General features: G+C 48.3%; 2 protein-coding genes across 2 annotated transcripts; both read left to right on the forward strand.

Annotated features, from left to right (window-relative positions):
- The first annotated feature begins 22,832 nt into the window (after positions 1-22,832).
- LOC147125091 (phytanoyl-CoA dioxygenase, peroxisomal-like) lies at positions 22,833-28,180 on the forward strand. Its single transcript, XM_086008822.1, has 7 exons — positions 22,833-22,963; positions 23,188-23,219; positions 23,486-23,688; positions 23,793-23,884; positions 25,344-25,483; positions 25,592-25,696; positions 27,954-28,180. Exons 1-7 carry the CDS (start codon positions 22,834-22,836, stop codon positions 28,059-28,061), a joined length of 810 nt encoding a protein of 269 aa, XP_085864948.1. The 5' UTR covers position 22,833; the 3' UTR covers positions 28,062-28,180.
- A 30,591-nt stretch (positions 28,181-58,771) lies between these two features.
- On the forward strand, positions 58,772-63,452 carry LOC147125092 (uncharacterized). The gene is made up of 6 exons (XM_085997249.1): positions 58,772-59,084; positions 59,310-59,526; positions 59,631-59,722; positions 61,191-61,330; positions 61,439-61,543; positions 63,181-63,452. The coding sequence occupies exons 1-6, from the start codon at positions 58,955-58,957 to the stop codon at positions 63,286-63,288; spliced, it is 792 nt and encodes a 263-aa protein (XP_085853375.1). The 5' UTR covers positions 58,772-58,954; the 3' UTR covers positions 63,289-63,452.
- Positions 63,453-71,468: the final 8,016 nt, after the last annotated feature.

Below are 71,468 nucleotides of genomic sequence, written 5' to 3' on the forward strand. Positions count from 1 at the left end.
GCTGCTGCCTGACTAACGTGACAAAGACCACCTGAAGATGGCTGGAAAGGTCCAATACCAATGAAATTCATGGCAGTGGTCACTTTCACTGCTGCAGACAATGCTGTGCTCCTTGTTAATGTGGGCTGCAGGTATTTGGCCAACAGCTGTCATAACTCTCCAATAGCCTTCTAATGTATTGCCTCATAAAAAAATCAAGGTAGAATCTAGCAGAAAATATAGCCCCATCACTCAAGGTGGTTTTATTTCATGAAAACACAGGAAGCTGACATTCCTCTGTTTGAGCTTGGGGAGTTCTCAGTTCCAGGGGCAAAGCAGAGGAAAAAAGGGGTGAAGACCCATGACACCGGGCGGGGGGAGAGTTTTGACCACATTCTCTTGTTCTCTCACTACAACTTAGGTGGAAGATCAGTGGGAACCCCAGTGAAATAGTGTAAACAGCTGTTTTTAGCTGATTGCACGAGTTCTCTAAGCGTTCTGGCAATTTTCCGCTGGAGAACTCCCACAGAAATTGCAGGCCAAGGTTCCCAGCTCCTTTGTTTTTCTGAGGTTTCCCATGAGGTATGGGGTGGGGTGGGGGGCAAAAGCATTCAAATCCCATGTAAATGAAGCAAGAGTGACATAACAGCAACTACCATCTTATTTTCCATTCCCAATACTGGGTAGGCACCAATTAGGAAGGGCGCCCAGTAGAAATAGGCATTAATCCTTACAACCAGCCTCCTCCAATTAGAGAAGCCGAGAGATACAGGCAGCAAGGCCAAAAGGACTCGAAAGTATAAGTGCCATTTTTTCTCACCCTCATTCGGTCTTTGTGGCTGGAAACCTCCTGACTACTGGTTTTGGACAGCTGCAAGCAGATCCCACAGTTTTCAGTCTTGCCGGTGTTAAGACCGTTGCTATGTAGCATTTTCCTCAATGATCTTGGAGTAGGATTTGAGGAAATGATCTGCAGATGATACCAAGATATGCGCAAGAGTCAGGACTATAGAAACATAGAAGATAGGAGCAGGAGTAGGCCATTCGGCCCCTCGAGCCTGCTCCGCCTTTCAATAAGATCATGGCTGATCATACAAACTCAGTACCCTGTCCCTGCCTTCTCCCCATATCCCTTGATCCCTTTAGCCTTAAGAAATATATCTAAATCCTTCTTGAATATATTTAATGAATTGGCCTCAACTGCCTTCTGTGGTAGAGAATTCCACAGGTTCACCACTCTCTGGGTGAAGAAATTCCTCCTCATCTCTGTCCTAAATGTCTTACCCCTTATCCTTAGACTGTGACCAATGGTTCTGGACTCCCCCGCCATCAGGAACATCCTTCCTGCATCTAGTCTGTCTAGTCCTGTTAGAATTTTATAAGTTTCAATGAGGCAGTCTCTCTCACCTCACCTCTGGAAATCAACTCTTTTTTACTCGTCTGTCCAAGGCTGTAATGAGGTCTGGAGCCATGTGGTCCTGGCCAATCCTGAAATGAGCATTGGTGAGCAGGTTGTTGGTGAGTAAGTGCCGCTTGATAGTATTGTTTACGACACCTTCAATCACTTTGCAGATGTTTGCGAGTAAGCTGAAACTTTCCATTGGGTGCAAGAGCAGGAAGCAGCACCAATACAGTCATCAATGTACTGGAAAATGAGGTGAGGGACCCCTTTTTGCCTTGCACCATCATCCCTTTTGTCATTTAATCACTCCTGCCTTTCACCATATCCCAGAAACTTCCCTTTTGTTCTTTTCTTCTGTCCCCACTTGCCCTGCCTCTGTACTTGCTTAAAACCTGTTACATCTCTCACTTTTTCCAGTTCTGATGAAAGATCAGAGACTTGAAACGTTAACATTCTTTCTCTCGTCACAAATGGTGCCTGACCTGTGAGTATTTCCAGCATTTTCTATTTTTATTTCAGATTCCCAGCATCCGCTGCATTTTGCTGTTGTATTAATGATCCTGATAAATGGTTTCAAGTCATCAGAAACGGTAAGGGGATTGTTGCATGTCAAAAGCATCATAACAATTTCCTGGGTACTATGTGTTAGCTGCAGGACAAGGTGACTAACATCATGTACTAGCTGGGAATTGAAAGAATACCTTTCCTGTTATGAAGTTGACGTAGTTGTTTTATGGGTCAGTTACGGGTTCTGTCAGTTGCTTCCTGCGCCTGTGGGAATCCTGCCACCTATGGAATTACCCTGCTCACTCCCCTTTCTTTGCAGGTTCTATTTCGAAGGTAATGAACTGCGAAGCCGATCTAAAAATAGGATCAGTGAACTTTTTTACACAGCAGTGAGCTGCTGCCTGACTAACGTGACAAAGACCACCTGAAGATGGCTGGAAAGGTCCAATACCAATGAAATTCATGGCAGTGGTCACTTTCACTGCTGCAGACAATGCTGTGCTCCTTGTTAATGTGGGCTGCAGGTATTTGGCCAACAGCTGTCATAACTCTCCAATAGCCTTCTAATGTATTGCCTCATAAAAAAATCAAGGTAGAATCTAGCAGAAAATATAGCCCCATCACTCAAGGTGGTTTTATTTCATGAAAACACAGGAAGCTGACATTCCTCTGCTTTGAGCTTGGGGAGTTCTCAGTTCCAGGGGCAAAGCAGAGGAAAAAAGGGGTGAAGACCCATGACACCGGGCGGGGGGAGAGTTTTGACCACATTCTCTTGTTCTCTCACTACAACTTAGGTGGAAGATCAGTGGGAACCCCAGTGAAATAGTGTAAACAGCTGTTTTTAGCTGATTGCACGAGTTCTCTAAGCGTTCTGGCAATTTTCCGCTGGAGAACTCCCACAGAAATTGCAGGCCAAGGTTCCCAGCTCCTTTGTTTTTCTGAGGTTTCCCATGAGGTATGGGGTGGGGTGGGGGGCAAAAGCATTCAAATCCCATGTAAATGAAGCAAGAGTGACATAACAGCAACTACCATCTTATTTTCCATTCCCAATACTGGGTAGGCACCAATTAGGAAGGGCGCCCAGTAGAAATAGGCATTAATCCTTACAACCAGCCTCCTCCAATTAGAGAAGCCGAGAGATACAGGCAGCAAGGCCAAAAGGACTCGAAAGTATAAGTGCCATTTTTTCTCACCCTCATTCGGTCTTTGTGGCTGGAAACCTCCTGACTACTGGTTTTGGACAGCTGCAAGCAGATCCCACAGTTTTCAGTCTTGCCGGTGTTAAGACCGTTGCTATGTAGCATTTTCCTCAATGATCTTGGAGTAGGATTTGAGGAAATGATCTGCAGATGATACCAAGATATGCGCAAGAGTCAGGACTATAGAAACATAGAAGATAGGAGCAGGAGTAGGCCATTCGGCCCCTCGAGCCTGCTCCGCCTTTCAATAAGATCATGGCTGATCATACAAACTCAGTACCCTGTCCCTGCCTTCTCCCCATATCCCTTGATCCCTTTAGCCTTAAGAAATATATCTAAATCCTTCTTGAATATATTTAATGAATTGGCCTCAACTGCCTTCTGTGGTAGAGAATTCCACAGGTTCACCACTCTCTGGGTGAAGAAATTCCTCCTCATCTCTGTCCTAAATGTCTTACCCCTTATCCTTAGACTGTGACCAATGGTTCTGGACTCCCCCGCCATCAGGAACATCCTTCCTGCATCTAGTCTGTCTAGTCCTGTTAGAATTTTATAAGTTTCAATGAGGCAGTCTCTCTCACCTCACCTCTGGAAATCAACTCTTTTTTACTCGTCTGTCCAAGGCTGTAATGAGGTCTGGAGCCATGTGGTCCTGGCCAATCCTGAAATGAGCATTGGTGAGCAGGTTGTTGGTGAGTAAGTGCCGCTTGATAGTATTGTTTACGACACCTTCAATCACTTTGCAGATGATTGCGAGTAAGCTGTAACTTTCCATTGGGTGCAAGAGCAGGAAGCAGCACCAATACAGTCATCAATGTACCGGAAAATGAGGTGAGGGACCCCTTTTTGCCTTGCACCATCATCCCTTTTGTCATTTAATCACTCCTGCCTTTCACCATATCCCAGAAACTTCCCTTTTGTTCTTTTCTTCTGTCCCCACTTGCCCTGCCTCTGTACTTGCTTAAAACCTGTTACATCTCTCACTTTTTCCAGTTCTGATGAAAGATCAGAGACTTGAAACGTTAACATTCTTTCTCTCGTCACAAATGGTGCCTGACCTGTGAGTATTTCCAGCATTTTCTATTTTTATTTCAGATTCCCAGCATCCGCTGCATTTTGCTGTTGTATTAATGATCCTGATAAATGGTTTCAAGTCATCAGAAACGGTAAGGGGATTGTTGCATGTCAAAAGCATCATAACAATTTCCTGGGTACTATGTGTTAACTGCAGGACAAGGTGACTAACATCATGTACTAGCTGGGAATTGAAAGAATACCTTTCCTGTTATGAAGTTGACGTAGTTGTTTTATGGGTCAGTTACGGGTTCTGTCAGTTGCTTCCTGCGCCTGTGGGAATCCTGCCACCTATGGAATTACCCTGCTCACTCCCCTTTCTTTGCAGGTTCTATTTCGAAGGTAATGAACCGCGAAGCCGATCTAAAAATAGGATCAGTGAACTTTTTTACACAGCAGTGAGCTGCTGCCTGACTAACGTGACAAAGACCACCTGAAGATGGCTGGAAAGGTCCAATACCAATGAAATTCATGGCAGTGGTCACTTTCACTGCTGCAGACAATGCTGTGCTCCTTGTTAATGTGGGCTGCAGGTATTTGGCCAACAGCTGTCATAACTCTCCAATAGCCTTCTAATGTATTGCCTCATAAAAAAATCAAGGTAGAATCTAGCAGAAAATATAGCCCCATCACTGAAGGTGGTTTTATTTCATGAAAACACAGGAAGCTGACATTCCTCTGCTTTGAGCTTGGGGAGTTCTCAGTTCCAGGGGCAAAGCAGAGGAAAAAAGGGGTGAAGACCCATGACACCGGGCGGGGGGAGAGTTTTGACCACATTCTCTTGTTCTCTCACTACAACTTAGGTGGAAGATCAGTGGGAACCCCAGTGAAATAGTGTAAACAGCTGTTTTTAGCTGATTGCACGAGTTCTCTAAGCGTTCTGGCAATTTTCCGCTGGAGAACTCCCACAGAAATTGCAGGCCAAGGTTCCCAGCTCCTTTGTTTTTCTGAGGTTTCCCATGAGGTATGGGGTGGGGTGGGGGGCAAAAGCATTCAAATCCCATGTAAATGAAGCAAGAGTGACATAACAGCAACTACCATCTTATTTTCCATTCCCAATACTGGGTAGGCACCAATTAGGAAGGGCGCCCAGTAGAAATAGGCATTAATCCTTACAACCAGCCTCCTCCAATTAGAGAAGCCGAGAGATACAGGCAGCAAGGCCAAAAGGACTCGAAAGTATAAGTGCCATTTTTTCTCACCCTCATTCGGTCTTTGTGGCTGGAAACCTCCTGACTACTGGTTTTGGACAGCTGCAAGCAGATCCCACAGTTTTCAGTCTTGCCGGTGTTAAGACCGTTGCTATGTAGCATTTTCCTCAATGATCTTGGAGTAGGATTTGAGGAAATGATCTGCAGATGATACCAAGATATGCGCAAGAGTCAGGACTATAGAAACATAGAAGATAGGAGCAGGAGTAGGCCATTCGGCCCCTCGAGCCTGCTCCGCCTTTCAATAAGATCATGGCTGATCATACAAACTCAGTACCCTGTCCCTGCCTTCTCCCCATATCCCTTGATCCCTTTAGCCTTAAGAAATATATCTAAATCCTTCTTGAATATATTTAATGAATTGGCCTCAACTGCCTTCTGTGGTAGAGAATTCCACAGGTTCACCACTCTCTGGGTGAAGAAATTCCTCCTCATCTCTGTCCTAAATGTCTTACCCCTTATCCTTAGACTGTGACCAATGGTTCTGGACTCCCCCGCCATCAGGAACATCCTTCCTGCATCTAGTCTGTCTAGTCCTGTTAGAATTTTATAAGTTTCAATGAGGCAGTCTCTCTCACCTCACCTCTGGAAATCAACTCTTTTTTACTCGTCTGTCCAAGGCTGTAATGAGGTCTGGAGCCATGTGGTCCTGGCCAATCCTGAAATGAGCATTGGTGAGCAGGTTGTTGGTGAGTAAGTGCCGCTTGATAGTATTGTTTACGACACCTTCAATCACTTTGCAGATGTTTGCGAGTAAGCTGAAACTTTCCATTGGGTGCAAGAGCAGGAAGCAGCACCAATACAGTCATCAATGTACCGGAAAATGAGGTGAGGGACCCCTTTTTGCCTTGCACCATCATCCCTTTTGTCATTTAATCACGCCTGCCTTTCACCATATCCCAGAAACTTCCCTTTTGTTCTTTTCTTCTGTCCCCACTTGCCCTGCCTCTGTACTTGCTTAAAACCTGTTACATCTCTCACTTTTTCCAGTTCTGATAAAAGATCAGAGACTTGAAACGTTAACATTCTTTCTCTCGTCACAAATGGTGCCTGACCTGTGAGTATTTCCAGCATTTTCTATTTTTATTTCAGATTCCCAGCATCCGCTGCATTTTGCTGTTGTATTAATGATCCTGATAAATGGTTTCAAGTCATCAGAAACGGTAAGGGGATTGTTGCATGTCAAAAGCATCATAACAATTTCCTGGGTACTATGTGTTAACTGCAGGACAAGGTGACTAACATCATGTACTAGCTGGGAATTGAAAGAATACCTTTCCTGTTATGAAGTTGACGTAGTTGTTTTATGGGTCAGTTACGGGTTCTGTCAGTTGCTTCCTGCGCCTGTGGGAATCCTGCCACCTATGGAATTACCCTGCTCACTCCCCTTTCTTTGCAGGTTCTATTTCGAAGGTAATGAACCGCGAAGCCGATCTAAAAATAGGATCAGTGAACTTTTTTACACAGCAGTGAGCTGCTGCCTGACTAACGTGACAAAGACCACCTGAAGATGGCTGGAAAGGTCCAATACCAATGAAATTCATGGCAGTGGTCACTTTCACTGCTGCAGACAATGCTGTGCTCCTTGTTAATGTGGGCTGCAGGTATTTGGCCAACAGCTGTCATAACTCTCCAATAGCCTTCTAATGTATTGCCTCATAAAAAAATCAAGGTAGAATCTAGCAGAAAATATAGCCCCATCACTCAAGGTGGTTTTATTTCATGAAAACACAGGAAGCTGACATTCCTCTGCTTTGAGCTTGGGGAGTTCTCAGTTCCAGGGGCAAAGCAGAGGAAAAAAGGGGTGAAGACCCATGACACCGGGCGGGGGGAGAGTTTTGACCACATTCTCTTGTTCTCTCACTACAACTTAGGTGGAAGATCAGTGGGAACCCCAGTGAAATAGTGTAAACAGCTGTTTTTAGCTGATTGCACGAGTTCTCTAAGCGTTCTGGCAATTTTCCGCTGGAGAACTCCCACAGAAATTGCAGGCCAAGGTTCCCAGCTCCTTTGTTTTTCTGAGGTTTCCCATGAGGTATGGGGTGGGGTGGGGGGCAAAAGCATTCAAATCCCATGTAAATGAAGCAAGAGTGACATAACAGCAACTACCATCTTATTTTCCATTCCCAATACTGGGTAGGCACCAATTAGGAAGGGCGCCCAGTAGAAATAGGCATTAATCCTTACAACCAGCCTCCTCCAATTAGAGAAGCCGAGAGATACAGGCAGCAAGGCCAAAAGGACTCGAAAGTATAAGTGCCATTTTTTCTCACCCTCATTCGGTCTTTGTGGCTGGAAACCTCCTGACTACTGGTTTTGGACAGCTGCAAGCAGATCCCACAGTTTTCAGTCTTGCCGGTGTTAAGACCGTTGCTATGTAGCATTTTCCTCAATGATCTTGGAGTAGGATTTGAGGAAATGATCTGCAGATGATACCAAGATATGCGCAAGAGTCAGGACTATAGAAACATAGAAGATAGGAGCAGGAGTAGGCCATTCGGCCCCTCGAGCCTGCTCCGCCTTTCAATAAGATCATGGCTGATCATACAAACTCAGTACCCTGTCCCTGCCTTCTCCCCATATCCCTTGATTCCTTTAGCCTTAAGAAATATATCTAAATCCTTCTTGAATATATTTAATGAATTGGCCTCAACTGCCTTCTGTGGTAGAGAATTCCACAGGTTCACCACTCTCTGGGTGAAGAAATTCCTCCTCATCTCTGTCCTAAATGTCTTACCCCTTATCCTTAGACTGTGACCAATGGTTCTGGATCCCCCGCCATCAGGAACATCCTTCCTGCATCTAGTCTGTCTAGTCCTGTTAGAATTTTATAAGTTTCAATGAGGCAGTCTCTCTCACCTCACCTCTGGAAATCAACTCTTTTTTACTCGTCTGTCCAAGGCTGTAATGAGGTCTGGAGCCATGTGGTCCTGGCCAATCCTGAAATGAGCATTGGTGAGCAGGTTGTTGGTGAGTAAGTGCCGCTTGATAGTATTGTTTACGACACCTTCAATCACTTTGCAGATGATTGCGAGTAAGCTGAAACTTTCCATTGGGTGCAAGAGCAGGAAGCAGCACCAATACAGTCATCAATGTACCGGAAAATGAGGTGAGGGACCCCTTTTTGCCTTGCACCATCATCCCTTTTGTCATTTAATCACGCCTGCCTTTCACCATATCCCAGAAACTTCCCTTTTGTTCTTTTCTTCTGTCCCCACTTGCCCTGCCTCTGTACTTGCTTAAAACCTGTTACGTCTCTCACTTTTTCCAGTTCTGATGAAAGATCAGAGACTTGAAACGTTAACATTCTTTCTCTCGTCACAAATGGTGCCTGACCTGTGAGTATTTCCAGCATTTTCTATTTTTATTTCAGATTCCCAGCATCCGCTGCATTTTGCTGTTGTATTAATGATCCTGATAAATGGTTTCAAGTCATCAGAAACGGTAAGGGGATTGTTGCATGTCAAAAGCATCATAACAATTTCCTGGGTACTATGTGTTAACTGCAGGACAAGGTGACTAACATCATGTACTAGCTGGGAATTGAAAGAATACCTTTCCTGTTATGAAGTTGACGTAGTTGTTTTATGGGTCAGTTACGGGTTCTGTCAGTTGCTTCCTGCGCCTGTGGGAATCCTGCCACCTATGGAATTACCCTGCTCACTCCCCTTTCTTTGCAGGTTCTATTTCGAAGGTAATGAACCGCGAAGCCGATCTAAAATTAGGATCAGTGAACTTTTTTACACAGCAGTGAGCTGCTGCCTGACTAACGTGACAAAGACCACCTGAAGATGGCTGGAAAGGTCCAATACCAATGAAATTCATGGCAGTGGTCACTTTCACTGCTGCAGACAATGCTGTGCTCCTTGTTAATGTGGGCTGCAGGTATTTGGCCAACAGCTGTCATAACTCTCCAATAGCCTTCTAATGTATTGCCTCATAAAAAAATCAAGGTAGAATCTAGCAGAAAATATAGCCCCATCACTCAAGGTGGTTTTATTTCATGAAAACACAGGAAGCTGACATTCCTCTGCTTTGAGCTTGGGGAGTTCTCAGTTCCAGGGGCAAAGCAGAGGAAAAAAGGGGTGAAGACCCATGACACCGGGCGGGGGGAGAGTTTTGACCACATTCTCTTGTTCTCTCACTACAACTTAGGTGGAAGATCAGTGGGAACCCCAGTGAAATAGTGTAAACAGCTGTTTTTAGCTGATTGCACGAGTTCTCTAAGCGTTCTGGCAATTTTCCGCTGGAGAACTCCCACAGAAATTGCAGGCCAAGGTTCCCAGCTCCTTTGTTTTTCTGAGGTTTCCCATGAGGTATGGGGTGGGGTGGGGGGCAAAAGCATTCAAATCCCATGTAAATGAAGCAAGAGTGACATAACAGCAACTACCATCTTATTTTCCATTCCCAATACTGGGTAGGCACCAATTAGGAAGGGCGCCCAGTAGAAATAGGCATTAATCCTTACAACCAGCCTCCTCCAATTAGAGAAGCCGAGAGATACAGGCAGCAAGGCCAAAAGGACTCGAAAGTATAAGTGCCATTTTTTCTCACCCTCATTCGGTCTTTGTGGCTGGAAACCTCCTGACTACTGGTTTTGGACAGCTGCAAGCAGATCCCACAGTTTTCAGTCTTGCCGGTGTTAAGACCGTTGCTATGTAGCATTTTCCTCAATGATCTTGGAGTAGGATTTGAGGAAATGATCTGCAGATGATGCTAAGATATATGCAAGAGTCAGGACTATAGACGATGCTTAACGACTACATGCGATTCTAGATGCGCTGAGGGATTGGGTCTGTGACAGGCAAATGATGGTTAACTTCGAAAAGTGCAGTGTTATGAAGGTGGGCCTCACCTCACCTCTGGAATTCAGCTCTTTTGTCAACGTTTGTACCACGGCTGTAATGAGGTCTGGAGCCGTGTGGTCCTGGCGGATCCTGAACAGAGCATTGGTGAGCAGGTTATTGGTGAGTAAATGCGCTTGATAGAATTTTTGATGACACCTTCAATCACTTTGCTGTTGATTGAGAGTAGGCTGATGTGGTGGTAATTGGCTGTATTGGATTCGTCTTGCTTTTTGTGGACATGACATACCTGGGCAATTTTCCATTTTGTCACGTAGGTGTCAGTGTTGTAGCTATATTAGGACAGCTTGGCTAGAGGTGCGGCTTGTTCTGGAGCACAAGTCTTCAGCACTACAGCTGTGATGTTGTCGGGGCCCCTATTCTTCCCTGTATCCAAAGCATTCACCCGTTTCTTGATATGACATGGAGTGATTCGAATTGGCTGACGGGTATATGTGATGGTGGAGATCTCAGGAGGAGGCCGAGATGGATCAGCCACTCAGCACTTCTGGGTGAAGATGGTTGCAAACCCTTCAGCCTTGTCTTTTGCACTCACGTGCTGGGCTCCGCCATCGTTTAGGATGGGGATGTTCATGGAGCCACCTTCTCCTATTAGTTGTTCAATTGCTCACTACCATTCATGACTGGATTTGGGAGGACTATAGAGCTTTGATCTGATCCGTTGGTTGTGGGATCGCTTAGCTCTGTCTCAGAAATGAGAGTGCTAACAAATGAGCCGCAGCTGACACCCATGAACTTGTATTGTCCTCTGAGTCTGTAATACTACAGCAATGCTCTGGTTAGGTTAATGTTAATCACTAACTATTTGATAGAGGAAGCAAAGGAACATTGCAAAGCTCAGTTGGTGGTCCTGTAACCATTAACATCCTAATAAAGGAGAAGGAAATGTGTAGTGGGTGGGGGTAGGGGGTTAAGAAGTATTACTTCCTACATAAAAGCAAAAAACTGTGAATGCTGGAAATCTGAAATAAAACAGAAAATGCTGAAAATATTCAGCGGGAAGTGCGGGAAATGGGATGGACACGGTCAAGGCCCTGTCAACCACAATGGAGGGGAATCCTCAGTTGAGGAAAAAGGAAGACATATTGGAAGCACTGGTAGCATTGTCAGAACAGGTGCATAGACACATAAACATAGAAACATAGAAGTTAGGAGCAGGAGTAGGCCATTCGGCCCCTTGAGCCTGCCCCACCATTCAATGCGATCATGGCTGATCATCCAAATTCAGTACCCGGTCCCTGCCTTCTCCCCATACCCCTTGATCCCTTTAGCCTTTAGAAATATATCCAACTCCTTCTTGCATAAATTTAATGTATTGGCCTCTACTGCCTTCTGTGGTAGAGAATTCCACAGGTTCACCACTCTCTGGGTGAAGAAATTCCTCCTCATTCCTGTCCTAAATGGCCTACCCCTTATCCTTAGACTGTGACCCCTGGTTCTGGACTCCCCGACCATCGGGAACATCCTTCTTGCATCTAGTCTATCTAGTCCTGTCAGAATTTTATAAATTTCAATGAGATCCCCTCTCATTCTTCCAAACTCCAGCGAGTACAACCGAATCGAGCCAATCTCTCCTCATATGTCATTCCTGCCATCCCAGGTATCAGCCTGGTGAATCTTCGCTGAACTCCTACCACGGCAATAACATCCTTCCTCAGATAAGGCGACCAAAACTGCACACAATTCTCAAGATGTGGCCTCACCAAGGCCCTGTACAACTGCAGCAAGACATCCTTGTTCCTGTACTCAAACCCTCTCGCTACAAAGGCCAACATGCCATTTGCCTTCTTAACCGCCTGCTGCACCTGCATGCTTACCTTCAGGGACTGGTGCACAAGGACACCCAGGTCTCGTTGCACTTCCCCCTCTCCCAATCTATTGCAATTCAGATAATAATCTGCCTTCCTGATTTTGCCACCAAAGTGGATAACCTCGCATTTATCCACGTTATATTGCATCTGCCATGCTTTTGCCCAATCACCCAACCTGTCCAAATCATCCTGGAGTTTCTCGGCATCCTCCTCACAGCACACACGCCCACCCAGCTTTGTGTCGTCTGCAAATTTGGAGACAGAGACGGAGAAATTGGGAGAATGAAATAGAGTCCTTACAGGAAGCCGGGTGGGAGGACGTGTAGTCAAGATCAATGTGGGAGTCAGTGGGCTTATAGTAGATATTGGTGGATGGCCTACCCCCAGAAATGGAGATAGCGAAGTCAAGGAAGGGAAGGGAAGAATCGGAGGTGGCTCATATGAAGGCAAGGGAGGGGTGGAAATTTGGAGTGAAAGCAGGAAACGACATCAACACCGTTTGCAAAAAGAGGTGAGGAAAGGAACCTGAGTAGGACTGGAACAAAAATGTTCTACGTATGTCACAAAATTGCGGTCTTGGCTGGGATCGATACAGGTGCCCGTAGCAACACCTTTTGTTTGGAAGATGTGGGTTGAATCAAGGGAGAGGTTGCTCAATGTAACAACGGCAGACAGGTGGAGGTTAGTGACAATGTTCAAGGAAGAGGTGAAGCAAATTTTTTTTAATTTTTTTTATTCATTGATGGGATTTGGGCGTCGCTGGCTAGGCCTGCATTTGGTGCCCATCCCTAATTGCCCTTGAGAAGATGGTGGTGAGCTGCCTTCTTGAACCGTTGCAGTCCATATGGCGTAGGTACACCCACAATGCTGTTAGGAAGGAAGTTCTAGGATTTTGGCCCAGCGACAGTGAAGGAACGACGATACAGGTCCAAGTCAGGATGGTGTGTGGCTTGGAGGGGAACTTGTAGGTGGTGATATTCCCATGCGTCTGCTGCCCTTGTCCTTCTAAGTGGTAGAGGTCGTGGGTTTGGAAGGTGCTGTTGAAGGAGCTTTGGCGAGTTGCTGCAGTGCATCTTGTAGATGGTACACACTGCAGCCACAGTGCGCCGGTGGTGGAGGGAGTGAATGTTGAAGGTGGTGGATGGAGTGCCAATCAAGCGGGCTGCTTTATCCTGAATGGTGTCGAGCTTCTTGAGTGTTGTTGGAGCTGCACTCATCCAGGCAAGTGGAGAGTATTCCTTCACACTCCTGACTTGTGCCTTGTAGATGGTGGAAAGACTTTGGGGAGTCAGGAGGTGAGACACTCGCCACAGAATTCCCAGCCTCTGGGCTGCTCTTGTAGCCACAGTATTTATATGGCTGGTCCAGTTCAGTTTCTGATCAATGGTAACCCCCAGGATGTTGATAGTGGGGGATTCAGTGATGGTAATGCCATTGAATGTCAAGGGGAGATGGTTAGAGTCTCGCTTGTTGGAGATGGTCATTGCCTGGCACTTGTATGGTGCGAATGTTACTTGCCACTTGTCAGCCCAAGTCTGAATGTTGTCCAGGTCTTGCTGCATATGTACACGGACTGCGTCAGTATCTGACGAGTCTCGAATGGTGCTGAACAGTGTGCAAACATCAGCGAACATCCCCACTTCTGACCTTATGATGGAGGGAAGGTCATTGATGAAACAGCTGAAGATGGTTGGGCCTAGGACACTGCCCTGAGGAACTCCTGCAGTGATGTCATGTGATTGAGATGAATGACCTCCAACAACCACAGCCAACTTCCTTTGTGCTAGGCATGATTCCAACCAATGGAGAGTTTTCCCCTTGATTCCCATTGACTTCAGTTTTGCTAGGGCTCCTTGATGCCACACTCGATCAAATGCTGCCTTGATGTCAAGGGCAGTCACTCTCACCTCACCTCTTGAGTTCAGCTCTTTTGTCCATGTTTGGAACAAATGTGTGCAAATGAAGGTGTCTGAATTACCTATTTAAGTCACAACCTACAGCTAGCCTCTATCAGCACTCGCACAACTTCAGAAAGCAGTGAAAAAGCAAAACAAGTTACTAATATGAATATTATGTCCGTGTGTAATTGAGACACGGACTGCAGGAGTTGGTTACAACAGGTCTTTACTGAGTGGAGACAAACTGGAACTACTATGCAAAAGTTACTACGCAGGCTTATATACAGGGGTGGCCACTACTGGTACTGCAGTATACAGGGGCTGCAGAATATAGTTCCTTCTGCAAAGTACATACACTACAATTCCTCCCCTTTTAGCTAAACAGTACATAACATTCGATTAATAATTAAATAACATATTTACAATTACAGTTGCTAGATGCATTAGCTGAAGTTAAGCAATTATAAGTTCAGCCTTTGAGGAGGCTTCCTGATTCTGTCTGGATAACGCCTCTTTGGGGTATTAGGTTCTTCTGGCAAGGTTGATTCGGGATCAACGTCGTTGTTTGGTTCATCTGCTTCCAATATCACCGATTCTGAGGTAGACGCAATTGGTACTTCGGTTTCATCACCAGGTGTATCGGATCGTGGTGTGGAATTGACGTTTTCCAGTGACTCTAGAATCTGGTCAGCATGGCGTCTTACAATGCTCTCTCCAACATCCACGGTATACATTAGGGGTCCTTGCCGTGTGCAGATCGTTCCTGGCTGCCATTTCTCTGTGCGGTAGTCCCGGGCCAAAACTGGTTGACCTATCTTAAAACTCCTGGTCGGCCTTTCATTCATATTCTGAAACTGCCTGTTCTCCACATCTCTTCTGATGTTTGGCGTAACCAAATCCAAGCGGCATCTTAGTCTTCGATTGAAGAACATCATGGCTGGAGTTTGGTTGGTAACCGCATGTGTCGCATTCCGGTAGGCAAACAAGAAGTTATCCACCTTTTGTTGTAGGGGTGTGTCTTCATTACACATTGCCTTGATAGCCTTCTTGAATGTTTGAACGAACCTCTCAGCCAATCCATTGGTGGCTGGATGATATGGGGCGGATGTGTAATGCTTAACACCATTGTTCTTTAAGGACCTCCGGAACTCTTCAGACACAAACTGTGGTCCATTGTCGGAGCAAATCTGTTCAGGCAGCCCATTTCTGGCAAATATGGTTCGTAAGACTGTGATAGTTTTTTCTGTGGTGGTTGAGGACATTTTTATTACCTCTGGCCACTTTGAATGTGCATCCACCGCAATTAAAAACATCGAGTCCATAAATGGACCAGCAAAATCAATGTGCACCCTTTGCCATGGAGATGAGGGCCACTCCCATGGATGTAGAGGGGCTTGTGGTGGGGCGTTTTGGACCTTCTGGCATCCTGTACAGCTCTTGGTCATCTCTTCGATTTCTCTATCGATTCCCGGCCACCACACAAACGCTCTGGCTAAGTTCTTCATTTTTACCCCTCCCAGATGACCCTCATGAAGCTCATTGAGCACTCTATCCTTCAATTTGGGTGGAATTACTAGTCTGGATCCACACATCAAGGTTCCTCTGCACACTGACAGCTGTTCCCTTCTCGGCGAGAATGCTGGCAACAGTGGTTCGCCATGTGCTGGCCATCCCTTCACCGTTAAATCATAGACCCAGGAGAGTGTCGGATCATTTCGTGTTTCCTTTTGTATGTTTGCATTCGTCACAGGTAGACATTCGACTATGGTCGAATGGAATATCTCCACAGGATCCACTGCAGGTGCTTCTTCCACTGTCGGCAACGGTAGGCGCGACAATCCATCAGCATTCCCATGCTGTTTAGTTCCTTTGTACTCGATGTCATATTGGTGTGCCACTAGGAAAAGGGACCACCTCTGTGGCCGTTGTGCTGTCATTATCGGTACGCCCTTCTTGGGGTTGAAAATGGAGACAAGAGGTTGATGATCAGTTAGTAGAGTAAATTTCTGACCGTGCAGGTAGTGATTGAACTTCTTCACCCCCCACACCAGGCTGAGGGCCTCTCTGTCAATCTGGGCGTAGCTACGCTCGGCTGAAGTTAACGAGTGTGACGCAAAAGCTATCGGCCTCTCTGAACCATCAAGGAACTTATGTGACAGTACCGCCCCAATGCCGTAGGGAGATGCATCACACGCCATTCTTATCGGTAGTGATGGGTTGTAGTGAGCCAATACTTCTCTTGAAGTGATTAGGTCTTTACTCTTCTGAAAGGCCCGCTTACATTCATCGCTCCATTTCTATGCTACTCCAGTTTGTAGTAGGGCGTTCAGTGGGTGCAGAATTGTGGACAAATTCGGCAAAAACTTATGGTAGTAATTCACCAATCCGAGGAATGACCTCAGTTGCGACACATTTTCAGGCGCTGGAGCCTTAACCACCACTTCAATTTTGTCAGGGGACTTATGTAACCCCTCTTTATCAATCACGTGGCCACAATACGATATCTGTTTCTTAAAAAACTCGCACTTGGGGCGATTGGCTCGTAGCCCATGTTCTCTTAGTCTAGTGAGCACCTGCTCTAGGTTGGCAAGGTGTTCACGGTCATCTTCACCTGTCACTAGGATGTCGTCCAAGTAACACTGAGTCCCCGGAATCCCTTGCAGGACTTGTTCCATCGCTCTTTGCCATATCGCCGGAGCTGATGCTACTCCGAATACCAGTCGATTATACTGGTAAAGACCTTTGTGAGTGTTTATCGTGAGATACTTCCTAGAGGATTCTTCAACCTCCATCTGCAAATATGCTTGTGCTAGGTCAATTTTTGTAAAACGCTTCCCTCCAGATAGTGAGGCGAAAATATCTTCTACCCTCGGGAGAGGATATTGTACTGTGTGAAGGACTGGGTTCACCATCACCTTGAAGTCCCCACAGATGCGAACCTTCCTTGGCTCCTCAGACTTATTGTTTAACGTTTTCTTCATGACAGGAATGATGGGTGTGGCCCACTCGCTCCAGTCTACCTTAGATAACATGCCTGCATTCTCCAGATTCTCCAGCTCTGCCTCGACGGCTGGGCGAATTGCATACGGTACCGGGCTTGCTTTGAAAAACTTGGGAATTGCATTCTCTTCTATTTTTATCGAGGCGGTTACGCCTTTAAGTGTTCCCAGTTCTTGTTGAAATACCTCTTTGGCGTTAGCTAAGATTTTTGACAATCGTCCAGGAGTGACGTCGTCATCCTTTTTACCAGCCACCGTCAGTGCCTGAATGGAGTGCCAGTCCAAACTTATCTTTCTAATCCATTCACGTCCCAATAACGGTGGTCCACCATCTTGCAGTATGTACAGATACAATTTCTGTATTTCCTTGCCGTTGTATTCGACAGGCACCCTTATTTTCCCTCTGGGGTATACTTTCTGCCCCGTATACGTCTTCAAGACAATGGATGTCTCTTTCAAGGGTATGTGTGAGAATAGCCGCTCGTAGTCTCATCGATACATGACAGTCAGGGCTGATCCTGTATCCAATTCCATTTTGACTTGGGACCCTGCTATCGTGAGGGTGACCCACATGGTTCGGTGATCCTCTTTTGCGATTACGTTGTGAAGTTTGAGACAGCTTAGTCTCTTGTTCCCAGATTCACTATCGCTCTTCTGGTCTTCGGAACTACTGTCCGCCATCTTAATCCAGCGGGGAAGAAGGCAAAGCAGATCCAAACTGTAAGTTCCCCGCTGGATTAAGATGGCGCCTCCCGCGCTTTCCGTCTTCTCCGCTGCTGCTAGCGCTGTTGCTGGCGTTTTATGCCTTGATGGCGACGCCCTATGGTCTTCGCGCACTTCCCCCCCGCGCTGCTGCTAACGCCGCTCTCCGCGGTTCCCGTGGCAAACTGCAGCTCCTCGCGGCTTTCTGCGCTTCTAATTTCTTTTATTTTCCCGTCGTCAGAGCAACCCTACGGGACACTTTCCTCCCTCTTCTCAGGTCTGTACGCTGCCCGGCTTCGTAGCACCGGCCGCGCCCTGTGTGCTCCACCCTCTCTCTCTCTCTCCTCTTCCCGACAATGCTGCTCGGCCCCGTTGAAAAGCCGCCCGATCAAGCTCTAGCCCGCCGCAGCCCAGGAAGGATCAGTGTACTACCTGCCACCAGCCCGATTAGCTGGAACACCATAGACCGGATAACCAAGCCCCGCTCTCGACAGCCTCTCCTACAAATCTTCAACTCTGATGAATCAGAGGCGGTTGCCCACGGTCGACGCCCGTTTCTTCTGTTTGTTTTTTTTCTTTCTTCCTTCTGGCCTCGACCTCTAACAACTTCGCTTCAGGGATGGATCCCCATGAGGTGGTGCGGAACTGTAGGTAAGTTCGGATCTGCTCGTTGCCAGTATTATGTCCGTGTGTAATTGAGACACAGACTGCAGGAGTTGGTTACAACAGGTCTTTACTGAGTGGAGACAAACTGGAACTACTATGCAAAAGTTACTACGCAGGCTTATATACAGGGGTGGTCACTACTGGTACTGCAGTATACAGGGGCTGCAGAATATAGGCCTAGAAATTCAGTTGCGTTTGCCAGCTGTTAGCGCCATAAGAGGAATAGATTTCGAGCGCTAGGCACTTAGCGCCCGGGCGCAGGCCGATCTGCGCCTACACCCAACTTCAGTTGACATTTAGCGCCGGCACAAAGTGTTTGCGCCCGCTCAGCTGCGCGCGCAGCTTATGACGTCACTTCGTCGTGCAAAGCTGTTTGTGCGCCCCAAACCGGAACTTCAGTGGCGCCCACCCAATGTGGGCGTGGCGCTGTTAAGAACTGTGAAGTGGAACGCAGCAGAGGCCCTGCGGGCCTCGGGGAGCGCTAATTAAAGGGCACTCAGACTGGACTATAAAGGCCAGCCATTTTGCTGCAATGACTTTAGTGCTTTGGATTTCCGGACAGAGACCAAGGAACAGACCTTACTGATTTGGGACAACATAGGAGAGGTATTTTTGGCTTCTGGCCAGAGCTTGGAAATTTGACTCATTGTGATTTCACTGTTTGCAAGTATATTATGGGGGCTGCATGGGGTGCCAACCCTCAGTTCCAGCATTATGTGCGAAGGGCTCGCAGACGCTGTGTGAGAGGGGCAGCCATGCCTAGATGCAGAGGGGCCATCAGGCGTCGGCAACGTAGGCCTTACCCACTCAGGGAATACCAGCAGCAGGTGTCCTATCTCACCATGACTGCCGCGCATTGTGTTAAGAGGCTGCGCTTCAGAAGGGAGGTGGTTGCAGAGATCTGCCAGCTGCTTCACAGAGATCTGCGTCCACAGCTGATGTGCAGGACGTCTCTGTCGGTGGAAGTGAAGGTGACGGTGGCTCTGAACTTTTATGCAAGCGGCTCCTTCCAAGCCGCTGCTGGGGATATAGCGAACATCTCCCAGTTCGCCGTGCATCGCTGCATCCGGCAGGTCACCGATGCCCTTTTCGCAAGGAGACACCAATTCATCTCCTTCCCCATGACCCTAGAGAGGCAGGAGCAGCATGCAGTCAGATTTGCCAGGATCGCCGACTTCCCCATGGTGCAGGGCGCCATTGACTGCACGCATGTGGCTATGCGGGCACCTATCGACAATGCCGAGGATTACCGCAACTGGAAGGGCTACCATTCCCTCAATGTACAGCTGGTGTGTGACCACAGGCAGCGCATCCTAGCTGTCAATGCCCGCTTTCCAGGAAGCAGCCACGATGCATTTATCCTGCGCCAGACTACTGTGGCTGACATGTTCCAGGCACAGCCTCCCCCAAGGGGATGGCTTATCGGGGACAAGGGCTACCCTTTGTGTACATGGCTCATGACCCCGCTCCGCGCGCCCAGGACCCCTGCTGAGGAGGCATACAATGAAAGCCATCAAGCCACAGGGAACATCATAGAGCAAACGATTGGCGTCCTCAAGCAACGGTTCCGCTGCCTGGATCGTTCCGGCGGATCTCTACAGTATTCGCCGGATAGAGTCTCCCAGTTCGTCGTCGTTTGCTGCATGCTGCACAACCTGGCTATCCGCAGGACTCAGGCACTGCCACCTCACGTTGGACCACCACCTCAGGAGGACGAGCAGGAGGACCATGAGGAGGAGGAGGAGGAGGAGGAGGAGTACCAGCCCAGGAGGGAGCCACAAGGTCCAAGGGCCGTCCGCCGGCGGCTTATTGAACGACATTTCTAGGCCCCCTCTCAGGGAATGGCTTGTGGCAATGAACGCACCTGAATGCAGCCGCTCCGCAAGCCCTCAGCCGGTTAACGCAACAACCACTTGAAACATGACACATGGACAAGCTGAATAAATAAAAAGCTTTATTTAACAAACTCAGGGCCCTTCCCACATGAAACACAAAAACAGACAACACCCCCAAAAAACAGTCAAAAACATATCTCACTCCCACAACCTGGGGAGGAATAACAAAACTTGTCCATCCAATTGGCCTTCATCCTCGGCCTTACCAAGACAAACCCCCCCATACAGAACACAAACACCCCCATCTAATAAAACATTTGGCAACACACTCTACTTGGTGTGCCGAGAGGGCGAGTCCTTGTGCAGGCTTCTCCGGCCCCTGCCCGACCTGCTGCTCCGCCTCAACCTGGGCCCTGTGGGTGTTGCAAGGCTTGGGGAAGGCTCCTGAGGGGCACAAAGCGTGACGGCAGATGCCCTTGGGGGTCGGCCTAGACGAGGTCCGGCCCTGGAGGGGCCGGCTGCTGACTGCTGCAGCTGTGGCTGGGCAGCATCAGTCTCTCCAGCAGCTCGTCGCAGCTTTGCTGGGGGAGCGGCAGTGGCGGCTGCAGCAATGGGGGCAAGCTGGCTGATGCCAGGCGCTCGCTGGTCGCCAGAGACACTGGCACTAGGCCGGGCTGGCACTGCAGCAAGCGCAGCAATCTGGTGAAGGCCAGACCGCTGTGCTGCAGCAGCGCGGCGGGTGCCCTGGCGATGCGTCCGTGACACAGCGAGTGTGGCAGAAGTGAGTGCCCGTACTGCCCTGGTCTGTGCCCACATCAGACCAGCCAATGTCTGCACAGCACCACTCATGAACTCTCGACTCGCGTCCTGTGCTGCCGCGAGTTGTTCGACACCCCTGGCCTGTGAGTCCCCGAAATCGGCCACACTATGAGCCAGGGACTCAATGGCCTGAGGCAACTGTCCCACAACCCCCATGAACTCGGTGTGGCGCCGCTCCGAATCCGCGGACATTTGATCAAGGAGGCGCACCTCCTGGGCGAGGACCGTCTCCGGACTGGAGGCCGGACTCTCCCTCTGGGGAGAAGGCCGCCGAGCTGGCCGACCCTTCCCGCGTGGCTGGACGCCACTGGGCCCAGCAACTGCCCTCCCCTGCAACACTTCCCCCCTCTGGGGAGAAGGCAGCCGTGCTGCCCGACCCTTCCCGCGTGGCTGCACGCCACTGGGCCCAGCAACTGCCCTCCCCTGCAACACTTCCCCCCTCTGGGGAGAAGGCAGCCGTGCTGCCCGACCCTTCCCGCGTGGCTGGACGCCACTGGGCACAGGAGCTACACCCCCCTGCAACACTTCCCCCTGGCTCTCCTCCAGGCAAGACATGTCCCCTCCATTGCCATCCCCTGGCGCGGATGAGGGTTCCCCCGATGTGCCGCCTTCCTCTTGGTCCTCGTCGTCCTCCTCTTCCGAGGGACTGACACTCGCGGCTTCAGGGACCTCCTCCTCACCAGCTGAAAGCAGGAAGGCGCAAGAGTAGCTTTAGAGTGAGGACAGGGCGTCAGCGAGGGAGGCGTGAGTGGTGGCATTATGCGCATTGGTGGGACAGTGGCAAAGGATGTAGATCTGAAGCGCAAGGGGAACGAGAGAGGTCCAAAAGGTCATGTCCTTACCATTGGGGCCCAGCACAGGGTCGGCATCTCCAATAGCAACGGGGCCAATCACCCGGGCATGCATGAGTCGAGCCACGCGCTCCTCCAGGTCACTGAGCTCCTGGAACTGGACACGGCCTCCCCCGGTGACAGTCCGGCTCTTCAGATTCTGCGCCAGCTTGGCCTGCAAGAGAAAGGACGGCCTCTAAGTACAGTGTGGTGCCCTGTTGTTGTGTGCACTGCCTCCCATGGTCGAATAGCTTGGCCAGTGTGTCAAGTGCAGAAAGTGCTACTGATGATCATGCCAGTGCCATAGCTGCTGGAGGAGGGCTGGCCATTAGGCCTTTGAGGTCCCTTTGCCCATAATGTGAGGTGCACATGCAAGGATGAGGAGGACACTGGAAAGGGTACTCACCCTGACCAACTGAGTGAGGTCGTTGAACTTCTTGCAGCATTGGTCACCAGTCCTGGGGACATCGCTGTTGGCTGTGACCCTCTGGGCGATTTCCCTCCAGGCTCTCCTGTACAGCCTCTTGGGAGCCTTCTTGCCACTGTCCGGGCACAAGATATCTCTTTTCTTCTCCAAACCCCTAAGCAGCACCCTCAAAGCATGCTCTGAGAAGCGCTGCGCTCGTTCACGGGCCTTCTGCATGGCTTCAGGCGCTATTTGGGTCCAGCAGCAGTGTTCAGGCCTAGCTGGAGGGCTGCAGTATCCAGGGCGTGGCAGCAGACCAAGTCGACCCTTCCCCCTTTAAGAGCTGGCCGGCGTCAGGGTGTCTGCTGTCAATCAAAACATGACCGCACCTGCGCTGCGCCCGGCCTCGGCGTTATCACTCTGCACCGCCGGCTTAGTGCCTAAAGATAGGGGTGCAACGCCAGTTTCAGCGCTCGCCCAAACTCCTTGGCCAAAGCTACTGAATATCGGCGAAGTGGCCTCCACTTTCCGGCGGGCGCTAACTTTAGCGCCCGCCCGACTTTACCGCCCCAAAAGTGGCTATACTGAATTTCTAGGCCATAGTTCCTTCTGCAAAGTACATGCACTACAATGAAGAGCAAGGCAAGCGATCTGAAGAAGTTCTATGAAAATAATGGCTACCTTACAGGAATCCACATCCTATACAAGGATGAGCTTGCACTGGCCATTCAGAACTTTTCAGCCTTAGAGGATAAATGTGGTGAGTAAGGATTTGTGTACCAGTTATTAAAAGGCCCTTATATATACAACATTAAAGAATACCTCAACAGTATGTATCCACTGTAAGGTCTGGAAAGGTGGCTCAACATTTAATCCAGCGTCTTTGATGAACGTCTGGCATCACGATTGTATTTACAATAAGAATATATTAATTTAAAACTGAAGTTAACTTTCTCTTTTGATTCTTCTGTGTGTGTGTTCTAGGTAAAGTATACACGCAGTACAACCTGCACAATGTATGTGATGAAATATGTCATTCATCAGACTCTGTATTTAACTACATATATTGTATTGCCTGCTCCTGTGTTTTTACCTTGTATTGTATATAGTGCACCGCCCCCTTTCTCCCCATTGGGTGTGTCGGCTCCGCCCATACCTGGCCCTACTTAAGACAAGCCCAGGCTTGTCTTGCAGCAGAACAGCAGAATGCTAGGTGAAGACACAGGCATCTTACTTTGCTGAAAAAAGCCTAGTTTTATCCAGTTAAATTTGAGCCTTGAAGTTATTGAGGCGCATCAATGTACATTTACAGTACAAGTGGGTGATGGATTTAGCCACACATCCCCATGCTCTACAAACAATGATTGCAATTTTGGGTCCTAATGTCATTCTGCTTGACTCCCGGTTTATCTGTAAGTATCCAGCCTCTGATATCCCTCACAAAAACAACGTGGCCCCCTATGTTGCCTGGCATCAGGACATCAGGTGAGTCGGGGATTACAGTGCAGCAAACAACTAAGACATGCTTCTGAATGAAACAGTTGCTTAACCCTCGAAAATCATAACTTTATACTGTTCTTCATCCACAGATACTGGGGCTTTGAAGGAGGCCCTGTAGCATCCATGTGGTTGGCTTTCGATGACATTGACAGAGAAAACGGGGTCCTGCAGGTTATTCCAGGTTAGATTTATAGGCAATGATGGCTTTGTTTATATTCTCCCTTTTTTGGGTTCGCACATAGACACAGGAGTAGGTCACTTAGCCCCTCAAGCCTGTTCTGCCAGTCAATTAGATCATGGCTGATCTGTACCTCAACTCCATTTACCTGCCTTAGTTCCATATCCCTTGATGCCCTTTACTAAAAATCTCAGTCTTGAAAATTTCAGTTCATGCAGTATCGGCAGCCCTTTAGGTAGAAAGATCCAGATTTACACTACCCAGTGCTTCTTGACTTCACTTCTAAATGACCTAGCTCAAACTTTATGATTACTCCCCTTGTTCTGGATTCCACCACCAGATGAAATAGTTTTTCTGTATCTACTGTAATGAATCCCTTTATCATTTTAAAGATCTCAATTAGATCATCGCTCAACCTTCTAAAGTCAAGGTTATAAAAGCCAAATTTAGACAACTTGTCCTCATAATTTAACCGTTTAAACCCTGGTATCATTCTGGTGAATCTGTGCTGTACCAAGGCCAGTATTCCTGAAGTTCGGTGCCCAAAACTGAATGCAGTTCTACAGATGGTGTCTGGCCAAGGTTCTGTACAACTGAAGCATCACTTCCTCACTTTAGTTTTCCGATGATCTGTGCACATGGACACCCAAACCTCTTTGATCCTCCAGAGCTCCTAGTCTCTCGCCATTAGGAAAATATTCCAATTTGTCTTTCTTGGATCCACACTTCCCCACCTTGAACATCATCTGCCATAATTTTGCCCCCTCATGTAGTCTGTCTGTGTTCCTTTATAACGTTCTACTCCCATCTACACAAGTGACTGTCCCTCCTAACCTGATGCCGTCTACAAAACTGGATATACAGCTGTCCATTTCTTCATCCAGGTCCTTTTTATATATATATATTTATATGGTGACAGGAACAGATCCCTGGGGAACACCACTTGCCACATCACACCAATCAGCGAATGTTCCCTTTATCCCTACTCTTTGTGTCTTACCTCCCAACCAATTACCAACTCATGTCATAAGGTTACCTCAAAATCCGTCCGCTTTCATTTTTACCAATAACCTCTTGCACAGAACATTATCAAATGCTTTCTGAAAGTCCATATAGACATCAATAGATGTCTTGCCATTCACCATGCTAGTGCACGTCTCAAAAAATTCAATGAGATTAGTCAGACATGACCTACCCTTCACAATCCATGCTGACTCTTTGATCAGCTTATACTTGTCCAAGTGCTCAGTTGCTCTGTCCTTGATAATAGATTTCAGTAACTTACCCAAAATTGATGTTAAACTGATGGGTCTGTACTTACCTGGTTTTTCTCTCCCTCCTTTCTTAAATAATGGAGTGACATTTGCAGATTTCCAGTCCAAAGACACATTTGATCATTTTATAACAAAATAATTATAAATATTTCTTAGATGGGTGATACTGTGCTCAATGATATTTGCAGGAAGCCACAACCTAGGACTACTAGAGCATGGAACAGGTGCTTATCCTGGGAACATGCTGACATCAAATCAGGAGATTCCCAAGAATTTGGTTGAAGCTGAGAAGGCTGTTGAATGTCCTCTCAAAGCAGGAGAAATGTCTGTAAGTGGAATTCTAAAATTAAAAATAAATTATAATTTAGACTGAAAATATATCAATTTCCTGTTGTGTGTTTATCCTGATTGCCTGTTATTTAAAAACATGTTTCAGGTCCATGATGGTCTGACAGTCCACTTCAGTGAACCCAACATGTCAAACAGGCGTAGATGTGGCCTTGTGATCCGTTATGTCCCCACCACTGCCTACCCTGTTGAAGTGAGTATTTAACTCCACTCCACATATAAATGTGACTAATATACACATCTCAATGTTTTGTATTTTCTTTATAACACTGAACCTGAAATCCTTATCAGAAATGGAGATGCCAGTCCTCCTGGATTGCCTGGGAGTCTCCTGCAAATGACGATTGATCTCCCGGGCGATGCTGTGTCAACCCGAGAGAAAAGTACTGTGTATCGCGGTCTGTGCATGCGCACCTCTGAGGTCCATACCCTCAGTTCTCGGCCCCACACCTTCCTATCTGCTCCAGTCCTTGCCCACACTGCAGGATGGCTTCAGAACCAATGGCATCTTCGAGCCTCCAACAAGCTCCAACTAACCCGAGCAGAAACCCCAGACATCAGCAGCCAAGACCCCGATTCCCTGAATGAAATCTATAAAACATACAGATTCTTGCAGTTTGTGATATTTAGGTAAGATATGATCTCACCAATGTTTGTATGGTCAAAAACAACAGCTATATTTAGGAAATACAACCATTCTGATTCTTGAAACAATTGTTGACAGCCCATAAGATATCCAAATAATAAAGTTAGTTTTATAAAATTGTTATAGTTGACAGATCAATCATAAAATAAGACAAGGTAGCTGTAAGCACTGTGAAAATTTTACTACCTCTTTGAATAAACAAGGTCTGACCTAAACCAGATGGCAGATGATCGTCAAGAAACGTGTCTAAGAGCTTTGAGATTATAATTGCAGAAATTTAAATTCTTTACAACAGCAGTTCCAGTTTACATTACTTGTGTATCTGGCAGTTGTAAAACTTCCTTTTATACTTGAATTGTTGCCCCGGTATTATGTTTCACAAATGCAGTCTTTTAACTTTATGTGTTAACATTGGTATAATGGATACAGAACTGAATTTAGTACAGTTTGATACAATGGATCTCTTGGGGTTGCCAACCCTCCCGGATTGCTTGGGAGCAATGTTCACGCTAAGCTGCGTGGCCACGCAGTCATCTGCAAGGTCCCACACAGAGCGCTCACCGGCTTTTACATCATTGATACCGCGCATGCGCAAAACTTTGAATGGGCCGCGTATTGGGGGAGGCAGGCCGCGGAGGAGGCAGTGCAGCTAATGGGGAATATTGGTCGGGAGTCTCCCGTAATTGACAATTGATGTCCCAAAGGCTGCTGCTGGCAACCCAGGAGAAAAATACTTTGAATATGCGGTTCAGGCCTGAACGGCTCCATAACCCATCCTCTCAACTCCCGGCCAGTTCCATCCTACCTGCTCTGGGTCCCAAAGCCGAGCTGTGGGCAGAGCCATGGATTTTCTGGTGCAGTTGTTGCAGACGATTTTGCCCTGGCTGTTTTTCTTGCTCGAGGCCAGGAGGGTTTAAAACCCAGAGGCATCTTCGAACCACCATCAAGCGCCAACTAACCTGACCAGAAACCCCAAAAATAGTGGTCCAGACCTCGACTGGGACCTGAACCCAGGCCTGCCCTCCAAATGAAATGAAGCTGAAATTCGGAAAAGTAACCTGGCCACGCACCCTTACAGATTGATGCCCATCACACACACAATCTCTTAAAATATACAGTTACATTTAAGTAGGGTTAATCCCTTGTTTAACACCGAGTTCAAAACCCAATAGAAAGCTCATGTCTACAGGCAGTGCCACTGCAACTTTGAAACGTCAGATGAAAAACTGCCTTCACAGCCATTGTCTCTGCTGCTAATGAAAATTCTTTGGAAACTTCAGTAACCTAATCCCTCTACCTCATAAGATACACAAGTAACCGGGGCTAAACTAATGAAAGGTTAGTTCAGCACGAAAGTCAGGAAACACCTCTTGCAATGAGCAATACTTGGAATGGTGTTACAGTTGAATCGTGGAATTAAAAAACGGTATAGTTCAAGAGGCAGTTAGATACTGTAATGGGGCAGTATCAACGGAAAGATGAGCTGGTTATGCCAATTGTTGAACTAGGTTAGCTTAGTTGGACAGGGAACATGGAAACCTACAGGGGACCCAGCCTTTATAAGGTGAATGCAATAACATTTGAAAACCGCAGCAAATGTCAAGTGATGAAACATCACATGGTCAAGTGTCATGTGATCAAACCTCCAGGAATAAGACCAACCAGAATTAAACACAAATAAATGTTAGTTCAAATGTAATTCATTATTGACCCAACATACCCCCTCTTTCTATAACTGTGTGATGTACATTTGAACCAAGCTTCTTGTTACTTGATTACTAATGCTGATTGTTGCTTTTTTCAGGATCCAGACAGACCCCGTTCTTTCCCTGCGACAGTGCTGGTAGCTGGAGACGACAATTTCAACCACTTTCAAAACAATGTGCCAAATACCTTTACTAAAACCTTCTGAAAAAGTTACAGCAAACCTCAAGTGATTGATGTCAAAATCTTGTAACTGAAGACATAAACATTCAAATATGCTTGCTGTATAACTGTTACTTCTTACTGAACTAAGGAATCATAAATGTTCATAGATTAGAGTCAAATAATAAACTCTTGTTATTTACGTACAAAGTTGTGATTTCTACAAATTATGGATACAGACACCACCACATAACAATTGCACCTGAAAAGTAAAAAAAACACCTTTCTGGAAGTGGGGACATTATTGTAGCTAGTCTTCTCTTAGGTCCTCCAAGCTGAGGGCTGGCATAAGCTACATGGCCCACGTTATTTGGACCTGCACCAGCAGAGACCCAGGAGAATGAGACAAATGGTTTGTGTACATCACTCCCAACTCAGTAGCATTTCACTTCAATGCTTCTACCTGCTCCAGGTAATAATGTCTGCCTGTCCCTCAGGAAAACCCCTGGCGATGTGCCTGAGAAATAGGTACATTCAGTGTGCACTCACTCGGCATACCGACTCAACTGATATATCATGTCCCACCGGAGTCTAAGGGAGATTATGGAGTCCCAGTAAAGAAAACAGAAAATGCTGGAAATACTCAGCAGGTCAGGCAGCATCTGTGGAGAGAGAAACCGAGTTAATGTTTTAGGTCGATGACCTTTCATCAGGACTGGAAAGAGTTAGAGATGTAACAGCTTTTAAAGAAGTATAGAGGCAGGGAAAGGGGGAGGGGAGGAAAGAACAAAAGGGAATGTCTGTGATAGGGTGGAAGGCTTGAGCGATTAAATGGCAAAAGTGATGATGGTGCAAGGCAAAAGCGGGTGTTAAATGGACAAGTAAAGAAACAAAAGATGGGTCTACTTCAAGATGGCTGGAAAGGTCCAATACCAAAGAAATTCATGGCAGTGGTCACTTTCACTGCTGCAGACAATGCTGTGCTCCTTGTTAAAGTGGGCTGCAGGTATTTGGCCAACAGCTGTCATAACTCTCCAATAGCCTTCTAATGTATTGCCTCATAAAAAATCAAGGTAGAATCTAGCAGAAAATATAGCCCCATCACTCAAGGTGGTTTTGTTTCATGAAAACACAGGAAGCTGACTTTCCTCTGCTTTGAGCTGGGGGAATTCTCAGTTCCAGGGGCAAAGCAGAGGAAAAAGGGGTGGAGACCCATGACACCGGGCGGGGGGAGAGTTTTGACCACATTCTCCCGTTCTCTCACTACAACTTAGGTGGAAGATCAGTGGGAACCCTAGTGAAATAGTATAAACAGCTGCTTTTAGCTGTTTGAATGAGTTCTCCAAGCGTTCTGGCAATTTCCTGCTGGAGAACTCCCACAGAAATTGCAGGCCAAGGTTTCCAGCTCCTTTGTTTTTCTGAGGTTTCCCACGAGGTGTGGAGTGAGGTGGGGGGCACAAGCATTCAAATCCCATGTAAATGAAGCAAGAGTGACACAACAGCAACTACCATCTTATTTTCCATTCCCAATAAAGAAAAACTGTAATTGGAAAACAAAAATGTAGGAAGTAAATTGGAAGGACAGAGGAATCAAGGGCTAGATAGTGGTCAACAAGGAGGTTTGCCTGTACTAAATGGTATATACTTCAATGCAAGGAGTGTAGCGAACAAGGCAGATGAGCTGAGGGCACAGGTAGATACTTGGGACTATGATATTGTAGCTATTTCAGAGACGTGGCTGAAAGAGGGGCAGGTATGGCAGCTCAACATTCCTGGTTACAGGATTTTCAGACGGGATAGAGAGGGAGATAAAAAGGGAGGGGGATTGCGGTATTGATTAAAGAAACTATTACAGCTGTGAGGAGGGATGATATGTTGCAGGGATCATCAAACGAGGCAATATGGGTCGAATTGAAAAACAAAAAAGGGGCGATCACACTGCTGGGAGTGTACTACAGACCCCCAAACAGTGAGAGGGAGATCGAAGAACAAATATGTAGACAAATTTCTGAGAAGTGCAAAAACTATAAGGCAGTAATAGTAGGGGATTTCAACTACCCCAATATTAATTGGGATAAAACTAGTGTGAAGGGTATAGAGGGTGCAGGATTCCTAAAATGCATCCAGGAGAACTTTTTTAGCCAGTATGTAGCAAGCCTAACAAGGGAGGGGGTGGTTCTGGACTTAGTTTTAGGGAAGGAAGCTGGGCAGGTAGAAGGCGTATCAGTGGGGGAGCATTTTGGTGCTAGTGACCATAATTCTGTTAGATTTAAGGTAGTTATGGAAAAGGACAAGGATAGACCAGGAATAAAAATTCTAAATTGGGGAAAAGCAAATTTTGCTAAGCTCAGAGGGGATTTAGCTATAGTGGACTGGAAACAGCTACTTGAAGGTAAATCAGTGTCAGTGCAGTGGGAGGCATTCAAGGAGGAGATCAGGAGGGTTCAGACCAAACATGTGCTCTTAAAGAAAAAAGGTGGGACTAACAAATCTAGAGCTCCCTGGATGTCTAGGGACATACAGGGTAGGATAAAGAAAAAAAGGGAGGCGTATGACAGATACCGAGGGCTAAAGACTCCAGAATCTTTAGAGGAGTACAGAAAGTGCAGGGGTGCAATTGAAAAGGATATTAGGAAAGTAAAGAGAGAGCATGAAAAAATCTTGGCAAGTAAAATCAAGGAAAACCAAAGAGGTTTTTATAAATATATTAAGAGTAAGAGGATAACTAAAGAAAGGGTAGGGCCTATTAGAGATCATGAGGGTAATCTGTGTATGGAGGCGGGAGACGTCGGTAGGGTTCTTAATGAATACTTTGCGTCTGTTTTCACAAAGGAGAGGGGCGAAGCAGTCATTGCTATCGGGGGGAGCAGTGTGAAATATTAGATGAAATAAACATAGTGAGAGAGGAAGTATTAAGGGGTTTAGCAGCTTTAAAAGTGGCTGAATCCCCAGGCCCGGTTGAAATATATCCCAGGCTGTTAAACGAAGCAAAAGAGGAAATAGCAGAGGCCTTGACCATCATTTTTCAATCCTCTCTGTCTTCAGGTGTGGTGCTGGAGGACTGGAGGACTGCTAATGTGGTACCCTTGTTTAAAAAGGGAAAAAAGGATAGACCGAGTAATTACAGGCCAGTCAGCCTAACCTCGCTGGTGGGAAAATTATTGGAAAGAATTCTGGAGGACAGGATAAGTCTTCATTAAAAAGACACAGTTTAATCAAGGATAATCAGCACGGATTTGTTAAGGGAAGGTCGTGTCTGACAAACTTGATTGAATTTTTTGAGGAGGTAACAAGGAGGGTATATAAGGGTAGTGTGGCGGAGCCACCAAAGGACTCAGAGCGGTTGTACATAATTCCTTTAACAGCAATGTAGTTACTGTCTGTGCCTGTACCTTTAATTACACTGTTTGACTATACAATGCCAGTTACCTTTACAGCACGTGATGACGACATGCCGTTAGTTATGTGATGCCCTAACGGCGGGAAGAACGTGATGATGTCATGACGTCACTCTCCTGATCAGGGGATCAGTCCTCGTGGAGCCCTCAAGGAGAATAGACCTGTTATTGATCTGTCCTTGCAGTTTCCAGTTTAAACTCGTTTGTTTTCATTAAAGTTCATTAATTTAATTATCTGAGTCAAACTCAGTCTTTTGATAGGAACCTATGTTCCTACATTGGTGACCCCAACTTCTACGAACGATTTTCGTGGACGATTCGACATGGACAGGAACGCCGTCACGCTGAAACTGCCACAGTTCTGGGAGCAACAACCAGACGCCTGGTTCATCCAGGCTGAAGCCCAGTTCGCCATTCGGAACATCAACGCGGATCAGACCCATTATTATTACGTGGTCTCTGCCCTCGACACTGCAACTGCGTCCTGGATCATCAGCCTCATCAGTAGTCCTCCTACTGTCAGCGAGTATGATGCAATTAAGGCGCGGTTGCTTCAGGTTTTCGGGCTATCAAAGTCGGAGCGTGCTCGCCGGCTCATCACGCTGCCCGGCCTCGGGGATTCCAAACCGTCCGAGCTCATGAGCCAAATGCTCATGCTCTTGGGTGCTGAACCGGAATGTTTCATCTTCCGGGTGCTTTTCCTCTACCAACTGCCTGAACAGGTTCAGGCTGCCCTGGCCAGCTCTGACATTACTGACTGCGCCAAGCTTGCGGCCGAAGCCGATAAGATTTTCACCGTTACCCAGCAGTGTAGTGCGGCCACGAGGCGCCCACCCCCCACAGACGCGGTCCCGGCTTCTCCTACAGCGGGCTGGTGCTCCTACCACACCTGTTTTGGCGCGAAAGCACGATGCTGCCGCTCCCCCTGCAGTTTTTCACCAAAAACTAAAAACAGGAAGGCGCAGGCGGCATCCCTGGCGACGGATGACCAAATTTAACGGGCGTTCCGCACTGGCGATGGCCGCTGGTTCTACAGGGAAACTCCTCTATATCACCGATTCCCTCTCAGGCCGCCGTTTCCTTCGTGACACCGGGGCACAGTGTAGCATTCTACCTGCGTCGAAGCGCGACACGCAGACTGGGAACCTCGGTTTTTCCCTCGTAGCGGCTAATGGCGCAGCTATTCGAACGTTCCGAAAGCGGTGGGTCGAAGTCTGTTTCGGCGGTCAGCGCTTCTTTTGGGATTTCGTCACGGCCACAGTCTCACAGCCTATCCTAGGGGCAGATTTTCTGTGTGCCAAAAGCCTGCTAGTCGATGTCCGACACCGCCGGCTGATCAACGCGGCCACCTTCCACTCGATTCCATGCTTCCACGGTACCTCCGTGGCCCGTTCCATTGCCTGTGCTTTTCCTCCTCCAGATGATTTCACGCGGCTCCTCGGGGAGTTTCCGGAGCTGACAAGGCCCACCTTCTCCTCTTCAGCGATGAAACATGGTGTTGAACATCACATCACCACTACTGGCTCCCCGGTTTATGCGCGGGCTAGAAGGATCGAACCCAGCAAGCTTGCAGCTGCGAAGGCGGAGTTCACCACAATGGAGCGGCTCGGCATCATTAGGCGATCAAACAGTCCCTGGTCTTCACCTCTCCACATCGTGCTGAAACCAGGTGGCGGCTGGCGGCCATGCGGTGACTACCGACGCCTCAACGACGCCACCACTCCGGATCGGTACCCGATCCCGCATATCCAGGACTTCTCGGCCCACTTGGCAGGAAATGCTATCTTCTCTAAAGTCGACCTCGTCTGTGGATATCACCAGGTTCCAGTGCACCCACAAGATGTCCCGAAAACCGCGGTCATCACCCCTTTTGGCCTCTTTGAGTTCCTGCGGATGCCGTTTGGCTTAAAGAACTGTAAGGGGCTTTTAGATCGCAGAGGTTTCTCTCTCTAGAGGCCTCGCTCTCTTGCACAGTAAAACCTTGAGTGGTTCGACCCACTCGCCCCTTAGGTTCTAGACACTGGACTTTGAGGCAGGAACTACAATGAAGAGAATACTCTATAGGCCAGGATCAATGAAAACAAAATGAAACTTTATTGCATAGAGAAAAACAAATCAAATGCAAGTCAATAAAAAGGTACATGGGCAAGAAAAACAAATCATAATACAGTACTGGCTAAGATATATACAGGCATATATTATACTTTACAAAAGTCTTCATGAAATGGGGAAACACACGGAACATCGAGGGACAACAACTCATGTTAATTGTACCCAAAATGTCCACCCCTAAAACCTAACTAGATCCGATTATGAGGGGCCAGAAACATGCTCACCAATCCAGTTGGAAAAATATAGAGTTTAGAAAACAGGTCTGCGTTTTGATCCTTTCAGGCGTCCTGTCTCCACGTGGTCAATGCTGCGGGCTGCGCCACTCTCTCTTCTTCCTCGAGGTGAAGGTCACGGACAGGCTGGATGCTGGCAGGCCTGGACGTCGGCGGGGCGGAGACCACCTGTTTGACCATGGTTAAAGAGGTTTCTTCGTAGAGCCTAGCTGGCTTACCATTTTCAGATAGGTTTCTTCTGAAGGGCTGCTGTCCTTTGTCTCGTCAACGGCCCGGGGTTTGTCGATGATCTCCCGATGGTTACCCCGGGGCGGGACGCAGACTCGAATCACCTTCTTGGTCTCCGGATCGACGTTTCTCCATGGCTCTCAAACAAACAAGCTGGCTACCAAAAGCTGCAAAAGCTCCAAGCTCAAAAAGCACTAAAGCAAAAGCTCCCGATGACTACCCCAGGACTCCAGTTGTACTTCTCAAAGAAGCCTTTATCTCCCGCCAAATCAAGGTTAGTCTTTGTTTAACTTTTGGCGGGCTTGTAGCACAGCGGGGTAGATATTATATTTAAACTGCTTTCGGGATGGCCGGTGATGGTCATCTCTGTTCTGGAATGACCTTGTATTGTTTTGAATGTCCTCTTGATGTCTTTAATGGGTCTTTGATGCTCCCCTTATGAATATGAAACTGTTTCCCTTTGTCTGGGTAAACATTTAGATGGCCTTTATCCACAGGCCGATCTGACTGGATCTGCATCCAATCCATATGTATGTAGTTCTGTCTGGTTTCGTTTCTCCAAAACGGCCTTCCAGAACTTACTGTGGGCTGAATCCACAAAGGCTGTCTGGGGACTGCAGGAACCATTTTAAAGTGTCCCAATAAGTTGGTCACGGGGTCTGGCGGCCATTTTGTATGCCCTTTTTTCCTGGGCTTCTTTTAAAACAGTCTTTAAAATCAAGGCCTCTTCTGCCAATAGACCCTTATGTAATAATATTCAATTTTGCGAATCTTACAGTCCCCCCTGATGATACTCTAACTTGCTTGAAGTATCATAATTCTGGGTAAGCAAAATTTTCTGACTCTCCACAATCAAACCATCCCCTGTAATTACCTATCTACGACCCCACGACACATGTATTTCCCATTTCAGAAAACCTACAGTGTACATTAAGCATCTATAGATGGCAATACATTGGATTTAAAATCTGACACACTCATTTCCAGGCGTGGAGGGGGGCCTAATACCCCTACACCACCTGTTACATACACATTATCTTTTATTAACAACAACTCGCTTAATAAACTTCAATAATAAAAATAAAGTACACACACAAAATTGCACATGAACAAACATCAAACAAATAGAGGATGGTGGGAAACTTTAACTTTATACATAGCAGTGAAAATCTAAACGGGTGTCTCCTCGTCTACCCGCACATAATGCTCCCTCCATTCTCCTCTGTTCTCATACTTCTGCGAATGTCTAACCTTTTTACAGCGTACAAAGAGTAAATAGATCACAATAAAAACCTGACACACTACAAGGATGTGGGAGGCTATCCTAATCCAAGAAGGGACTTCTATATTAGTGAACAGGCCCCACCACTGTGGGGTCATTATATCCAATATGTCTGCCCCTATTTCTAAAGTCTTCTGCTCCAGCGTGTAAAAATGTTTCTGTGAAACGGCAACGGCTTTTAGTATCTTGGTGAGGTGTTCAGGGAGAGGGGGAGTGATATAGCCAAAATGTGCAACGAATCATTGCAGATCAGTGAAATTCTCTGTGACAGTGATGTGAACAGTAGAAGGTTCAGGAATGGGGACAATTCGCTCTTGGGCCACTTGAACTTCTGCCTTGGGTTTGAAGCAGAAGCTGCTGTCACTCACCGGACACCAGCCGTGCTGTCCATGTTGGTAGTGGGGTGCTGCAGTGGTGACACAGTATGTCCCACCTCCTATATATGCCACCTGCGGGGGCACATGGCCTTGTGCCATTGCCTCCATGGTGCAATTTATAGGCTTCGCACCAGCAGTTCTGAACCCGCACTGTGGTTTCGAATAGGCATTCAAGTGCTGGGGACACAGGATGATATGTGCTCCCCGGCTCCGGCACCCCGAGAGGTTGGTACCAGTCATTGCATGCTCCCATCGAATAACGTAAGGTGGGACCGCTGTGTAGCGAATGTGTGCACCCCCTTGAATGACTCCAATGTTCTCCACCCTGTATACCGGGGCGGGTTTAGCTGTCTTTCCCATTACCGGCATTCTTACCACTATACCCATAATGGTATGATTAGACCGCCCACAGTCCACTGGGACTGGGTAGGCCTCTGAAGCTAGTCTGAGCTGGCACGGACTCAATGCATTCTCAAAAGGGTGGAAGGCTGCGAGGTGCTTATTGCTGATCCAGGAGAGGACCAAACCTTGTTTTAAATCCTCCAGATTACTGTGGCCCTCGCCAAGTAACCACGCCCCGTACAGCACGCACGCTTCGTTCTGCGCAGCCTGAGCTGACGTATTCCAATCCTCCCTGATGAGAGCATTTACCGTTTTAGCGTGTTTCTCCAGCTCCGCTATAATTTCTTTTAAGTGTAGTGTCATGGCCTGGTCCTCGTGTAACTCAGAACCCACTACCTTATTCTCATCCGTCAGTATCTTTCTTAACCGCCCTTTTAAGTCATTGATCTGCGTCTGCAGCTCCACATCATCCAGAGTGTTGATGACGGAAGTCCCTGTGTTAAAAGCTGTAAAAATATCATTTACTGTACCCCTTCTTTGTCTCCCTACCCTGTCCAAGACCTTATGTGATGTGGTGTACAATCCAGCTCTGTCGACATCGGCAAAGTCGAACTCATAAAACTGTCTGAACATGTTTGTTGACAGGACCTGGTACAATTGCTCCGTTTCATTGGGGCACCACTCTGGCAATCGCACATCGGTGAGGTTTAAAATCACCGAGGCCACCACGTAGTGCGCCCCTTGGTATAGCACCTGGCTTGTGGGCACTAATACCAATCCGTTCCCGGGTCCCTTGGTGGTGGTGGGGCACCCTTCCTTGCGGGCCTTGGCTACCGGAATCGTGGGCAGGTGCTTGCGGGGACGGGTGATGAGCTCAGTGGCGTTTACCGGGATCTGAGAGTATGGGACTCTGCACGCCCGTGTTCTGACGTCCCACCTCATTCCTTTCCCAGCATCCTGCCACTGTCTTGGAAAAAGATGGAGACGCCTGTGGGGCAGACGCGTTCTGAACACCACATACAGATAGATGTAAATCCCCTCATCTGGTTCCCACCATTTGTCCCAACAGACACTCAATCCCCTACGAGTCCCCGTAATAGTCTGATGGGTATTGTTACCCAGTCTCTCCCACTCGATCGTGGAGTTCTTCATGGTTTTGCTCAACTTCCTGAGCCACCACCATCGGTTCAAAGGAACATGTCCCGTACAGTTCAAACAAATCTTTTTCCCGACGGTAACGCTGACTCTGGGTGCGATGATCCTCGCCCTGGGACACATTAGAGAAGTCTCTCTGTATGCGAAACCCGACTGGCTGGAGTATTCTGTAGAGTTCGACGCCAGCCATCCTGGCCACCTCCCTTCGTGGAAATAGGTGGCTGTCTCCTCAACGTCACGCGCGCCCGACCCATCGGTCGCGATGGGGGCTGTGTCTCCGGAACAGCCATACATGATGGAGTCCTTGGTGTAGCCCCGATAGGCCAGGCTACACCCAATCACCATGAACGCGACAAGAATCCCCTTCATTATCCTATTGGTTCCTGTAACAAATTAAACCATACAGCCAGGCTCCCGAGAGATTCTGGCCTAGGTGAAGGCATGATCGGGTCTTTCGACCTCGATCCAAAACAACACACATGCTGGGCAGATTCCAAAACTATTACTTATACACACTATCAGCTTAAAACTTTACACACCTTAAACTTAACTAAACTTAAACTTAACTTATGTACAACGCCGCCCGTCCCCCGGCGGCCTGCCTAATCCCTGTCCGGACTGCAGCTCACCGCTCCCTGTGGCGGGGCTGCACTGGCCTGTAGCTTGAGTCCCCCGCAGCCTTTTGCTGCCAATTGGGGACTGCGTTTTTCCAGGGATTTCCCAAGTCGGTGTCTGCTGACGTAGGGGGAATCTGGCCAGAGCTTTACTGGCTGAGGCGTTCGAGACGACCTGCGAGAGGGTGCTTTGGGCAAGGCTCCCTTAGTGGGTGGACCTGCGGTTGGGACTTTAGCCCTCACAGCCCGTGGCTCCACCACGACTGCCGGCTTCAGCTCCCTTCCCTCAGGCTCTGCCCCTTTGGGATTTGGGTCTGTGGCAGACGACTCCTCCCTACCTGTCCCTACAGGTGGAGAATCACCGCCTCCAAGTTCTACCTCCCCTACGCTTGAGTCGAGGGCAGGATCTCCGTCCTCCGATTCCACCTCTGTAAAGTCTGTGGGTTGTGCAGTTAATAAATACACAGACTTCAGAAGTAACAAACAAACAGGTCTTTACTATTCGAAGGTCAGGGCGAATCTGCCCTAGCTATCCTGCCACAACACTTATATACTGGTGTGGTCACTATCGGTATTACAGTATACAGAAGCCAACAAGTAGTGCCACCCCTAAAGTAGTTCTCTTAAAGGTGAACGGTTACATACAATAGTTTCCTTAAAGGTAGACGGGTACATACACTACAACCTCCTCCAGAATCGTGTCAAGGGCGGGGCCTAGCTGTTCGGGCTCCCCCCCCGATGGCGTTCGGATCAGGGGGAGGGCCTTGGTCTTTGGGCTCCTCCTCGTCCGAGTCCCAGGCCAATGGGGAAACCTCCCAGGTGGGCGGGACAGCTTCTCCCTTCAAGCAGGCTGCGGTACCAGCCTGTGTGGTCTGTGACTGATTGCACGCCTCAGGCTGAGGATTTTTACCCTCAGACCTGGCTTCGGTTGTTGGCTCTTTTGCACCCGACTTAAACAGTTTGCACTGATTGATGTGAAACCATTTAGTGCGTCGGGGCAACTTTACTGCGTAAACCATGGGGCTGGCTTTGTCTACAATACTGCAGGGCCCCATGTACAGTGGTTCTAAACTCCCTACTCGGGCATAGTTTCTCACCATGACCTGATCTCCAATTTCCCACTCCTGTGCCTTACAGGGTTCGAGCAGCAGTCGGTTGCCCTGATGCTGCTTTCCCATGTTCCCAGCCACTTGCCCATAAACCTGTTTCAGGCGCTCAAAAAGGGTCCGGGCAAACTTGTCCCGATTTACCTCTCGGGGCTGACCTTCAGTGAGCACCGGGGCTAGTACATGGGTGGGGGTTCGCATGACTCTCCCAGTCATTAATTCGTGCGGGTAGTACCCCGTACTTTTAGACTGGCTAGCCCGGATCCCCATAAGGACTAGAGGCAAGGCTTCCGCCCATTTCTGGGGTGAGCCCATCGTCTCTTTCCTCAACTTTTCTTTGAGAGTGCGGTTCATGCGTTCCACAATCCCGGATGACTGAGGATTGTGGGCCACGTGCCACTTCCCTTCGATGCCTAAGAGCATGAGGGTGTTCTGCATCACTTGGCCGGTGAAATGACTCCCTTGGTCAGACTCCACGGATCGTGGTGGTCCCCACTGTGAGAACACTTCCCGGACCAAGAGCCTGGCAGTACTAAGCGCCATGGCTGTTTTGCATGGGAAGGCTTCTATCCATTTGGTGAACACATCCACCAGGACGAGGCAGTACTTATAACCTCCCTGGGCGGTGGGCAGGGGTCCGATGTAGTCAACCTGTATCGACTGCCATGGTCCCTCTACTCTCCTGATGTGTCCCATGGGCACCTTCCTTTTCTGGGGGTCTGGGTTGTTTGCAGCGCACACAAGACAATTAGCGTAGAGCTCGCGGACATCGTCCCGAAGTCCCGGCCACCATCCTGCCTGTTCTACCCGTTGCCAGGTGACCTCAGGCCCGGGGAGTCCCACTCCTGGTCCCTCATGGGCCAGTTGAAGGAATTCCCTCCAGTGCTGCTGCGGCACAACCTACTGTTCCTCTCGGAACAGCATGCCTTCCTTGATGGAGAGGGCCTGCTGTACCGTACGGACCCTCTACTTCCTTGCCCTCAGTGATGGCATTGAGAACTGTTTTTAGGGTGGGATCTAGGGTTTGGACGGTCTTGAGGTCTGTGGGCAGTGTTACCCCTGTGGTCCCCTGAGTCCCATCCCTGCCTTGGATTACTGCCACGGGTTTGGACCCATAGGGATCCCAGAAAATGCCGGTGCGGGCACCTTCCCTGGCTAGCGTATCCGCTTGCTGGTTACCCTGGTTGCGGGGTTCCGTGGAGGAATGGGCCTTCACCTTGTGGATAAAGACTTCCCCTTCCTCCCCCACTGCGGCCAGGATCTTTTCTAACAAGGGCTTTACGGTTCAGGGTCGCCCGTCCGCAGAGGTATATCCGCGGCGAGACCAGATGGCCAGGTATTCCGTACACGAATTGCATGTGAACATGCTGTCCGAGCAAATCGTGTATGGGGTGGGGAAGATTTTGGGGTGTGTAACAACGTACACTACCGCGGACAGTTCAGCCTGCTGGGCGCTCATAGTGCTGGGGAGCTTAATCGCCAGGGCAATGTCTGCCGCGGGGTCATAAACTCCACACCCTGTGAATCGTTCGCCAGCGGATACCGTGCTGGAACCGTCTACGTAGATCTCGCGGACCGGGGATGTATCCCGGCCCGTAAACCTACGTTCACTTCCCATACCCCTTCTACGGAACACCGATGGGCTGTTCCGGGATATACCATGTTGGCCGCGAGCTTGGGCTCGCAGAGACCCTTCACCTTCAGATCCATCTGGGAAAGGAGGAGGGTCCAGCGCGCAATGCGGGCACTGCTTACTGTCCCATCCTTAATCCTTCCATCCAGAAGCATCCGGGTGGGTGTGTGATGGGTGAGGAGAGTGATGGGAGAGGTGCCTGTGAAGATCAAAGACCTTTTCACAGCCCAATGCGTGGCCAAAAGATGCCGCTCGCAATTGGAGAAACTCCTCTCCACATCTGTAAGTACTCTGGAGGAGTAAACCACCGGCCTTAGCTTGCCGTGTCGCTCTTGAAGCAGTACAGCGCTCAAGCTATCCCTGCTATCCGCTACCTCCAGGAAGAACTCCTCCCCCCCATCTATGGCCCCCAGAGCTGGCGCAGTCTGCAAGTCCCCCTTGCGTTTTTCAAATGCTGCCTGGCAACCCTCATCCCAGGACCATTCCACTCCTTTGTGTAGGAGTCGGAGCAGCGGGGCTGCTGTGGCTGCATAGTCCTCAATGAAGTCTCTGCAGTACCCGGTCAGTCCCAGAAAGGACCTCACGCCCGTTACGGTGGTGGGGATCGGTAGATCTTGCACCGATTCCCGTCTAGCCTTGTCTATGGCTCTCTCTCCAGTGCAGATGGTCAGACCCAGGAATTTTACCTCCTGCTGGCCGATCCGTGCCTTCTTTGGGTTTACCTTGAAACCCTTTCTGCCTAACAGCTCCAATAGCTCGGCCAATAGTGGGCTGTGCTCCTCTCTGGAATCTGTGAACAGGAGCAGGTCGTCCACATACTGCACTAGCTGATTGGGCTGGCTGAACTCCTTTAAGCTCCCTGCCATGCATTGATGGAAAATGATGGAACGGTTCCAGGTGCACTGTTGCCCTTTAAAAGTAAAGGCAAACTTGTACTGATCCTCCCTCCTTAAAGTGATGGACCAAAACCCATTGGAAATATCCAGCACCGTGAACGTGGTTGCGGATGCTGGGATACTCCCTATCAGGTCGGCAACTGCTGCTACCGTCGGCGCGCAGGCTGGGATGTCGCTATTGAGGACACTGTAGTCCACCGTGGCTCTCCATGAATTGTCCGGCTTCTTCACCGGCCACAAAGGAGAGTTTACATGGGTGACTATTGCTCTCAACATGCCCTGCTGCACCAGTGAAGACATTGCTGTCTCCATGTCAGGCTTCGCTTCCCTGGGGAAGTTGTACTGTTTTTGGGGTCGGGCCATGGGGTCCCCGTCTACTCTGACCTCAAACCCAGTGACCCTCCCGCAATCGTGTTTGTGAGTGGCAAACGTAGTCAGGTGGTCTGACACGAATGCCTGCAGATCTTGTGGGGCACTGGTGACCAGGTCGTAGCTCTCTTTCAGCTTTACGGTACATAGGGTCCCTTTCCCTTCCTTTCCTGGGATGATGACTACCTCGCCCTTCTTACCCTTACCCGCTCCCCAAAGACAATGATTTCTTAAATCCACGAGGATCCCGTGCTCTGCTAAGAAATCGGACCCAAGGATCCCTTTTCCACCCCCCACCTCCCACTTCATCAGTATGCACTTCCACTTGGTGTGGAGTGGTCCTAAACGAATGGAGAGGGGGATGGAAAATGCGCCAGCCTGTTCTTTGCCTGTGAAGCCTGACAGAAGATATGGGACCCCGGTGGACAGAGGTGAAGTGGTAGGGTTATCTGTGTGGATCACGGTGCACGATGCCCCCGTATCCAATAGATAGGTCCCCCGCACCTCCTCCACCGCCATCTCCACGATGGGTCTTTTCCATACATCATATCGCAGCGCGCACAGGTAGACGGGCTGCGCCGGCTCTAGTCATTTGGGTGCAGCGGTCAGGGCTGTGGGAATGACAGGACCGGTGGTGGCTGCTATCTTCCCCTGCGAGATCATAAGAGACTGCATTGTCTCTAAAATTGACTCTATCGCAGCGGGATCCATAGCTGCACCAGTTCCTCTTTCAGGGGCAGGGGCTGCGTCTTGGACCTGGACTCGTGCTGGGGCGACAGTCTGGGCTTGGGCTGCGGGAGCTTTTCCCTTATTATCCTTCCACGGATTTTTACAGTCCCTGCGCCAATGTCCATCCTTCCCACACCCGTAACAATTGAGCTTGGCTTGGGCAGGGCGATTCCCCTCCTGACGCCACTCCTTCTTGCTTGGGGCTGCGGGTTTTGCCTCATGCACTTTTCCCTTAGAGGGAGGTGCCTCCTGACTCCTACAATTCTTGTAAGCAACGTTAAGCTGTCGGAGCACTGTCTCCTCCGTGATACCGGGACCTTGGGGGTCAAACCAAGATTTGGCTAGGGCCCGTATCTGGGGCAAGCTGTTAGCAACCAGACAACGGAGCCAATGAACCCGCTGTTCGGCGTTCATTGTGGCCCATTCAGGCACGCCCGGACAATTGCGCCGATACACTGGCCACAGCCTTTCTGCGAAAACCCGTGGGGGTTCTCCAGTTAGCTGCACAGTCCCTTCCACATGGAGGAACGGATTACCGTTGTCCACTCCCAGAACCTCCAAGACCTCGTCTCTGAGTTCCACATACCCTGTCCGTCCCCTCTTACTTACGTCTGAGAGGCACTGAAGGATTGTGCTATCCAGGGAGAAGAGCAGCATCTTTGCCTGTTCAAGATCATCACAATCATTGATGGCAGCTGTTTCCTCTAACTCCCTGAAATGGACTGAGGGATCTCCCTTCTCAGAGAGTTTTGGGAGGTGGCTTATCATCGCCCTGAGTTGTTGGGCACCACGAGCAGGTTCATGTGGGGTCCGTCCGCGTCATTTGCGGCGGTGGCACCGAGCCTCTGGTGCCGAGTAGGACACATTGGTGCCGGCTCCAGCTTTACTACCAGGGGTTGTTCCTCTTCCTGCTCCACCTCGGCTACCCTTTCTTCCACCACCCCCTTTTCGGGCCAAGCCTCACTATAGCTCGGTGGCGCTGAGGGTTCAGTGGCTGGTGCCACAACTACTTCGCAAGGAATCGGATGTTTGGATTCCTGCAAAAAGTCTATGTGACTTGCTTTTGGGCTTACGAGGCATACCATGCCTTTTGCCTTAACCAAGGCCGCTTAGGTCTTCCATGGTCTTTTGGCAGGGGCCATGGTCTGCGCTCTCAAACCCGTGCTCAAGAGACAGCTTGTAAGCTGCCTTGACCTCCACTACTCTCTCCTCCTGCACTCTTAGCTGATGTGCGAGGCGGGCGTTTTTCTCCCGTATTCTCACTTCATTAATCTTTGCCTCGGTAACCTGGCATTCCAGGTACTCTATTCTAGCCTGGTGTTGGCTGGCTACCACTTGGCGTTCCTGATTCAGCGTGTGAAGCGCTGTGATGAGTTTTTCCCCACCCATGGCCTTTTCCTCTATTTCTGCTGCCTGGGTAGTGATCTTGGCTGCCTGTGCTGCAAAGACTCTGTCCAAAGTCTGGACTTGCTTCTTGTAACACATCAGCCACACTGCCTTTTCCACTGACTTTTTATGTTCTTTGCTCTCTGTCCACCTGAAGGCTGCGTCTACCGGACGCCCATCCAGTAAGAGATCGGAAATCTACTGCTTAGTGAGATTTACCTTGCCAAAAACATAATCCGCTATCCTCTCATCCATAACATTTCAACCATTCAAACCTGGGTCTAATACATTGCAACCCTGCTGCCAGTGTCCTGCCGCGGTCGCCATTTTCTGTAAGGGTTTTTTAGATCGCAGTGGTTTCTCTCTCTAGAGGCCTCTCTCTGTTGCACAGTAAAACCTTGAGTGGTTCAACCCACTCACCCCTTAGGTTCTAGACACTAGACTTTGAGGCAGGAACTACAATGTAGAGAATACGCTATAGGCCAGGTTTAATGAAAACGAAATGAAACTTTATTGCATAGAGAAAAATAAATCAAATGCAAGTCAACAAAAAGGTACATGGGAGGGAAAAACAAATCATAATACAGTACTGGCTAAGATATATACAGGCATATTATACTTTGCAAAAGTCTTCATGAAATGGGGAAACACACGGAACATTGAGGGACAACAACTCATGTTAATTATACCCAAAATACCCACCCCCTAAAACCTTAGTAGATCCGATTATGAGGGGCCAGAACCATGTTCACCAATCCAGTTGGAAAAATATAGAGTTTAGAAAACAGGTCTGCGTTTTGATCCTTTCAGGCGTCCTGTCTCCATGTGGTCAACGCTGCGGGCTGCGCCACTCTCTCTTCTTCCTCGAGGTGAAGGTCACAGACAGGCTGGATGCTGGCAGGCCTGGACGCCGGCGGGGATGGAGACCACCTGTTTGACCATGGTTGAAGAGGTTTCTTCATAGAGCCTAGCTGGCTTACCATTTTCAGATAGGTTTCTTCTGAAGGGCTGCTGTCCTTTGTCTCGTCAACGGCCCGGGGTTTGTTGATGATCTCCCGATGGTTACCCCGGGGCGTGACACAGACTCGAATCACCTTCTTGGTCTCCGGATCGACGTTTCTCCACGGCTCTCAAACAAACAAGCTGGCTACCAAAAGCTGTAAAAGCTCCAAGCTCAAAAAGCGCTAAAGCAAAAGCTCCCGATGACTACCCCGGGACTCCAGTTATACTTCTCAAAGAAGCCTTTATCTCCCGCCAAATCAATGTTAGTCTTTGTTTAACTTTTGGCGGGCTTGTAGCACAGCGGGGTAGTTATTATACTTAAACTGCTTTCGGGATGGCCGGTGATGGCCATCTCTGATCTGGAATGACCTTGTATTGTTTTGAATGTCCTCTTTGTAATGTATATACCTTTAAGGGGGGGAACTATCTTTTACAGCTCATGTATACTGCAGTACCGGCAGTGACCACAACTGTATATAGCACTGAGTAGTAATCTGTACAGATCAGTTCCACTGTGAGCCACGTTGAGTAAACACCTGTTGTACCATTCTCCTGCAGTCTGTGTCTTATTATACACGGACACAACATTGGCGACAAGGCAAGTTCGAACCTACCTGCAACTCTGCATCACCTCCCGGGGATTTGTTCCTGGAGATCAGTGGATTGGAGGTCAAGGCCAGAGACTCGGGCGTCGGCCATGGGCAACTGCCCAGTCATCCAGCAGAGACTCGAGAATTGTGGGGGAGGCTGTCGAGAGCCAGGCTTGGCTTTCCAGTCGAGGTGGTCCAGCGAAACGGGCTGGCAACAGGTAGTGCGCAGACCCTTCCCAGACAGCGGCGGGCTAGAGCCTGACCGAGCGGCACAGCAAAGGGCCGAGCAGCGTCGACGGGGGAGAGAGAGAGAGGGCAGAGCGCACAGGGCGCAGCGGTGTTTGGGGGCCGAACAGCGTCGAAGAGAGGGAGAGAGAGATGCGCAGAAACCCGCGAGGCGCCGCCATTGCCATGAGAACCACCGGGAGCAGAGTTGGCAGCAGCGGGGGAGGAAGGAAAGCACGGGAGATGCCATTTTAAGCCATTGGGAGATGCCATTTTAAACCACACCCAAAATGCCGAAGAGTGGCAGTATCACCGCATTTGACAATGAAGTCGAAGATTGGACTACATATGTCGAATGAATAGAGGTATACTGCAAGGCAAATGAGGTGTCAGATGACAAGAAAGCGTCGGTATTGTTAAATTTAATGGGTGCAAAGACGTATGGTTTATTACGAAATCTAGTAACCCCAACGAAGCCAATGGAAAAGAGTTTTGAAGACATAGTAACGATACTACAGCACCATTTAAACCCCACACCGCTGCTGATAGCAGAAAGATTCAAGTTTCTCAAATGGAACCAGCATAAGGATGAAAGCAAGGCTGATTATTTAACAGAACTGCGCAAACTATCGAAACACTGCCAGTTTGGAACGGGACTGGCAGATACCTTAAGGGACAAGTTTGTGTGTGGGCTTCAAAGTGAAGGAACCCAGAAACGGCTTTTATCTGAAAAGGACCTTACGCTGGAAAAGGCTTTCAGCATTGCGGTATCATATGAAGCAGCAGCACGGGGCGCTGCAGAGATACAACAGAGACCGCAAGAATATGGCACAAACGAAATGTCATATGGAACAGAGAAGTGCTATTGCTGCGGCAGAACAACACATGACCAGAATGATTGCTGGTTCAAAGACAAAGTGTGCAGACAGTGTGGAAAAGTAGGACACATAGCACGAGTCTGCAGGTCGGGAAAGAAAACCAGCAATAAGAAACCTACCAAAGGAAAGTACAAGAAGGTACATAAGATGACGGAGAATAGTTCAGATGAACAAAAGAGTGATAACGACTCCGAAAGCAGGGAACTGAGTTGTCTGAAACTACATAATGTGATCACAACGGAGGATCACCGAACCATTTGGGTCACTCTCAAGATAGCAGGAGTCCAGGTAAAGATGGAATTGGACACAGGATCAGCCCTAACAGTCATAAACCGACGGGACTACGAGTGGCTATTCTCACACACACCCTTGAGAGTCACAAAAATTATTTTGAAGACGTACACGGGGCAAAAAGTCTACCCCAAATGAAAAATAAGGGTGACCGTTATATATAACGGTAAGGAAACACCAAAACTAGACCTGTATGTATTACAAGATGGAGGACCACCATTACTGGGACGTGAATGGATCCGGAAAATACAACTGGATTGGCATTCCATACAGGCACTGACTGTGGCTGACAAAAAGGATGACGACGTCACACCTGGGCGACTGTCAAAGATCCTAACTGATGCGAAAGAAGTGTTTCAGCAAGGACTCGGAACACTAAAAGGCATGACAGCGATGATTAAAATTGAAGAAAATGCAAGCCCAAAATTTTTTAAGGCCAGACCGGTACCTTATGCGATCCGCCCAGCCGTCGAAGCAGAGCTGGAGAGTCTGGAACGTTCAGGTGTACTGTCCAAGGTAGACTGGAGTGAGTGGGCTACACCCATCATCCCTGTGATGAAAAAGTCATTGAGCAGCATGCCTGGGGAACCAAGGAAGGTTCGCATCTGTGGGGACTTTAAGCTAACAGTGAACCCGGTCCTGCTCACCGTACAATATCCGCTTCCGCGGATTGAAGATATTTTCGCCTTGCTATCTGGAGGGAAACGCTTCACTAAGATTGATCTGGCCCAGGCGTATCTGCAAATGGAGGTAGAAGAAGCATCAAAAAAATACCTCACAATCAACACCCATAAAGGTCTCTACCAATACAACTGGCTGGTATTCGGGGTAGCATCAGCTCCGGCTATTTGGCAGAGGGCAATGGAACAAGTCCTGCAAGGGATCCCAGGGACCCAGTGTTATTTGGACGACATCCTGGTCACGGGCGAAAATGACAGTGATCACCTTGCCAACCTGGAGCAGGTGCTCTCTCGATTGCAGGAATATGGGCTCCGAGCTAACCGCCCCAAATGCGAGTTTTTTAGAAAACAGATCTCGTATTGTGGCCACGTTATCGATAAAGAGGGGTTACATAAGTCCCCAGAGAAGATTGAGGCAGTAGTCAAGGCTCCAGCACCGGAAAATGTGTCACAACTGAGGTCATTCCTCGGGCTGGTAAACTACTACCATACGTTCTTGCCAAATATGTCTACAATACTACACCCACTGAACACCCTACTGCAAACTGGGGTGCCATGGAAGTGGAGTGACGAGTGTAGACGAGCTTTCCAGAAGAGCAAAACACTAATCACATCGAAAAAGGTATTGGCCCATTACAACCCGGCATTACCAATTCGGTTGGCATGTGATGCGTCACCCTACGGCATTGGAGCGGTGCTGTCACACAAATTCTCGGATGGCTCAGAGAGGCCAATAGCCTTTGTGTCACGATCACTAACCTCAGCCGAGCGTAACTACGCCCAGATTGACAGGGAGGCCCTCAGCCTAATGTGGGGAGTGAAAAAGTTCAATCACTCTCTGCACGGGCAGAAATTCACCTTGCTGACTGATCACCAGCCTCTTGTCTCCATTTTTAATCTGAAGAAGGGCGTTCCGGTGATGACTGCGCAACGACTACAAAGATGGTCACTTTTTCTAGGGGCGCACCACTATGAGATTGAATATAAGGGCACAAAACAGCATGGAAATGCTGATGGGCTATCATGCCTGCCACTGCCTACTGCGGAGGAAGCACCAGCAGTGGATCCTGTCGAAATATTCCATTCGACTATAGTTGAATACCTACCGGTAACTAACGCTTGTATCGAAAAGGAAACCCGAAATGACCCGACACTGTCTTGGGTATATCATTTGACGGTGAAGGAATGGCCAGCACATGGCGACTCACTGTTGCCAGCATTCTCGACAAGGAGAGAACAGCTGTCAGTGTGCCGGGGGACCTTGATGTGTGGATCCCGAGTGGTAATTCCACCCAAGTTAAGGGATAGAGTGCTCAATGAGCTTCATGAGGGTCATCTGGGAGGGGTAAAAATGAAAAGCCTAGCCAGGGCTTATGTGTGGTGGCCGGGAATTGATAAACAAATCGAGGACCTTAACAAGAGTTGCTCAGGATGCCAGAAAGTCCAAAATGCACCGCCACAGGCCCCTCTACACCCATGGGAGTGGCCCTCATCTCCATGGCAACGGGTACATATTGATTTTGCTGGTCCATTCATGGACTCAATGTTTTTAATAGCTGTGGATGCGCACTCGAAATGGCCTGAGGTCATCAAAATGTCCTCCACCACCACGGAGAAAATTATTGCAGCCCTACGGACCATTTTTGCCAGGAATGGCTTGCCAGAACAGATTTGCTCCGACAACGTACAACAGTTTGTGTCCGAAGAGTTCCGGAGGTTCTTGAAAAAGAATGGGGTAAGGCATTACACATCCGCCCTGTATCATCCAGCCACAAATGGATTGGCTGAGAGGTTCGTACAAACCTTTAAGAAGGCAATAAAGGCTATGTACAATGACAACATTCCGCTGCAGCACAAGGTGGACAATTTCCTGTTCGCCTACCGGAATGTGACTCATGCAGTCACCAACCAGGCCCCAGCCATGAAGTTCTTTAACCGAAGGTTAAGATCTCGCCTGGATTTGCTCAGACCAAATGTACGAAGAGATGTTGAGAGTAAGCAATTCCAGCACATCCATGAGAAGCCAACAAGGAGCTTCGATGCAAGGCAACCAGTCTTGGCCCGCGACTACCAAACAGTAAAATGTCAGCCAGGAACGATATGCACATGGCAGGGCCCACTAATGTACACAGTGGATGTTGGGGAGAGCATCGTGAGACGCCATGCTGACCAGATCCTAGAGTCACAGGAACAAGTCAACCCCATGCCTCGCCCATACGTACCTGGTGATGAACCCGACGTACAGGTCGCATCTACCCCAGAAACAGTAGCATCGGAAGCTGATGAACCAACCGACGACAGGGGGCCAGAATCGCCTCCGCACCAAGAGCAAGACACTCGGGAATGGCGCTATCCAGAAAGGATCAGGAAGCCTCCCCAAACACTGAATATATAAATAAACTATTTTCAGCTAATGTTGCATGTTAAAAGTGTTAATTGTAATTAGTTTGATATTTAATTGTTAAATGAGTGTTATGGTACTGTTAATCTAAAAGGGGAGGAATTGTAATGTATATACCTTTAAGGGGGGAACTATCTTTTACAGCTCATGTATACTGCAGTACCGGCAGTGACCACACCTGTATATAGCACTGAGTAGTAATCTGTACAGATCAGTTCCACTGTGAGCCACGTTGAGTAAACACCTGTTGTACCGTTCTCCTGCAGTCTGTGTCTTATTATACACGGACACAACACTCTTGATGCCTTTAATGGGTCTTTGATGATCCCCTTATGAATATGAAACTGTTCCCTTTGTCTGGGTAAACATTTAGATGGCCTTTATCTACAGGCCGATCTGACTGGATCTGCATCCAATCCATATGTATGTAGTTCTGTCTGGTTTCGTTTTCTCCGAAATGGCCTTCCAGAACTTACTGTGGGCTGAATCAACAAAGGCTGTCTGGGGACTGCAGGAACCATTTTAAAGTGTCCCAATAAGTTGGTCACGGGGTCTGCTGGCCATTTTGTATGCCCTTTTTTCCTGGACTTCTTTTAAAACAGTCTTTAAAATCAAGGCCTCTTCTGCCAATAGACCCTTATGTAATAATATTCAATTTTGCGAATCTTACAGAACGCAGCACAGGCGTTCCAGCATTTAATGGACTCCGTTCTTCGGGACCTGTGTTTCCTTTTCGTCTACCTGGACGACATACTTATCGCCAGTGCCAGCAAGGAGAAGCACATCTCCCATTTGCGTTCCCTCTTTACGCGCTTCAGCCAACACGGGTTAATCATCAACCCGGCCAAGTGCCAGTTCGGCCTGCAACAAATCGACTCCTGGGACACCGCACAACATCGGACGGTGCTGTCCGTTTGGCGATGAAGGTTGAGGCGGTTACTTCTTTCCCACGGCCATCGACAGTCAAGGCCTTGCAGGAGTTCCTGGGGATGGTCAACTTCTACCACCGTTTCGTCCCCAAGGCGGCTCAACTCATGCAACCCTTGTTCGGGGCCCTCAAGGGCAAGTCCGGTAAAGACCCAATCAGCTGGACAGCTGAAATGATCCAGGCATTCGGTGACACCAAGAATGCTTTGGCCAATGCAACCATGCTGGCACACCCACTTCCAGGTGCTACTATCGCCCTTACCACTGACGCGTCAGACTACGCCATCGGCGCGGTGCAAGAGCAATGGGTCAACGGCACGTGGCAACCGCTGGCGTTTTTCAGCCGTCAATTGCGAACAAATGAAAAAAAGTACAGCACCTTCGATAGGGAGCTACTGGCCCTTTTCCTCACCATTCGCCATTTCCGGTTTTTATTGGAGGGGCGCCCCTTCACGGCTTTTGTCGACCACAAACCCCTTACGTTCACCATGGCCAAGACCACCGAACCGTGGTCCGCTCGTCAACAACGTCACTTGACGTTCATTTCCGAATTTACTACGGACATTCAACATGTGTCTGGTAAGGACAACCTGGTGGCAGATTGCCTCTCCCATGCGACGGTCCACGCGGTGCACCTGGGGATCGACTACGCCCTCATGGCGAAAGATCAGGTTTCGGATTCGGAGGTCCAATCATATCAAACCGTTCCCTCCAGCTTCCAAGCGACCGACGTCGTCTTCCAGGACGTGGGTGCCACGCTCCTTTGCGACGTTTCCATGGGAGTTCCTCGTCCCATAGTGCCAGTCGCATGTGCCGGAGGGTTTTTGATGCCATACACGGGTTGTCGCACCCAGGGATGAAGGCTTCGCAACGGCTTATGTCAGCCAAGTTCGTCTGGAAGGGGATGCACATCGATGTCCGTGACTGGGCTAATACCTGCGTCGTATGCCAGAAGGCCAAAGTCCAGCATCATGTCAAGGCTCCAGTAGCTGCGTTCACTGTTCCGGAGCGTCGTTTCGACCACGTGCATGTGGACCTCGTGGGGCCGCTTCCGCCTTCTCAGGGTTATACTCATCTCCTTACCATAGTGGACCGCACCACTAGGCGGCCAGAGGCAATTCCTTTGGTTTCCACCACGTCGGCAGACGTCGCTAGAGCTTTCATCTCCTGTTGGGTCGCCAGTTTCGGAGTACCGGCGGACATCTCCTCTGACCGCGGGCCACAGTTTTCCTCGGATCTTTGGAATGCTGTGGCTCAGGGGCTCGGTACCAAGCTTCATTGCACCACCGCCTATCATCCTCAGGCAAACGGCCTTTGCGAGCGATTCCACAGGTCGCTTAAAGCCTCTCTGCGGGCCAGTCTTCAAGACGCAGGATGGGTGGACAGACTCCCATGGGTCCTGTTGGGTCTCCGTACGGCACCCAAAGATGATCGACAATCATCTTCAGCTGAACTCCTCTATGGCCAGCCGCTCCGGGTACCAGGAGATTTCCTCCCTTTGCCCACAGAGCCATGGTCTGCCTCTCGGCAACTCGTTCGCCACCAAGAAGCGGCCAGATGCTTTGCCCCGATCCCTACGTCCAATCACGGTTTGCAGACCTCTTACGTGCCACCGGGACTGAAGACTGCGGAGTATGTATTCATCCGACACGACGCTCACCGGGATCCGCTCAAGCCTCCTTACACTGGTCCTTTCCGCGTCATCGAACCAGGTGACAAATCCTTTTTGGTCGACGTCGGAGGGAAACCGGATCACATCTCAGTGGACCGCTTGAAGCCGGCTCACCTGGACCTGGATCACCCTGTCGTAGTCGCTCAACCACCCAAACGTGGCCGACCGCCCGTGGCCGCCGCACCTGATCAACCAAAGCCGCCTGACAACCCGTCTGCGCTCGCCGCGCCTGCTCAGCCACCACCGTCTGCCAACACGTCCACCGGTTGTTAACTTCCTCTACCAGGGTATCGAAGTCGATCAGACAGGCTCATCAGGCCTCCTCCTCGCCTCACCTTTTCTGTTAAAGACAATTCTGGGGGGGCGCATGTGGCGGAGCCACCAAAGGACTCAGAGCAGTTGTACATAATTCCTTTAACAGCAATGTAGTTACTGTCTGTGCCTGTACCTTTAATTACACTGTTTGACTATACAATGCCAGTTACCTTTACAGCATGTGACGATGTCATGTCGTTAGTCACGTGATGCCCTAACGGTGGGAAGAACGTGATGACGTGATGATGTCACTCTCCTGATCAGGGGATCAGTCCTCGTGGAGCCCTCAAGGAGAGTAGACCTGTTATTGATGTGTCCTAGCAGTTTCCAGTTTAAACTCGTTTGTTTTCATTAAAGTTCATTAATTTAATTATCTGAGTCGAACTCAGTCTTTTGATAGGAACCAACGTTTCTACATTAGTGCGTTTGATGTAGTGTAAATCGACTTTAGCAAGTCTTCTGATAAGGTTCCACATGGCAGACTGGTCACAAAGTTAAAAGCCCATGGGATCCAGGGCAAAGTGTCAAGTTGGATTCAAAACTGGCTCGAAGACAGGAAGCAGAGGGTAATGGTTGATGGGTGTTTTTGTGACAGGAAGGCTGTTTCCAGTGGGGTTCTGCAGGGCTCAGTACAAGGTCCCTTCTTTTTTGTGGTATATATCAATGATTTAGACTTGAATATAGGGAGTATGATTAAGAAGTTTGCAGATGATACGAAAATTGGCTGTTTGGTTGATACTGAAGAAGGAAGCTGTAGACTGCAGGAAGATATCAATAAATTGGTCAGGTGGGCAGAACAGTTGCAAATGGAATTTAATCCGGAGAAGTGGGAGGTAATGCATTTGGGGGGGGGCTAACAAGGAAAGGGAATACACATTAACTGGTAGGACACTGAGTAGTGTAGAGGAACAAAGGGTCCTTGGAGTGCATGTCCACAGATCCCTGAAGGTAGCAGGCCAGGTAGATAAGGTGGTTAAGAAGGCATACGGAATGCTTGCCTTTATTAGCCGTGGCATAGAATACAAGAGCATGGAGGTTATGCTTCAACTGTATAAAACACTAGTTAGGTCTCAGCTAGAGTGCTGTGTGCAGTTCTGGTCACTACATTACAGAAAATATGTGATTGCGCTAGAGGGGGTACAAGAGGAGATTTACAAGGATGTTGCCGGGAGTAGAGAATCTTAGCTATGAGGAAAGTCTGGGTAGGCTGGGTCTGTTTTCCTTGGAACAGAGGAGGCTGAGAGGAGACCTTGTTGACGTGTATAAAATTATGAGGGGCATAAATAAAGTGGATAGAAAGGAACTATTTCCCTTAGCAGAGAGGTCAAAAACCTGGGGGCACAGATTTAAAGTAATTGGTGGAAGGTTTAGAGGTGATTTGAGGGAGACTTTCTTCACCCAGAGGGTTGTGGGGGTCTGGAACTCACTGCCTGAAAGGGTGGTAGAGGCAGGAACTCTAACCACATTTAAAAAGTATTTGGATGTGCACTTGGGATGCACTAACCCGCAGGGCTACGGACCAATAGCTGGGTGGTGGGATTAGGCTGGATAGCTCTTTGTTGGCCGGCGCAGACACGATGGGTTGAAATGGCTTCCTTCTGTGCTGTAACTTTCTATGATTCTATCTATGATTCTATGATAAAGGGCAAGCACCCATGAGGAAGGGTGCCCAGTAGAAATAGGCATTAGCCCTTACAGCCAGCCTCCTCCAATTAGAGAAGCCAAGAGAGGCAGACTGCAAGGCCAAAAGGATACGAAAGGGTAAGTGACATTTTTTCTCACCCTCATTCGGTCTTTGTGGCTGGAAGCCTCCTGCCTATGGTTTTGGGCAGCCGCAAGCAGGTCCCACAGTTGGCAGTCATTGCCGGTGTTAAGGCTGTTGCTATGTAGTATTTTCCTGAATGATCTCGGTGTAGGTCTTGGGAAAATGATCTGCAGATGATACCAAGATATGTACAAGAGTCAGGACTATAGAAACATAGAAGATAGGAGCAGGAGTAGGCCATTCGGCCCCTCGAGCCTGCTCCGCCTTTGAATGAGATCATGGCTGATCATACAAACTCAGTACCCTGTCCCTGCCTTCTCCCTATATCCCTTGATCCCTTTAGCCTTAAGAAATATATCTAAATCCTTCTTGAATATATTTAATGAATTGGCCTCAACTGCCTTCTGTGGTAGAGAATTCCACAGGTTCACCACTCTCTGGGTGAAGAAATTCCTCCTCATCTCTGTCCTAAATGGCTTACCCCTTATCCTTAGACTGTGACCCCTGGTTCTGGACTCCCCCGCCATCGGGAACATCCTTCCTGCATCTAGTCTGTCTAGTCCTGTTAGAATTTTATAAGTTTCAATGAGGCAGTCTCTCTCACCTCACCTCTGGAATTCAACTCTTTTTTACTCGTCTGTCCAAGGCTGTAATGAGGTCTGGAGCCATGTGGTCCTGGCCAATCCTGAAATGAGCATTGGTGAGCAGGTTGTTGGTGAGTAAGTGCCACTTGATAGTATTGTCGACAACACCTTCAATCACTTTGCAGATGATTGCGAGTAGGCTGAAACTTCCCATTGGGGGCAAGAGCAGGAAGCAGCACCAATACAGTCATCAATGTACTGGAAAATGAGGTGAGGGACCCCTTTTTACCTTGCACCATCATCCCTTTTGTCATTTAATCACTCCTGCCTTTCACCATATCCCAGAAACTTCCCTTTTGTTCTTTTCTTCTGTCCCCACTTGCCCTGCCTCTGTACTTGCTTAAAACCTGTTACATCTCTCACTTTTTCCAGTTCTGATGAAAGATCAGAGACTTGAAACGTTAACATTCTTTCTCTCGTCACAAATGGTGCCTGACCTGTATTTCCAGCATTTTCTATTTTTATTTCAGATTCCCAGCATCCGCTGCATTTTGCTGTTGTATTAATGATCCTGATAAATGGTTTCAAGTCATCAGAAACAGTAAGGTGGATTGTTGCATGTCAAAAGCATCATAACAATTTCCTGGGTACTATGTCACTATGCAGGAAAAGGTGACTAACATCATGTACTAGCTGGGAATTGAAAGAATACCTTTCCTGTTATGAAGTTAACGTAGTTGTTTTATGGGTCAGTTACGGGTTCTGTCAGTTGCTTCCTGCACCTGTGGGAATCCTGCCAGCTATGGAATTACCCTGCTCACTCCCCTTTCTTTGCAGCTTCTATTTCGAAGGTAATGAACCGCGAAGCCGATCTAAAAATAGGATCAGTGAACTTTTTTACACAGCAGTGAGCTGCTGCCTGACTAACGTGACAAAGACCACCTGAAGATGGCTGGAAAGGTCCAATACCAATGAAATTCATGGCAGTGGTCACTTTCACTGCTGCAGACAATGCTGTGCTCCTTGTTAAAGTGGGCTGCAGGTATTTGGCCAACAGCTGTCATAACTCTCCAATAGCCTTCTAATGTATTGCCTCATAAAAAATCAAGGTAGAATCTAGCAGAAAATATAGCCCCATCACTCAAGGTGGTTTTGTTTCATGAAAACACAGGAAGCTGACATTCCTCTGCTTTGAGCTTGGGGAATTCTCAGTTCCAGGGGCAAAGCAGAGGAAAAAGGGGTGGAGACCCATGACACCGGGCGGGGGGAGAGTTTTGACCACATTCTCTTGTTCTCTGACTACAACTTAGGTGGAAGATCAGTGGGAACCCCAGTGAAATAGTGTAAACAGCTGTTTTTAGCTGATTGCACGAGTTCTCTAAGCGTTCTGGCAATTTTCCGCTGGAGAACTCCCACAGAAATTTCAGGCCAAGGTTCCCAGCTCCTTTGTTTTTCTGAGGTTTCCCATGAGGTATGGGGTGGGGTGGGGGGCACAAGCATTTAAATCCCATGTAAATGAAGCAAGAGTGACATAACAGCAACTACCATCTTATTTTCCATTCACAATACTGGGTAGGCACCAATTAGGAAGGGCGCCCAGTAGAAATAGGCATTAACCCTTACAACCAGCCTCCTCCAATTAGAGAAGCCGAGAGAGACAGGCAGCAAGGCCAAAAGGACTCGAAAGTATAAGTGGCAATTTTTCTCACCCTCGTTCGCTCTATGTGGCTGGAAGCCTCCTGACTACTGGTTTTGGACAGCTGCAAGCAGATCCCACAGTTTTCAGTCTTGCCGGTGTTAAGACCGTTGCTATGTAGTATTTTCCTCAATGATCTCGGTGTAGGATTTGAGGAAATGATCTGCAGATACTAAGATATATGCAAGAGTCAGGACTATAGACGATGCTCAACTACTACAAGCGGATCTAGATGCGCTGAGGGATTGGGCCCGTGACAGGCAAATGATGGTTAACTTAGAAAAGTGCAGTGTTATGAAGGTGAGCCACACTCGGTTAAATGCTGCTGTGATGTCAAGGGCAGTCTCCCTCACCTCACCTCTGGAATTCAGCTCTTTTGTCCACGTTTGGACCAAGGCTGTAATGAGGTCTGGAGCCGAGTGGTCCTGTTGGATCCTGAACTGAGCATTGGTGAGCAGGTTATTGGTGAGTAAATGCGCTTGATAGAATTTTTGATGACACCTTCAATCACTTTGCTGTTGATTGAGAGTAGGCTGATGTGGTGCTAATTGGCTGTATTGGATTCATCTTGCCTTTTGTGGACATGACATACCTGGGCAATTTTCTATTTTGTCACGTAGGTGACAGTGTTGTAGCTGTATTAGGACAGCTTGGCTAGAGGCGCGGCTTGCTCTGGAGCACAAGTCTTCAGCACTACAGCTGTGATGTTGTCGGGGCCCCTATTCTTTCCTGTATCCAATGCATTCACCCATTTCTTGATATGACATGGATTGATTCGAATTGGCTGACGGGTATATGTGATGATGGGGATCTCAGGAGGAGGCCGAGATGGATCAGCCACTCAGCACTTCTGGGTGAAGATGGTTGCAAACCCTTCAGCCTTGTCTTTTGCACTCACGCGCTGGGCTCCGCCATCGTTGAGGATGGGATGTTCATGGAGCCACCTTCTCCTATTAGTTGTTCAATTGCTCACTACCATTCATGACTTGATTTGGGAGGACTATAGAGCTTTGATCTGATCCGTTGGTTGTGGGATCGCTTAGCTCTGTCTCAGAGATGAGAGTGTTAACAAATGAGCCGCAGCTGACACCCGTAAACTTGTATTGTCCTCTGAGTCTGTAATACTACAGCAATGCTCTGGTTAGGTTAATGTTAATCAGTAACTATTTGATAGAGGAAGCAAAGGAACATTGCAAAGCTCAGTTGGTGGTCCTGTAACCATTAACATCCTAATAAAGGAGAAGGAAATGTGTAGTGGGTGGGGGTGGGGGGTTAAGAAGTATTACTTCCTACATAAAAGCAAAAAACTGTGAATGCTGGAAATCTGAAATAAAACAGAAAATGCTGAAAATATTCAGCGGGAAGTGCGGGAAATGGGATGGACACGGTCAAGGCCCTGTCAACCACAATGGAGGGGAATCCTCGGTTGAGGAAAAAGGAAGACATATCGAAAGCGCTGGTAGCATTGTCAGAACAGGTGTGACAGAGTCGGAGAAATTGGGAGAATGAAATAGAGTCCTTACACGAAGCCGGGTGGGAGGACGTGTAGTCAAGATCAATGTTGGAGTCAGTGGGCTTATAGTAGATATTGGTGGACGGCCTATCCCCAGAAATGGAGATAGCGAAGTCAAGGAAGGGAAGGGAAGAATCGGAGGTGGACCATATGAAGGCAAGGGAGGGGTGGAAATTTGGAGTGAGAGCAGGAAGCGACATCAACACCGTTTGCAAAAAGAGGTGAGGAAGGTAACCTGAGTAGGACTGGAACAAAAATGTTCTACGTATGTACACAAAAATGCAGTCTTGGCTGGGATCGATATAGGTGCCTGTAGCAACACCTTTTGTTTGGAAGGTGTGGGAGGAATCAAGGGAGAGGTTGCTCAATGTAACAACGGCAGACAGGTGGAGGTTAGTGACGCTGTTCAAGGAAGACGTGAAGCAAATGTATGCAAATGAAGGTGTCTGAGTAACCTATTTAAGTCACAACGTACAGCTAGCCTCTATCAGCACTCGTACAACTTCAGAAAGCAGTGGAAAAGCAAAACAAGTTACTAATATGAAGAGCAAGGCAAGCGATCTGAAGAAGTTCTATGAAAATAATGGCTACCTTACAGGAATTCAGGTCCTAGACAAGGATGAGCTTGCACTGGCCGTTCAGAACTTTTCAGCCTTAGAGAATAAATGTGGTAAGTAAAGATTTGTGTACCAGTTATTCAAAGGCCCTTATATATACAACTTTAAAGAAAACCTCAACAATATGTATCCACTGTAAGGTCTGGAAATGGGGCTCAACATTTAATGCAGCGTCTTTGATGAACGTCTGGCATCATGATTGTATTTACAATAAGAAAATATTAATTTAAAACTGAAGTTAACTTTCTCTTTTGATTTCTTCTGTGTGTGTGTTCTAGGTAAAGTATACACCCAGTACAACCTGCACAATGTACATTTACAGTACAAGTGGGTGATGGATTTAGCCACAAATCCCCATGCCCTACAAACGATGATTGCAATTTTGGGTCCAAATGTCATTCTGCTTGACTCCCGGTTTATCTGTAAGTATCCAGCCTCTGATGTCCCTCACAAAAACAACGTGGCCCCCTATGTTGCCTGGCATCAGGACATCAGGTGAGTCGGGGATTACAGTGCAGCAGACAACTAAGACATGCTTCTGATTGAAACAGTTGCTTAACCCTCGAAAATCATAACTTCATACTGTTATTCATCCACAGTTACTGGGGCTTTGAAGGAGGCCCTGTAGCATCTATGTGGTTGGCTTTCGATGACGTTGACAGAGAAAATGGGGTCCTGCAGGTTATTCCAGGTTAGATTTATAGGCAATGATGGCTTTGTTTATATTCTCCCTTTTTTGGGTTCGCACATAGACACAGGAGTAGGTCACTTAGCCCCTCAAGCCTGTTCTGCCAGTCAATTAGATCATGGCTGATCTGTACCTCAACTCCATTTATCTGCCTTATTTCCATATCCCTTGATGCCCTTAACTAACAATTTCAGTCTTGAAAATTTCAGTTCATGCAGTATCGACAGCCCTTTAGGTAGAAAGATCCAGATTTTCACTAGCCATTGTATGGAAAAGTGCTTCTTGATTTCACTTCTAAATGACCAACTCAAACTTACGATTACTCCCCTTGTTCTGGATTCCACCACCAGATGAAATAGTTTTTCTGTATCTACTGTATTGAATCCCTTTATCATTTTAAAGATCTCAATTAGATCATCGCTCAACCTTCTAAAGTCAAGGTTATAAAAGCCAAATTTAGACAACTTGTCCTCATATTTTAACCGTTTAAGCCCTGGTATCATTCTGGTGAATCTGTGCTGTACCAAGGCCAGTATTCCTGAAGTTCGGTGCCCAAAACTGAATGCAGTTCTACAGATGGTGTCTGGCCAAGGTTCTGTACAACTGAAGCATCACTTCCTCACTTTAGTTTTCCGATGATCTGTGCACATGGACACTCAAACCACTTTGATCCTCCGCAGCTCCTAGTCTCTCGCCATTAAGAAAATATTCCAATTTGTCTTTCTTGGATCCACACTTCCCCACCTTGAACATCATCTGCCATCATTTTGCCCCCTCATGTAGTCTGTCTGTGTTCCTTTGTAATGTTCTACTCCCATCTACACAAGTGACTGTCCCTCCTAACATGATGTCGTCTACAAAACTGGATATACAGCTGTCCATTTCTTCATCCAGGTCGTTTTGTATATATATAATTATATGGTGACAGGAACAGATCCCTGGGGAACACCACTTGCCACATCACACCAATCAGCGAATGTTCCCTTTATCCCTGCTCTTTGTGTCCTACCTCCCAACCAATTACCAACTCATATCATAAGGTTACCTCAAAATCCGTCCGCTTTCATTTTTACCAATAACCTCTTGCACAGAACATTATCAAATGCTTTCTGAAAGTTCATATAGACATCAATAGACGTCTTGCCATTCACCATGCTAATGCACTTCACAAAAAATTCCATGAGATTAGTCAGACATGACCTACCCTTCACAATCCATGCTGGCTCATTGATCAGCTTGTACTTGTCCAAGTGCTCAGTTGCTCTGTCCTTGATAATAGATTTCAGTAACTTCCCCATAACTGATGTTAAACTGATGGGTCTGTACTTACCTGGTTTTTCTCTCCCTCCCTTCTGAAATAATGGAGTGACATTTGCAGATTTCCAGTCCAAAGGCACATTTGATCATTTTATAACAAAATATTTATAAATATTTCTTAGATGGGTGATACTGTGCTCAATGATATTTGCAGGAAGCCACAAACTAGGGCTGCTAGAGCATGGAACAGGTGCTAATCCTGGGAACATGCTGACCTCAAATCAGGAGATTCCCAAGAATTTGGTTGAAGCTGAGAAGGCTGTTGAATGTCCTCTCAAAGCAGGAGAAATGTCTGTAAGTGGAATTCCGAAATTAAAAATAAATTATAATTTAGACTGAAAATATATCAATTTCATGCTATGTGATTAAACTGATTGCCTGTTATTTAAAAAAATGTTGCAGGTCCATGATGGTCTGACAGTCCACTTCAGTGAACCTAACATCTCAAACAGGCGTAGATGTGGCCTTGTGATCCGCTATGTCCCCACCACTGCCTACCCTGTTGAAGTGAGTATTTAACTCCACTCCACATATAAATGTGACTAACATACACATCTCAATGTTTTGTATTTTCTTTATAACACTTAACCTGAAATCCTTATCAGAAATGGAGATGCCAGTCCGCCCGGACTGCCTGGGAGTCTCCTGCAAATGACGATTGATCTCCCGGGCGATGCTGTATCAACCCGAGAGAAAAGTATTGTGTATCGCGGTCCGTGCATGCATACCTCCGAGGTCCATACTCTCAATTCTCGGCCCCGCACCTTCCTATCTGCTCCAGTCCTTGCCCACACTGCAGGACGGCTTCAGACCCAATGGCATCTTTGAGCCTGCACCAAGCTCCAACTAACACGAGCAGAAAGCCCACACATCAGCAGCCAAGACCCCGACTCCCTGAATGAAATCTATAAAGCATACAAATTCTTGCAGTCTGTGATATTTAGGTAAGATATGATATCACCAATGTTTGTATGGTCAAAAGCAACAGCTGTATTCAGGAAATACAACCATTCTGATTCTTGAAACAATTGTTGACAGCCCATAAGCTATCCAAATAATAAAGTTAGTTTTATAAAATTGTTATAGTTGACAGATCAATCATGTAAAATAATACAAGGTAGCTGTGAAAATTTTACTACCTCGTTGAATAAACAGGGTTTGACCTAAACCAGATTGCAGATGATCCTCGAGAAACGAGCTTTGAGATTAAAATTGCAGAAATTTAAATTCTTTACAAGAGCAGTTCCAGTTTACAGTATTCGTGTATCTGGCAGTTGTAAAACTTCGTTTTATACTTGAATTGTTGCCCCAATATTATGTTTAACAAATGCAGTGTTTTACCTTTGTGTTAATATTGGTATAATGGATACAGAACTGAATTTGGTACAATTTGATACAATGGATCTCTTGGGGTTGCCAACCCTCCTGGATTACTTGGGAGCAATGTTCACGCTAAGCTGCGTGGCCACGCAGTCATCTGCAAGGTCCCACACAGACCACTCACCGGCTTTTATATTATTGACACTGTGCATGCGCAAAACTTTGAATGGGCCGCACATTGCAGGCGGCAGGTCGCGCAGGAGGCAGTGCAGCTTATGGGGGATATTGGTCGGGAGTCTCCCATAATTGACAATTGATCTCCCAAGGGCTGCTGCTGGCAACCCAGGAGAAAAATACTTTGAATATGCGGTTCAGGCCTGCACGGCTCGATAACCCATCCTCTCAACTCCCGCCCAGTACCATCCTACCTGCTCTGGGTCCCAAAGCCGAGCTGTGGGCAGAGCCATGGATTTTCTGGTGCAGTTGTTGCAGACGATTTTGCCCTGGCTGTTTTTCTTGCTCGAGGCCAGGGAATTGGCCTTACACATGCCGCAGGAGGGTTTAAAACCCAGAGGCATCTTCGAACCACCATCAAGTGCCAACTAACTCGACCAGAAACCCCACACAATAGCGGTCCGGACCTCGACTAGGACCTGATCAAACCTCCAGGAATAAGGCCAACCAGAATTAAACACAAATAAATGTTAGTTCAAATGTAATTCATTATTGACCCAACATACCCCCTCTTTCTATAACTGTGTGATGTACATTTGACCCGAGCTTCTTGTTACTTGATTACTAATGCTGATTGTTGCTTTTTTCAGGATCCAGACAGACCCCGTTCTTTCCCTGCGACGGTGCTGGTAGCTGGAGACGACAAGTTCAACCACTTTCAAAACAATGCGCCAAATACCTTTACTAAAACCTTCTGAAAAAGTTACAGCAACCCTCAAGCGATTGATGTCAAAATCTTGCAACTGAAGACATAAACATTCAAATATGCTTGCTGAATAGCTGTTACTTCTTACTGAACTAAGGAATCATAAATGTTCACAGATTAGAGTCAAATAATAAACTCTTGTTATTTATGTACAAAGTTGTGATTTCTACAAATTATGGATACAGACACCACCACATAACAATTGCACCTGAAAAGTAAAAAAAACACCTTTCTGGTATAAGTTACATGGCTCACGTTATTTGGACCTGCACCAGCAGAGACCCAGGAGAATGAGACAAATGGTTTGTGTACATCACTCCCAACTCAGTTGGATTTCACTTCAATGCTTCTACCTGCTCCAGGTAATAACGTCTGCCTATCCCTCAGGAAAACCCCTGGTGATGTGCCTGAGAAATAGGTACATTCAGTGTGCACTCACTTGGCATACTGACTCAAATGATATATCATGTCCCACCGGAGTCTGAGGGAGCGTATGGACTCCGAGCAATGGAAACAGAAAATGCTGGAAATACTCAGCAGGTCAGGCAGCATCTGTGGAGCGAGAAACTGAGTTAATGTTTTAGGTCGATGACCTTTCATCAGGACTGGAAAAAGTTAGAGATGTAATAGCTTTTAAAGAAGTATAGAGGCAGGGAAAGGGGGAGGGGAGGAAAGAACAAAAGGTAATGTCTGTGATAGGGTGGAAGGCATGAGTGAATAAATGACAAAATGGATGATGGTGCAAGGCAAAAGCGGGTGGTAAATGGACAAGTAAAGAAACAAAAGATGGGTCAAGAGGAGCTGCAAATGACAACAGCAGAATCATTACCATAAGCTGCTGTCTGAAAAAATGGAAGCAGTTGTTATGATCTGAAATTGTTGAACTTAATGTTGATACTGTAAAGTGCCTAATTGAATGATGAGGTGCTGTTCCTCAAGCTTCCTATGAGCTTCATTAGAACAGTGTAGGAGGCCATGGACAGAGAAGACAGAGTGGGAGTGGGGTGGAGAATTAAAATGACATGCGAGCGGGGTCATGCTTGCAGACTGAACGGGGGTGTTCCACAAAGGGGTCACGCAATCTGCGTTTGGCCTCCCCAATGCAGAGAAGGCCGTATTGAGGACAGCGAAGGTAATGAACTGTGAGGCCTATCTAAAAATAGGATCAGTGAACTTTTTTACACAGCAGTGAGCTGCTGCCTGACTAATGTGACAAAGACCACCTGAAGATGGCTGGAAAGGTCCAATACCAATGAAATTCATGGCAGTGGTCACTTTCACTGCTGCAGACAATGCTGTGCTCCTTGTTAAAGTGGGCTGCAGGTATTTGGCCAACAGCTGTCATAACTCTCCAATAGCCTTCTAATGTATTGCCTCATAAAAAATCAAGGTAGAATCTAGCAGAAAATATAGCTCCATCACTCAAGGTGGTTTTGTTTCCTGAAAACACAGGAAGCTGACATTCCTCTGCTTTGAGCTTGGGGAAAACTCAGTTCCAGGGGCAAAGCAGAGGAAAAAGGGGTGGAGACCCATGACACCGGGCGGGGGGAGAGTTTTGACCACATTCTCTTGTTCTCTCACTACAACTTAGGTGGAAGATCAGTGGGAACCCTAGTGAAATAGTGTATGATGCGCTATCAATTATTCATAAAAGACTGAGAGTTAGAAGAGTAACCAAAGGCTTTTATTAACAACAGAATGGAGGTCTGCCTCGAGTGGTCGACCGGTCCAGGATACCAAGGGCTGGGGAGCAGTCACCTTTATACTAGGACCTGTGGGAGGAGTCAGCCGAGGCATGTCCAGGCATGTACACAGTGGAATAGAAACAGGACAAACAGGAATACAAACAGTGGTTTACCACATTCACCCCTTGTTTAAAATTGAGTCCGGCGGGGTGAAGTGTATTAAAAGTTAGTGTATTGGAGTCTCTCCGGAGGTCTTGTCTGCCGCTGTGATCGGCGTGGCGACGGCAGGGGTAGTGAAGCTTCCGGCGTCGAGTCCAGCGTAGGCTGTGGCACAGGCGTGTCGTCCTCGTAGATGTCGAGCGGGTCGCGGGGCCCAGGCCTGCCGTCTGCTGGGGCTGGATATCGGATCGTGGGGGGGGGTGGTAGTGGGTAGTGGGTTACTGCGGCCCCCGAGGGTGCAAGGTCTCTTATGGAGACTGTGTCCTCCCGCCCGTCCGGGTATGCGATGTAAGCATACTGGGGGTTGGCGTGGAGGAGGTCGACCCTCTCGACCAGGGGGTCCGTTTTATGGGTCCTCACGTGTCTTCTCAGTAGGACCGGCCCTGGGGACGTCAGCCATGGCGGTAGCGATGTCCCCGATGTGGACTTCCTTGGGAAGACAAACATTTTCTCATGAGGGGTGGCGTTAGTGGCAGTGCAGAGCAGTGACCGAATAGAGTGGAGCGCATCGGGGAGTACATCCTGCCAGCGGGAGGTTGGAAGGCCCCTAGACTTTAAGGCTAGCAGGACGGCCTTCCAAACTGTCGCATTTTCTCTTTCCACCTGTCCGTTCCCCCGGGGGTTGTAACTGGTGGTCCTGCTTGTGGCAATACCCCTAGTTAGCAGGTGCTGACGGAGTTCGTCGCTCATAAACGATGAGCCCCGGTCGCTATGGATATAGCTGGGGAAGCCGAACAGGGTGAAGAGGTTGTTCAGACATTTAATGACCGTGGCACTGGTCATGTCCGGGCAGGGGAAGGCGAACGGGAAACGGGAGTACTCATCAATAATATTGAGGAAGTACACATTGGGGTCGGAGGAGGGGAGAGGCCCTTTAAAATCAACGCTCAGGCGCTCGAAGGGGCGAGTGGCTTTTATCAGGTGGGCCCTGTCTGGTCTATAAAAGTGCGGTTTGCACTCAGCGCAGACTTGGCAGTTCCTGGTCATGATCCTGACCTCCTCAATAGAGTAAGGCAGGTTGCGGGCCTTGATGAGGTGGAAGAACCTGGTGACCCCCGGGTGGCAGAGGTCATTGTGGAGGGCCCGTAGTCTATCGATCTGCGCGCTGGCGCAGGTGCCACGTGATAGCGCATCCGGGGGTTCATTTAGCTTCCCGGGCCGGTACAAGATCTCGTAGTTGTAGGTGGAAAGTTCGATTCTCCACCTCAAGATCTTGTCATTTTTGATTTTGCCCCTCTGCTTGTTGTTAAACATAAAAGCAACTGAACGCTGGTCAGTGAGCAGGGTAAATCGTTTTCCGGCCAGGTAGTGCCTCCAATGACGCACAGCCTCCACAATCGCCTGGGCCTCCTTCTCAACAGCGGAGTGTCTGGTCTCCGGGCCTTGGAGGGTTCGTGAAAAGAAGGCCACGGGTCTCCCCGCCTGATTGAGGGTAGCGGCCAGGGCAAAGTCGGACGCGTCGCTTTCCACCTGGAAGGGGATGGATTCGTCCACTGCGTGCATGGTGGCTTTGGCAATGTCCTCCTTGATACGGTGGAAGGCTAAGCGGGCCTCTGCCGTCAAGGGAAAAGAGGTGGACTTGATCAGCGGACGGGCCTTGTCCGCATAGTAGGGGACCCACTGGGCGTAATAGGAGAAAAACCCTAGGCACCTCTTCAGGGCCTTGAGGCAGTGGGGCAGTGGAAGTTCCATAAGGGGACGCATCCGGTCGGGGTCGGGGCCGATGACTCCGTGTTCCACAACACAGCCAAGGATGGCGAGGCGGTTTGTGCGGAATATGCACTTCTCCTTGTTATATGTCAGGTTTAGGAGTTGGGCGGTGCGGAGGAATTTTTCGAGGTTTGCGTCATGGTCCTGCAAGTCATGGCCGCAGATGGTCACATTGTCCAGATATGGGAAAGTGGCCTGCAACGCATTTTGATCTACCATCCGGTCCATCTCCCTTTGGAAGACGGAGACCCCGTTGGTGACGCCAAAGGGAACCCTAAGGAAGTGATAGAGGCGGCCGTTTGCCTCAAAGGCAGTGTACTGGCGGTCCTCAGGGCGGATGGGGAGCTGGTGGTACGCTGATTTCAGGTCAATGGTCGAGAAGACGCGGTACTGCGCGATCTGGTTGACCATATCAGCTATACGGGGGAGTGGGTAGGCGTCCAGCAGGGTGTAGCGATTTATTGTCTGGCTGTAGTCGATGACCAGGCGCTGCTTCTCGCCGGTCTTAACGACCACAACCTGGGCTCGCCAGGGGCTGGTGCTGCCCTCAATAATCCCTTCTTTCAGGAGCCGCTCCACTTCGGTTTTAATGAAAACCCTGTCCCCGGCACTGTATCGCCTGCTCTTTGTGGCGATGGGCTTACAGTCGGGGGTGAGGTTAGCAAACAGTGGTGGGGGGGTGACTCTGAGTGTGGAGAGGTTGCACCTGGTGCGCGGTGGGCAATTTGGAAGCTGCTGGCTGCGGACTGTGAGTGGGGGTAGGGGTCCACCGTACGCCATCGTAACACTTTTAAGGTGGCACTGAAAATCTAACCCCAGCAGGACGGCAGCGCAGAGGTCAGGCAGGACCAGAAGTTTAAAATGATCGTACACGGTCCCGTCTACTACGAGTGTCACCACGCAGTAGCCGCCGATGTCCGCCGACTGGGACTCGGAGGCCATAGAAATCCGCTGTTGCGCAGGCAGGACTGGGAGAGAGCAACGCCGCACCGTGTCGGGGTGGATGAAGCTCTCCGTGCTCCCAGAGTCAAAAAGGCAGATTGTATCGTGACCATTTACCTTAATGTCCATTGTGGAACTGGCCAGTTGGTGCGGTCTCGCTTGGTCCAGTGTAACGGATGCCAGCGTAGGGGTCGGTGTGTCGCTGCGGGTATCAGATGGGGCGGTGTCGGGGGCCTGCTGCGTCCCGGCTGTCATCCAAGGTGGCGGCGTCCATGATCCCCATGTGGCTGGAGGCGTCCAAAATGGCTGCTGTACCGGTGATTCGCACATGGCCGGGGAGGTCCAAGATGGCGGCCCGCATGGCCCACATGCGGCGCTGCTGGGGTTCGGGGTGGCTTTGGCCCTGCAGACGCTAGCGTAGTGTCCCTTCTTCCCGCAGCCCGAGCAGATCGCGTTTTTCGCCGGGCAGCGCGCTCTGGGGTGTTTTGCCTGGCCACAGAAGTAGCATTTCTGGACTTGGGGCACTGCTGTCTGGCCTTGGGACACTGCTGCGGTAGTTGGGCCGTTGTTGGGGTGTGGCTGGGGTGGCACGGCGCTATGAGGCGGTCCTACCGTGTCCCAGGCTGTCATTCCCCACAGCGTCCACGGTGCAGAGGAGTAGGCATCCATGCCCTGGTAGGCTGCATCCAACGATAGTGCGAGTTCAGAGGCCTTGTTGAGGTCGAGGTTACTCTGCTCCAACAGTTGCTGTCGGGTGTAATTGGATCTGTGGCCCGATACAAAAGCGTCCCGGATAAGTTCCTCTGTGTACACGGCGGCCTTTACATCCTTACAACCACAGGCCCGGCCAAGCACAGACAGTGCCTGAAGGTATTCCATGGTCGATTCCCCAGGTTGTTGTTTACGACTCCCCAGAAGGTGCCTGGCGTACACTTCGTTCACTGGGCGCGTGTACTGGTCCTTGAGGAGCTTGATAGCGTCCGCGTACGAGGTCGCGTCTTGGATGACCGAGTACACTCGGTGGTTCACTTTGGAGGTCAGGACATCCAGCTTGTCCTCGTCCGATTTGATTGCTTCGGAGGCGGTCAGGAATTTTTCGAAACACTTAAGCCAGTGAGTAAACTTGATGGATGAGTCCGCCTCCCGATGATCTAAGTCCAGGCATGCTGGTGTGAGGATCTTCTCCATTATAAAAATGTTGTTAATAAAATTGATGCGCTATCAATTACTCATAAAAGACTGAGAGTTAGAAGAGTAACCAAAGGCTTTTATTAACAACAGAATGGAGGTCTGCCTCGAGTGGTCGACCGGTCCAGGATACCAAGGGCTGGGGAGCAGTCACCTTTATACTGGGACCTGTGGGAGGAGTCAGCCAAGGCATGTCCAGGCATGTACACAGTGGAATACAAACAGGACAAACAGGAATACAAACAGTGGTTTACCACAGTGTAAACAGCTGTTTTTAGCTGTTTGATCGAGTTCTCTAAGTGTTCTGGCAATTTCCTGCTGGAGAACTCCCACAGAAATTGCAGGTCAAGGTTTCCAGCTCCTTTGTTTTTCTGAGGTTTCCCACGAGGTATGGGGTGGGGTGGGGGGCACAAGCTTTCAAATCCCATGTAAATGAAGCAAGAGTGACATAACAGCAACTACCATCTTATTTTCCATTCCCAGTAAAGAAAAACTGTAATTGGAAAACAAAAATGTAGAAAGCAAATCGGAAGGACAGAGGAATCAAGGGCTAGATAGTGGTCAATAAGGAGGTTTTTTAGCCAGTATGTAGCAAGCCTAACAAGGGAGGGGGCGTTTCTGGACTTAGTTTTAGGGAATGAAGCTGGGCACGTAGAAGGCGTATCAGTGTTGGAGCTTTTGGTGCTAGAGACCATAATTCTGTTAGATTTAAAGTACTTATTGAAAAAGACAAGGATAGACCAGGAATAAAAATTCTAAATTGGGGAAAAGCAAATTTTGTTAAGCTCAGAGGGGATTTAGCCATAGTGGACTGGAAACAGCTACTTGAAGGTAAATCAGTGTCAGAGCAGTGGGAGGCATTCAAGGAGGAGATCAGGAGGGTTCAGACCAAATATGTGCTCTTAAAGAAAAAATTGGGACTAACAAATCTAGAGCCCCTTGGATGTCTAGAGACATACCGGGTAGGATAAAGCAAAAACGGGAGGCGTATGACAGATACTGAGGGCTAAAGACTCCAGAATCTTAAGAGGAGTACAGAAAGTGCAGGGGTGCAATTAAAAAGGATATTAGGAAAGCAAAGAGAGAGCATGAAAAATTATTGGCAAGTAAAGTCAAGGAAAACCCAAAGATGTTTTATAAATATATTAAGAGTAAGAGGATAACTAAAGAAAGGGTAGGGCCTATTAGAGATCATGAGGGTAATGTGTGTGTGGAGCCTGGAGACGTCGGTAGGGTTCTTAATGAATACTTTGCGTCTGTTTTCACAAAGGAGAGGGGCGAAGCAGACATTGCTATCGGGGGGAGCAGTGTGAAATATTAGATGAAATAAACATAGTGAGAGAGGAAGTATTAACGGGTTTAGCAGCTTTAAAATTGGATAAATCCCCCGGCCTGGATGAAATGTATCCCAGGCTGTTAAGGGAAGAAAAAGAGGAAATAGCAGAGGCCCTGACCATCATTTTTCAGTCCTCTCTGGCTTCAGTTGTGGTGCCGGAGGACTGGAGGACTGCTAATGTGGTGCCCTTGTTTAAAAAGTGAGAAAAGGATGGACCAAGTAATTACAGGCCAGTTAGCCTAACCTCGCTGGTGGGAAAATTATTGGAAAGAATTCTGAAGGACAGGACAAATTTTCATTTAGAAAGACATGGATTAATCAAGGATAATCAGCACGGATTTGTTAAGGGAAGGTCGTGTCTGACAAACTTGAATTAATTTTTTGAGGAGGTAACAAGGAGGGTAGATAAAGGTAGTGCGTTTGATGTAGTGTATATTGACTTTAGCAAGTCTTTTGATAAGGTTCCACATGGCAGACTGGTCACCAAGTTAAAAGCCCATGGGATCCAGGGCAAAGTGTCAAGTTGGATTCAAAACTGGCTTGAAGACAGGAAGCAGAGGGTAATGGTTGATGGGTGTTTTTGTGACTGGAAGGCTGTTTCCAGTGGGGTTCCGCAGGGCTCAGTACTAGGTCCCTTGCTTTTTGTGGTATATATCAACGATCTAGACTTGAATATAGGGGGTATGATTAAGAAGTTTGCAGATGATACTAAAATTGGCTGTGTGGTTGATACTGAAGAAGGAAGCTGCAGACTGCAGGAAGATATCAATAAATTGGTCAGGTGGGCAGAACAGTGGCAAATGGAATTTAATCCAGAGAAGTGTGAGGTAATGCATTTGGGGAGGGCTAACAAGGAAAGGGAATATACATTAAATGGTAGGACATTCAGTAGTGTAGAGGAACAAAGGGACCTTGGAGTGCATGTCCACAAATCCCTGAATGTAGCAGGCCAGGTAGATAAGGTGGTTAAGAAGGCAAACGGAATGCTTGCCTTTATTAGCCGTGGCATAGAATACAAGAGCAGGAGGGTTATGCTTCAACTGTATAAAACGCTAATTAGGCCTCAGCTAGAGTGCTGCATGCAGTTCTGGT

The sequence above is a fragment of the Somniosus microcephalus genome, chromosome 1, assembly GCF_052327205.1.
Source record: "Somniosus microcephalus isolate GS21.2 chromosome 1, FLI_Smic_1.0, whole genome shotgun sequence".
NCBI lineage: Eukaryota > Metazoa > Chordata > Chondrichthyes > Squaliformes > Somniosidae > Somniosus > Somniosus microcephalus.

What these genes read in the sequence shown, in the direction of transcription:
- LOC147125091 (XM_086008822.1), top strand. Translation starts at nt 22,834, where the DNA reads ATGAAGAGCAAGGCAAGCGATCTGAAGAAGTTCTATGAAAATAATGGC. An exon ending in CGCAGTACAACCTGCACAAT is followed by an intron (nt 23,220 to 23,485) that starts GTATGTGATGAA and finishes TGAGCCTTGAAG; the next exon opens with TTATTGAGGCGCATCAATGT. An exon ending in CCACTGCCTACCCTGTTGAA is followed by an intron (nt 25,697 to 27,953) that starts GTGAGTATTTAA and finishes TGCTTTTTTCAG; the next exon opens with GATCCAGACAGACCCCGTTC.
- LOC147125092 (XM_085997249.1), top strand. Translation starts at nt 58,955, where the DNA reads ATGAAGAGCAAGGCAAGCGATCTGAAGAAGTTCTATGAAAATAATGGC. An exon ending in AGCCTTAGAGAATAAATGTG is followed by an intron (nt 59,085 to 59,309) that starts GTAAGTAAAGAT and finishes TGTGTGTTCTAG; the next exon opens with GTAAAGTATACACCCAGTAC. An exon ending in CCACTGCCTACCCTGTTGAA is followed by an intron (nt 61,544 to 63,180) that starts GTGAGTATTTAA and finishes TGCTTTTTTCAG; the next exon opens with GATCCAGACAGACCCCGTTC.